This window comes from Salminus brasiliensis, chromosome 5, assembly GCF_030463535.1.
Source record: "Salminus brasiliensis chromosome 5, fSalBra1.hap2, whole genome shotgun sequence".
NCBI lineage: Eukaryota > Metazoa > Chordata > Actinopteri > Characiformes > Bryconidae > Salminus > Salminus brasiliensis.
The window spans coordinates 24,523,202-24,584,149 of NC_132882.1; the positions used below are offsets into that span (position 1 = coordinate 24,523,202).

The 60,948-nt window shown below is 41.8% G+C and overlaps 1 protein-coding gene across 1 annotated transcript; it reads left to right on the plus strand.

Annotated features, from left to right (window-relative positions):
* Nucleotides 1-11,933: 11,933 nt before the first annotated feature.
* adamtsl4 (ADAMTS-like 4) lies at nucleotides 11,934-59,247 on the plus strand. Its single transcript, XM_072679879.1, has 17 exons — nucleotides 11,934-12,196; nucleotides 16,772-16,850; nucleotides 20,951-21,558; nucleotides 21,660-22,191; nucleotides 36,239-36,341; nucleotides 42,680-42,819; nucleotides 45,069-45,273; nucleotides 45,728-45,897; nucleotides 47,386-47,500; nucleotides 49,462-49,689; nucleotides 50,957-51,086; nucleotides 52,611-52,815; nucleotides 53,059-53,232; nucleotides 53,941-54,120; nucleotides 54,765-54,944; nucleotides 56,060-56,204; nucleotides 57,233-59,247. The coding sequence occupies exons 1-17, from the start codon at nucleotides 12,174-12,176 to the stop codon at nucleotides 57,361-57,363; spliced, it is 3,348 nt and encodes a 1,115-aa protein (XP_072535980.1). The 5' UTR covers nucleotides 11,934-12,173; the 3' UTR covers nucleotides 57,364-59,247.
* The last annotated feature ends 1,701 nt before the right edge of the window (nucleotides 59,248-60,948 follow it).

Consider the following 60,948-nt stretch of genomic DNA (forward strand, 5'->3'; position numbering starts at 1 on the left):
TCTTCTTCACTGTCTTCATTTAAAAATCTACTTTTAAAAGCTGACAGCTTCATAAGCGTTATTTGATAATTGAGTGGTTAATAATTCAAATAATTGATTATTCATTTTAATATATAAAGCCCTAATACACTTATATAAAGGTTGGTGGAACTCATAAAGGTAGGTTTTTTGAGTGATGACATAGAAGAACCGCCTTTGGTTTCATAAAGAGATGCCTGTGATAGGAATGTGTGAGTGTGAAGAACCTTTTACATCAAGTCAGGATTCTTTAAGCCTTTAAAAGGTTCTTCAAGCTCAAGCAACTCTTTTACAAACATGGTTCTTCTATATCATGGCTTAGAGAATCTTTTGTTACTTGTGTTATTTTTAAAAGTCTCTAATAAAGTGGGCTTTGAGAGTATATTCATTCACTGTCTCAGTGCATGGCCCATAGACTAAACCACTGAGGTGAGATTCTTTATTGAAAGCCCGTTTAGAAGTGTGAGTGTTTGGGGGGGTGGGGTGCAGCCGTTGCTGGTTGAGTCCCTTAAACTGTCAGGAAAGAAAGTGGGGGCGGGGGGAGTGACAGGACAGCGCTTTCTCCTCCCTCAACATTTACAGCTGAGGTGCCCTAGGGCAAGCCACTTAACCCCCAGTTGCTCCCCGGGAAATGAGGTGGCGGCCCACCGCTCCAGGTGATTGTGTGTGCGTAGCAGTTTCTCACTAGTGCATGTGTTCAGTGACACAGATGGGGTAAATTGCAGAGGCTATGCAATGCTTTTCTTTCCTTCTAGTGTAAGCATGCAGTCAGTTTGCTGTTTATGGATTGGGCTTACTCCTAAACTATATGCTCTGTAATCAACAGTGCTCTCTAGAATTATCGAAGCCCTTCTTTCAGAACAACAAAGACTGGGAGATTTTTTAGATGACTTAACATGTTCACTTTTGTTTTCTTTTTGATGATAAACATCTTTCTCTGACTTTTTTTAAACTCATCTTTTTCAAGAGTGCCAGTAATTCTGTGGTCCAAAACCAGGCTTGATCTTTTTCTGGGAAATTGCTCTATGGAATCTGAGCTTAGGGCTGCTTCACACCACAACTATATGGTTTTAGCAAAAGACAACAAACTGGTAGCTTGTCTAAACATGCTAACCTAGTAAGACAGAAGTCATCTTTGAGCATTATAGCATTATGGTATGGTTTAAAGCTTGACAGAAATTAAAACCCATTTTCAGAAATAGTAGCTGCTTACCCTGCATGATGTTTTATGGTATTACTTAAACGGTATTGGTATGGTATTACTACTTTTTTACACCACCTCCCTCCTCCCTTCACACACACATTGTAAAACACCATTGTTTGGGACACAGGTGTGTTTACATGCTTTATTGGTTCAGGCATCTATCATCAAGTCTTGTTTCTAAACTTTTGGTCGACTGTGCCATCTTTTCATCACAAGAAATGGCAGATATACCAGTGAAAGTCAGACAAACCATTATAGGTCTGAGAAATGTAAATCAAGCAGTAAGAGATGTTGCACAAACTTTACCAAATGCAACAGTTTGGAACATCTTAGGAAATTGAGAACTGGTGAGCTTAGTAATCACAAAGGGGACTGGTAGGCCAGGGAAGACCTCCACAGCTCCATCAGCAGATTAATCCAAAATAAAAAAAAATCATCAAAAGATCTATCTCACATGCAGCTTTCTTAATGGTTTAATCACAGTAAATTTTACAGCTTATGATTTTTTTTTTTATGCATTAATCTGCAGATAATTTTCTCCATTAACCCCTTATAAAGCCTATGACTCACAGGCAGACCAAAAGTGTTATTACACACTTCTGTTACCAGAGAAGAGCCATACCAGTTTGTACAAAAGTCCCTGTAGTTACTGAATAATACACCTTAGGTGTAGTAAGCCTAACTAAGGAGTGTTAAAGGGTTAATTTATTGATTTTTTTTTTGAGTTTTAAACTCTGAAAATAGTAAGAAATTGGTGTATTTCTCTCTCTTCAGTATCAGTTGTAAGCAAATGTACACAGTATGATAACCATCAATTTTCTCTGTTTCTCTGTTTTAATTAACAAAGGTATACCACTGCAACCCTAAAAATCCAGATACAAGTATCCAATAGATCAGCACCCTTCTGTCTCTGTAGGCCCAAAAACTGTGGAGTACAGAAACATTTGAAAACAAGTATGCCTTTGTCCTCAACAGTATGAAGGGTACTATATGCTAATGTTAATAGTAATTAGGATGATGATTACAGGTCAACAGTTTCCAGTCAGGCAATTTAAAGTGGCTGCAGTAGAGAGAAATACACTATATATCCAAATGTTTGTGGACCCCTTTTCTAATAAATGTATTCACCTACTTTAAGTAGCACCCATTGCTGCCACAGATGTGCAAATGCACGCACACACTTTGTGTAGTCCCTGCAGAAATGTACTGCTAATAGTTTAGGACTCTCTGGAGCAGATAAACATGGACCTGTTGGCACCATACCTAATACCAGGTGTTGGCTAGAGGGGTGTAAAGCCCCAGCATTGAGCTGTAGAGCAGTGGAACAGAGTCCTCTAGAATGAAGGTGCTCCATTTAATACTTACATCGCAGAATGCAATCTAATCCTCACATTATTGCTCAAGGAATGGAAAGCTTTCTTTTTGGAGAGTAGGGCCAGTTACTACAACAAAAGCAGGATAAATGTTTTTTTTTTTTCCCCAACACCCTTGATTTTGGAAGGAACAATGAATGGGCAGGTGTCCCTATACTTTTGTCCATAAAATATCTGTTCTGGAAACAAATGCCAAGCATATGAGCAGGAGGTTTTTGATTCAGATGTCAGTGAGATGATGTAAATAATTTGGGGTTGTGTGAGATGTGGGTAGTGTCCCAGCATGATTTACGTTTAGACTCAAGGTACACTTGTCACGGCAGGCCGAGATGCCCGGAGACTGGCGATGTTGCGTTGACAGGCCAAATGCCTCATGGTCGCGTTGACTCTTTCCCCGCTAATAGGTCATCAGACTTGACTGATCTTGCTCTTGGCGAACCTTTGTGATGTTGAAAGCAGATATTAGAACGGATAAAAGCATCACTTCGCAAATGCCATAAATACTCCAGAAAACTAGCATGCCAGGATTAGGACAAGCTTCGGGCCCACTTGGCTCCAGTACATATGAGCAATATCAAAAATGTTTGCTCAGTGTTTTTGTTAATGGTTACCGATGCTCCCAAATAGCAAATAGAAAAACAAAAACAGAAACCAGTTCACTGGGAGTGTCTGTCAGTATTTTGCCTCACATTATTTTGTCATAATTTCATAATCCTCCTAAATTGAAATTCTTCCAACAAATTCATCACCACTGTCCACAGGCCTCCTACTGTGGTTGGATTTCTCAACACAGTCCCACAAGTTCTCAGTGGTTAGATCACCAGAAGATAAATTAGTCTCTTGTCATTTATCTTCCAATACTCAGTAATATGTCCTCATGCCTTAATAACAGGATTACATTCGGCATTTGAGAGTGTCCATAAGTCATATTTTATACCTTTAAGGTGCCATAGAATGCATTTATTCAGTATATCAAGCTGTTTTTTGATGTTCAAAAAATAGTTATGAGTTTAGTTGTGATGTGATTTTAATTGTGATATTACATGCTCATTTACAACCATGTTATTTTGCCCCAGAATGAAAAAAAACCCAGCCGATTTTCCTTTTCATGGTGGGCTCATAAATAATGGGGCAGTGGTGGCTCAGCGGTTAGAGCACTGGGTTATCGATAACAGGGTTGTGGGTTCGATTCCCGGGCTTGGCAAGCTGCCACTGTTGGGCCCTTGAGCAAGGCCCTTTACCCTCTCTGCTCCCCGGGCGCTGGAGTTGGCTGCCCACCGCTCTGGGTGTGTGTGTGTGTACTCACTGCCCCTAGCTCACTAGTGTGTGTGTGAGTGTGTGTTCACTACCAGATGGGTTAAATGCAGAGGACAAATACGTGCACCTTTACCTTTATAATTTGATGAGTTTAGCTCTGATTGATTGGTTGATGCCACCACAGTGTCCCACAGGAGCCCTGTAGCATAACATGGAATAACATAGCCTTGTTTTTAGCACTGTAACAAGTTTTTTTGTGCTCTGCTTTATTTAATTGTTTCCGAGTCTTACTGGATAGTGTTGCTGTCCACCCTCTGCAGTGAGAGACAAACAGATGTTAAAGCTAAGGCTAGATTTTAATTTAGCACATATCCCTGCATTGCTTTGTCAGACATGCCATCTCTAGCTAGGCCTATGTCATGTAGCAGCTATTTTTTCACATAAGTAGCAGTAAAGTCTGAGGAGTTCTGAAGAGACACCAGTGTTTGAAGTTTACAGTGTCTCACTTTCATGTAGTGCAGTCTCATTATTCAACTACGCCAGTGTAATTACAGTAGTTCCATGTAGGCCATTCGAGGGCACCATTAAGTCCTGGTTCCCATCATTACTAATGTATAACCAAAATGTAGAGAAATGTAGATTTTACACTAGACTTGCATTGACTTAGAAGATAATTTTGGTGGGAATTATTTAGCCATTTCATTACAAATTGTAAAAATAATTATGCCAGTAGATCTACATAGGTTTTACTGACTAAACCCAATTATAGAGTTTGTTGGTGCAACAAACATTATTCCAGACTAGAATTTTCTTGAGAAACTTTAGCTATCATACTTCTTATGCCTGACACTTCTTAAGGCTGTATAATTTTTTCTTAAGCCACTGTGGTTATTAGTGAATGTTCATTGGTATTTTAATGTAATTATACAATTCTAGAATTAAAATGCATTTGATTATATAATTTAGTTATTACATTGAATAATAATTAATGTACATTGAACCAGGCTTTTTTTAATAACCTTGATTTTAGAAAAAAACAATAAATGATCAGATGTCCCAATACTTTTTTCCATATGCCTTTATCAACAGTGATAAACGTGAGGGTTCTAAAGCTTAAAGAATCAAACCTAGAGGTTCTCTGGTTTAATAATAATGCCATCAATCAGACAGTTAGTTCTGAGGTCATGTCCAGTTGCCAGTTAGTTGACTAGGCTTTTTTAATCTGAGTAATTGGTAGAGTAAGTCCAGCCAGGTCAGTTTGGACTGCATTAACATGACTGACCCAAGAACATCAGAGAGGCCGTGTGCGTCTGTGGTATGTGTGCAGATCAGACTGACCTTAGTGCAGCAGACAGGGCCTGTCTGTGTTTGTTGTTATTGTGTGTGTGTGTGTGTGTGTGTGTGTGTGTGTGTGTGTGTGTGTGTGTGTGTGTGTGTGTGTGTATGGGTGACTGGTTTGGCTCTGTGGTGCTGGGTGAATTCCTCTTTGTGTTCATAATTGGAACAAACTCATCAAGCAGCTTTCAGTGGACAAGGACACGGTCAGCACAGTAGCCCAGTAGACCCTGTCCTGGACGACCCCTGTGAGGGCCCCCAGCCTTCCTGCCTCACCATCTAAGTATCTCCCTAACTACCTCACACACACACTTGCGAACGCAGACACAGTCCCCTTTTTCATCTAGGGAACTATACTATCAGTGGAATGAGACAAATATTGACTTTCACTGACCCTGACCAATCACTCCACCCCCACCTCTCTCTCTCTATGGTCTCCTCCTCCTTGACTTTAAACTCCAGTTTAAGTTTTGCCCTTTTCTCCCTCTGCCTTTGCTCTTCTTACTGACCATTTTACTGATGTGAGTCTCTCTCTCTCTCTCTCTCTCTCTCTCTCCTCCATGTCCTCTGTGCTCTACTGAACTGCCACCCACTTAATGTTTTTTTTTCCTCTACAAAACACAACATGCTCCTAAACGCAAATTACACTCACTCAGTCTCACACTCTCACACTCTTTCTCTCTCGTCTTTCATCAGAGCTACACTGCCAGGCTGAGAGAGATCAGAGACACATTGAAGTGGTAATTATTTTGCTTGGCTAACAAACTGAGATGTTTGCTGAGATGATATTTGAACAGCTGTTGGGCCCAAATCAAATCAGGTTGTATGTGTCTGGTTGGCTTTGTGTGTGTGTGTAAATGCTCCTGAAATCACTGTGGACCAATGTCTTCTGCAAGAGTGGAATTTAAAATCAGAATATCAGATCCGACTCTCCCTATCTCTCTCTCTATCACATGTGATTGTCACTCTCAAACATAATATCAAAGTGATAATTAAAGAAAAACAAGACAGAAAGAAAATAAATAAAAATGGAAAGAATGAGAAAGAGAAAGAAATTAAGGAAAGAGAGCTCAACAAGAAATAAAATAAAATAAATAGAAAGAGAGACAAAAGAAACAGTGGGAAAAAGAAAGAGAAATAAAAAAGAAACATAATAAAAGAGAGTAAAGAAAGGGAGAGCAGAGAAAGAAAGAAAAAGTAAGAAACAGGGAGCAGGGAAAGAACAGAAAGAAAGAGAAAGAATGAATAAAATAAGAAAAAGAAAAAACACAGAAAGGGAAAGAAAATATAAAAGAAGAAAAGAGAGAAAGAACAGGGATGCATGAGCAAGAAAACCTAAAGAAAACATAAAATACAGAAGAGGAAAAAAATGGACAAAAAATAAAGAAAAATTATAGAAAAAGAAAGATAAATAATTTAAGACAAAACAGAAAAAGAGAAAAGAAAAATGAAAGAAAAAAATCTAGAAAAAAAAAAGAAATAAAAAGTGTGTGTGTTTGTGTGGGTGTGGGTGTAGGGGGTGGTAATAATAGCTGACTGTAATCTGCAGCACAGAGGCAGTATGGAGAGTGGAGTGCATCCCTGACTGAGAACTGAAGATTTGGACTTGCTGAACATGCTAAAACTCAATCACAGGTGCATTTTCCTCTGCCTGTCTCCAGCTCCTCAAAGCCTCACAGACTCTGCCTGTCTCCAGCTCCTTAAAGCCTCACAGACTCTGTCTGTCTCCAGCTCCTCAAAGCCTTAAGCAGGAATAGCTGTAATGTAGCGGTCAGTAAGGGAGGGTCACTACATGGCCCAACGCCTCTGCTCTGATGGGAGGAAGGCATAATGGGCCAGTTGTAATGTGAGATAATGCCCCCAGAGGCTGAGGTGGGGCAGCTTGAGCCAGTTTTAAGGGATGGACAAGCCCTATGGCACAAATAGCCTTTGGAATCTGATTAGTTGCAGTAGTGATGCGAGACAAATAACAGACTCAGAGGCATGTACTGATACACCCTGATAATGTCTCACTTACACTCTCTCACACACACACACACACACACAGACACAGAGAGAGAGGCACACACAAAAACTGCCTAGTGGTGTAACTAGGCTCTTATGGACCCCAGTGCAAAATAATCTATTAATATATGCAAATGGCCTCTGTTCTGATTGGCTATCCTGTGTTGTGCCTTGTTGTTTTCAGAAAGCAGTCCCGGATTAAAAACACGCCTGATACCTAAACTGTTGTAGGCTGAATTAGCATACACACAGTATGTCCAAATGTTTGTGGACACCCCTTCTAATATATGCATTTGGCTGCTTAAAGTTGCACTCAACTGACACATATGTGCAGTTGCACAGACACAGCCTCTGTAGTCCCTGTATTGAAGTATTGCCAATACAATAGGACTCTGTTGGCACCATGCCTAATGCCAGGTATGGTTTGGAGAGGAATAAAGCCCCCCAGTATTGAGCTGTGGAGCAGTGGAACTATGTTCTCTGGAATGATAGTCCTCCATCCAATACTTTTGGGATGAGTTGGGGAGTTGGGGATTAGGGGGGTGGTGATCATCCAACACCCTGACATCACTAATGCTCTTGTCACTGAATGCAATCAGATCTTCACAGCAATTTTCTAAAATCTAGTAGAAAACCTTTCTGGGACAGTTACTCCAACAAAAGCAGGATACATGTTTTTTGATACCATTCATTTTAGAAGAAAAAATTAATGAGCAGGTGTCCCAATACTTTAGTCCATAAAGTTCTTATACAGTGGTGTTTTTCAGTGAATTGAACATGTCTTGGGCTCTTGTTGCAGATTTGTTTCCATATATGGACTGTGTAAATTAAGGATTCTGAAGTATGCACCACTCACTGAAGTTCTTTAACTCACGGTTCCACAGTGGGATCCCCCCAGCTACACTGCTGATAGTTACACCACCAATGCTAACACATTTTAAGGTTTTGAGATGGGTCCTAGACTCTTGACCCCATGATACGGTGGTCCTGCTGAAGGTAAAATACTGTTTCATCTTGCAAAGCCTCTTCAGAAGTCAACACACAGGCGACAGACATGTGCTGACTGTGTTAAGCAGCAGAGCATCTGTCCACCCTTCTCTTCACATTTCAAGGCACTCAAAAGCCCTTCCTACCCCAAGCCACAGTTCTTATGGGATGAAGGCATGCCTGGCAGCTGTGAAAGAGCTCACTGAATTTCTGACCCAGAGGAGCACAAACAGCCCTTGGTGTCCTGCAATGTGCTCTGAATCAACTCTCAGCTTCTAGTTAATCCATGTACTTATACTTTTACTCACTGGGCACTTTCTGAGCTCCTCAAGTGGCGCCATATGAGGGGGGAGGGGGGGGATTGGGGGTTTTAGGACAATTGTAAGGGCCTGACAGGGGCCCTAAAATATATTAACTATTTTGGCAGAATTGTCAGAGTTGTGGGGCCTAGTGTAAAATCCCTGGCAGTGCCACTGAGCTCCTCCTACCTAATAGCTTCACTATGTAGGTGTACAATTACAGACTATAGCCCATCTGTTGCTATGGACAATTTGTCAGACACCATTTACTCCTGGCATGAGTGATCTACTAGTGTGTGCGGTCCACTACCCAAAAATATTTAGCCAATAGAGCTCAGTGGTCAGAAAGCAACCACTTGATGAAGGGTTAGAGGATGACCAACACAAAAAGTGCATTACAAGGTTAGCTACTGTCTCTAACTTCACTTGTATCTGCACATCAGTGCTACTACTGGATGAAGCTGTGTCCAGCTGGGCCCCTGGGGCTGCCTCTGTTTTTCAAGAAAGTGTTGGATGTCTTATCGGTCCCCTAGCAGCTTGGCCTATCGCTTTCTCGCCACATTGTTTGGTCTGTGACTCTCAGGGTAATTTGGGGGATTTTATCTTCACCAGTCTGTACAATCACATCTGCAACAGCATGACTGAATTTGGTGGAACAATCACACACTCTTTCTGCACTTATCACTTAAATCTCTCCTACACCCTACAAATCTGACGAATTACAGATATGTCTTAGTTTACAAGAGACTGTCCACACCCTTGATAAGCAAAAACTGGAAATGAGGGGTGACCAGTAAGAATGTCAGTAAGGTTTTTCCCCCATGATCAATGCGATCTATAGGCTGATATTCGATCTTTGTGATTTTAGAAATAATACAGCAACTTCTTAAATGACCTCACTATTCAGCTCCCAGTTCCTTTACAACTCCGCAGTCAAATCACTTAGGGTGTGCACGTCAGTTATGAATGCGCCGTTCTGAGCTAGTTTAGAAGCAAAGAAAGGAGCGTGGTTCTCTTGCTGGTAGCAGAGAGCATTTCCACACTAGTTTGGTTATAAACCAGACATAATTCAATGCTATCTCATAAAATGGAGATGATTAATTACAATATCTTTGTTATCACACTTACAACCAAACTGGGTAGCATGAATAAGAACAGCATAACATGGACAAATCTTTTCTGGAAGACTGAGGAGTTTAAATCATCGGCTTCTAACTAACAAACACTTTACCTGCTGTTCTGTGCACAGCTTGTTTGCTGCATCACATTTACAGTGAGGCTCTAAGCTAACTTTAAGCCAAAGTTTTTCTTTACCCCCAACTCTTCCAAAGGACATAAAGCTGACATACCGTGAACCTCAAACCGTGGACACTATGCATAAGATATAATATAATAATAATAAATTTAGTATAACCAAAACGTAAGCTTTAATGTGCAGCCTCTGTGAGCCATCACCGGTGCTGTAAACCAGCCAATTAGGAAGTTCAGCATGTTTTATTCTCAGGCAAAATAACAGGGTTGTAAATAGGCTGGTAACACAATATCTGAGCATGTTCTTTAAATCTACCAGTTTAGCATAATGTGAAGGGTGTGTGTGTGTGTGTGCACGTGTGCGCACGGGCACACATGTTTGGACAAGGAGTCAAGCAGAGTAGAAACAACACTGAGCCTGTAACAAAGCTGGAGCTCCAACTAATGAGACCAGGCACTGATGTTAGACGAGAAGCTCTGGCTCGCAATTGATTCTCCAATTCATCCCAAAGGTTTTAAAAGGGGATGAGGTCATGGCTGTGTGCCACTCACTGGAGTTCCTCCACACCAAACTCGTCAAACCATGTCTTTATGGACCTTATTTTGTGCTTAGGGGCACAGTCATGCTGGAACAGGAAACCAATGATTCCTCAGACCGATGCTACAAAGTTGAAAGCATATAATGGTGTGAAATGTACACCGATCAGCCATAACATTAGCACCACTGACAGGTGAAGGGAAATACATTGATTATCCTTATCTACAGTGGCATCTGTCACAAGGCAGCAAGTGAAGTTCTTGAAGGTGTGTTAAACACAGGACAAATGGGCAAGCATAAGAATCTGACCCACTTTGACAAGGACCAGACTGAGTGACTGGGTCAGAATATGTACACCCACCTCACAACTTTCAGGACTTAAAGGATCATCTGTCTTGGTGACAGATATCACAGGACACCTTCAGAGGTCTTGTGGAGTCCATGCTGCTGTAGTGGCACAAGGGGGGGCTACTGTTGCCTAATATTCGGCAGGTGGTACTAATGTTGTGACTGATGTGTGGATTTGGGTCTGTAGCGTTAACATTATCCTTCCCTGGACCAATGGAACCAGTCCTTGAAAATCAGCCCTGTACCATTGTCCCTTCTTCACCAAACTTTACTGTTGGACCTGTGCAGTCAGGTCAAGTCCAGCCAAGTCCAGATACATCCATTAGACCTCCAGATACTGAAACACAATTCATTACTCTAGAGAACACGTTCCCGCTGCTCCAGTGTGCTTAACACCACTGCAGCTTTACATCACTTGCAATTGCGCATAGTGATCTTAGACTTGGACGCATGGAGCTCAGCTATGGGATCCCATTTCATGAAGCTCTGGTGAAACTGATGTTGCTTTCAGAGGCAGTTTGGAACTGATAATGAGTGAAGCAACTGGTAGTGAGTAATACAAGATTGGCGATGTTTACACAGTACGTGAGAGTTTGCATGATCTACTACTTCATGGCTGAGCTGTTGTTGTCCGAGACACTTCAGTTTCACAATAATAGCATTTATGGTTGACTGGGGCAGCTCTAGCAGGGCAGGAATTTCACAGACTGACTTGTGGCAAAGTGCAATGGAATTCTTTAACGACTGTGCCACGTTTAAAGTCACTGAGCTCTTCAGTGTTCCTCCATGAAGATTGCCTGGCTGGGTGCTGGTCTGAATAACTAAGAGGATCCACCTACCTTTGTCTATATAGTGTATATGAAAAATGTGTGTGTCAAATTTGTCCAGGATGATTTTCTTTCAGATGTTTTGAGGACACCTAGCTTCTCCTCTCAGGGAACCTTTTAAGGAATTTCTTTTTAAGTAAAACAGTAGATTTTATTAATAAAAATATAAGAGTTGAAACTGTAAGGTTATACTCATGCACCCAGAACATGAAAACACCCCACAAAGACAGAAATACACGTAAGAGAGAGAGAGAGAGTAAGTGTGTGTATGTGTGTGTGCGCGCGCAGTTGTGTAACCCACACACTCTCTAACCCCTTCAGGCCCCCCAGCTGTCCAACGTCACACCACTTTTCCACAAGGACAAAAAGGAAAAGTTGGTTGAACGACAGAAAGGGAAGAAAAAAATGGCCCACCCCTCTCCTACCCCTGAGGAGGGGGTGGGGGGCGTGTGTGCGTGAACGTGTGTGTGTGCGCGAATGTGTGTGACTCAACCAGAAGGAGAGGCAGGGTGACAGAGTGGAGAGAGAGAGGGAGAGGGAGAGCAGGACAGAGGGGGGAAAAAGTTGGACACAGTTTCACTTCGTGCTCGAATCCGGATCGAGAAGCAGCACGAAGTCCGATCGGGGTTCAATACAGCGCCAGCAGAGAGAGAGGGAAGGAGGAGAAGAGAGAGGGAGAAAGAGAAAGCCAGAAGGAGAAAGGATACAGAGGAAGCGAGAGAGAGAGAGAGAATGTGGCCCGGGTCTGTGTGCAGGTAAGCCCTGTGGGTTTAACCCTTTGCGCTGGTGGGCGCTTCTCTCCAGCTTCCAGCTCAGACCGTGTTGTTGTTGCTGCTGACGTTGTTGCTTCATTTCAGTCCACTTTGCAGTGCACCAGCTTGACCCACGTGCTTAGTTTCACACCTACATACACTGCTTGACTGCGCACCGAGTGGCGCGGGACTTAAAAACGTCGCGTTTGTGCGTAAAATCTCACTTTCGTTATTCTGCAAGTGTCTCTCCCTTGCGCTCTTGCACCAAAGGTTTTCCAAAGCCTCCACTAGCGACCGCATGGAAATGCATGGAAAACGTGGGCATGGAGGATGGAGGGGTGGTGGGTTGTGGGCTGGTGAAGGGGGTGTTTGTGCCCCTTGCCCTTCTCCTCCCCTTACACTCCCCGGGAGCTTTTTGTGCCCCTGTCCAGGGCTGTTTTCGTTGGGGTTTCCGCGGTGGCGCGCAGCAATTATGGTTTTTGTGCAACGTTACATTGCGGCTGCACGCAAACTGCACTGCGAAGTTTTGGGGGGTCGAAACGAAGCCACAGATGCACGACTTAGAATAACACGAAAAACCTCAACGTCTGAAATGATTAGCTCATGGTTTGATGGACAAATCAGCAGCAGAATTGTGCAGGGCGGTTTGGAGATGGAGGAGATGGAAGCAGAGCAGTCTGCATGTTTACCTCCTGTCTACCTCATGCTCCAGAGCTGTGGTCCACCTGCTCTGCTCAGGGTTGTGTGTTTCTCCACCTGAGTCCCCACCAGAATCAGGTGTGTTACAGCTGGAATACACCAACCTGTGCGGAGCAGGTGGACCACAGCAGTGTGGGGGTCTGTAGTTGTGTGCTGGTGTCTTTTGGCCATTAATGTTGGTGTGCAGAATGGAGATGTGTTTATTGTTGTCTATGCAGGTGTGTTAGTGTGTGTATGATAGTGTCTGTACTGTTTTAGGCTGGTGTGTGTGTTGGTATGCATGGTAGGTTGGTACATTTATTGGTATGTGCCTCGGTGTGTGTGTGTGTGTGTGTTTTCATGAAGGTGAGCATTTTCTTTATTGATGTCTCTGACTGTTTGTAATGTGGTGTGTACGGTGGTGTTTCTGTTGGAGTGTGTGTGTTAGTGGGAGTTAGGGGTGGGGATCTCTAGGCACCTCACCATTGGATCATGAGCAAAGTATCCAGAGCCGGCCCAATGCATACTCGGATTACGCGGCCGCTTAGGGCCCCAACGCCACCTGGGGGCCCCCAAGAGCACCGAGATATTATGATAAAAAAATTATATATAAAAATAAAGGCTTATATTATCTTATCTTATATTAATTTATTTTCATAGTTGGCACACCAATACTAGGTTAATTAATCTGTTAGTTTGCTGTTAGATGCTGCCACTCAAGTGGTCGATGAAGTCCCGAGCACTTTAGGGTTTTGCACAATATCTTTTTCCTTATGGAATAATAAAGCATCTGGTTCTGAGGAGGTAGTATGGGGGTCCCCAAATGAAAATCTGCATAGGGTTCCATAAAGGCTTGGACCAGCCCTGAAAGTATCTGTAAAGATCCATAATTGGTAAATTATTAGTAAAAGAAATGGAAGCAATGTGGCAACGTGGCGAAGTTTTTGCAGTGGAAAACAGCTTGACACAGTGGACAATTTAAGGGCTGGCTGAGAGGCCAGGTTTAGCGTGTGGGCGTAGCATTTCACATGTAGGAGTTTACCCAGTTCAGCAGCAACAGCCATGTTTGAGCTAAACCTAAATCCTTCTTAGTGATCTGCTGTTCCTCGGCTACAGCTCAGCCAGATCTGCACCTGTGTGGCTCTCATTCACTTCTTGATGATAAAATGCGCAGCTACGGTGGAATAAGATCATGTGGATGGTCTTGGTGAAGCACAGTCTTGCTGTACAACCCCTCCTGGCTTTTGTCTTGTATTTGAGATCATTGTCCAGATGAAGCTTTTGAAGCACTTGTCTCAAGCTTCAATTGAGCAGACTGAAGCAGGGTATCTTTCAGCACTTGTTAAGCATCATCCATACACTCTTCAATTTTAGCAGGATGCCAAATTCCCACTGAGAAAAAGCATCCCCACAGCATGATGCTGCCACCACCATACTTCACTGTCGAGATAGTGGATGTTGAGAAACGGGCAGTGCACCATCTCAATTTCGGCCTCATTTGACCACAAAATCTTATCCCACATTTAAAACCTCCTGCTTTTCGTCAGTAATGGCTTCTTTCTAAACAGGCCAGTTGTACCTGAACCTCTTGATATTGATGACTGGTGCAGTTTCACTCCAGTGTATTTGATGCTAATGTGCTTTCTGGGATATACAATATTATTTAAGGTTGGGTCCTGTTTGTACCCTTTTTCTACATAGCCTTTTACTTCATGTTTAAAACTTTATCTCTAATTACTTTAGATATATAGTGCATGGATCTGCAGTGCCCTTGCTTGTCCAAGGCTTGCACAGAACTGCCATAACCCTTAACTTGTTAACTTAACATCCTTAACCTTCAGTGGGCGATCAGCAATTAAATTACATATGACGGCACAAAATATCAAACAGTTATTTGATGTCTCTGATGATCTTTAAAGGGGCTGTTTAATTTGTTGAACTGGCATGTTGCCAGCATTCTTCTGGATCTGTTTTACTTTCCACCGGAGAGCAGTTATCATGTAGAGATCTAGTGTATTTGTCTCTTTATTTGCAGGTACACCAGCATTCAACAATAATAAAAGTTATTAGCCCAAGGTAGTAGAATGGCCCTCCCCCTCCCCTCATGACTCAGTGCAATACTAGCAAATATGACCGTTTGTAAACTGATGTAACAGAACTTAAAAGATTTGGTTTCCTGGAGGAAGCAGATGCTAGCCACCACCCTCACAGCTTGGGACCATAATGTACTGGGTATAACTGGAAATAAATACATTTAGGATGAATATGGGTTTAAAAAAAAGGTGAAAAAGAAATTAGAGCTAAATCTGTTGATGGTTTAGTGCAGTAGCTTAACACTGCCTAAAGATCCTGAATCAGTTTGAAATATTGGTCAATTCTACACACCTGTTCAATGCTGATCTTTTTTTGATGTTTTTGAAGTTATTTACTAATACCGATATGATTCAGACACCATCATGCATCCCTAGTAATTAGTCTATTGTGTCCCAACAGACACCAGTCCAATAGTCCACAAAGATTGGTGTCTCCATTTCAAACAGCTCTAATTCAGCTCCAGACAGACTTGATCAATAGAAATTTCTACACTAAACATTTTACAGCATACGATGAACGTACAAACCTGTGCAGATCAGGTTGGGTACAGCACTGGAGCTGAAAAACACTGGACAAAAGTAACTGGACATGGTTATAACTCTCAAAATCTCTCAAACATAAATGTGCTTCCATGAAGAACCATATTTGTAGAAGAGATGTGTGAGTGTGAAGAACCTTTTAAAAGTTTAAAGAACCATCATTTGATGTTAAGGTTCTTTACCAATTTAACCAGTCTATTACAAACATGCTTCTTCATAAAACCAAACGTGGTTCTTCTATGGCATTGCTCATTGCTTTTGAGAGTGTGAATTAGACGATTACGGTCTTCAGAACGTCTGGATTACCTCAATCATGATAGTGTGCTGTGTTTGTGTTGGAGGTGAAACCTGCGAGATAGTAGATCTCCAGGATTGCAATTGCCCAGTCCAATTTAAGCAACACAGGCATAGTCCAAGCAGATAAACTCACTGGCTATTTATATTTGAGTGGACATTTATTACCAAGGCAGCCTATGACATCTCCATTACGGAGATAAATTAAGCTTTCTAGATCCTCTTTGTGACTTCCTGAACGGCCGAGGAAAATAGTTTCCCAGGACAGGCACTTACAAGAATGTACGTTTCTGTTTAAAGCAATACAAACAAATTCACAGTTTCTCCCATTACACAGAGCAGTGCAGCTAATGGAGCTTATAAGTACTGGAATCTTTAATTCCTCCAATTAGCATTGTGCAACTTCATGCCTAAAGCATCACATGCATGCCTCAAACCTCATCAAAGTGTCAAATGGCCTTAAAAAGCCTTGCTCATGTGGTTTCAGACACTGTATGACTGCGTTTGGCTGTGTGAGCCACTATTTGAGAATATTTAACAGCTTAACTTGCTTTGATCTCATCTGAGGATTTAGGTTAGCAGTTTGCGTGATGCTATTTGGTGGATACATTAGCCATGTAGCTCCAACGTAAAAGCAAAGAAGGAAACTTTAGACATCAAACATGTCTTGAGTGATTGACTACTTTTAAAGTAAGTGGAAAATTGTGGAAATTGGATCTTTTTCCAAACTGCTCCTTTAACACACTTACCGGGACTGAGCGGACTGTGTGAAGACGCTGATTAAACTGGACAGTCGAGCTTCTGTCCTTGTATCCAAACGCCCAGCTGAGCAATTAGGTTAGGACGGAGGCCACATCACTCTCTTCAGGACACTGAATGTATTTAAGAGGAAACCATGGACAACATGGTCATACCTTGTGTGAGTTTGCTTTTATGTAAATTCACCCATATTTGTCTCATTTTATCTCCACAGTGTTTGCAGATTGTGCCTGTTATGGAGCATCATGCTGTCCACTGTGTGTGTGACCGGGCAGGACAAGACTGAAAAGACGGTAAGTGATGATGATGATATTGATTATAGAAGTGATCCTAAAGATGCGGATGATAGAATAAGAATGGATGGGCTCAGTTATTCGAATATATACATTAACTACAACTACATCAAACCATCTTAGTATTAACTCATCATTAAAAAAAAAGGTATGAGGGTGCAGCACTTCTGGGAACATCACAAGAAACCGACGTCACATCTCACATTAAAGAAAACTGAAACCAAAACGGTTGTAAAACAGGTAAATTCCCCTGAAAAACACCTAAAATCACAACAGCCAATTTCTGCCATTCTGGCCTTTTTTATGAAATCATGGTAGATTGTACAAGGACAATGTTTACATGTTACTGCTTATTAAACTACAGGCTGAAGCAACAACCTCAGGGGAAATAAATGACACCAGGTGGAACAAACTTGCATAACTGTCTGTTCAAAATCAACGTAAGGAAACCTGGGTTAGCCTAATGTATGTGGGTTTGTTTCCCGTTCATACCGAACAGTGAGGTCTGAACCGCGATGTACATCGAAACCGTGACTATTGTGCACCGTTACTCCACTAATCATTACTGTGGTCCTAGTAATTATCTGCGATTAAAAAAAAATACTTTAATTGTTTGAAATTATTTACTGCTGTGAAATGCTGTTGCAGTGAGAACACTGCATTCTTGATTTTTAAGAGCAGGTCCACCCATTTCTTAAGTCGGGCAGTTACAGCTGGTCTCTCGAGTCCTCTGAGAGTGAAATGCTCTCATTCTTTTCCGAGGCTGCATCCAGAGAGAGTGAAAACAACACAGTACAAAAAGGACAATGCAAAAGACATTCTATATATCCTATATTCTATGTATAGGACGATGCTCCCGTTAAAATAGTGTCTATGGAGACATTTACTCAGTGCTAGAGGAACCTTATCTACACTCATATGCTCACCAGTACTATATCAGGGATGCTCATTCCACCACAAAGGGTCAAAAATACCAAACCAGCAAGATCTTACCCTACATGCTTGATTAGATCTCAAGGAAGAACAGGTCAAGAGCTGAGAAGTAGAATAGCACTCTCCACAGCAGATAACCATGAAGCTATTGGCACCATGCCTAATGCCAGGTGTAGGCTAGAGGGGTAAACCGCTGTATTACGATATGTCAGAAACACAGAACGCTGGACGAATATGAAACGGTATGTACCGCGCACCATCACACTGCCCAGCACTAGTGCAGCCCTGTGTCGTCCCATCATGATCATGAGAAGATTCCTATGAAATTGTCCTAATCATTGGGAGTGATCGTTAAAGTAGTGTTGTTGTTTGTCCGAACATCTTACGACCTCTTCTAATTAGTGAGTTCGCTGCATGAAGGTGTACCTGTTGCTGGAGCAGATGTTTAGTTGTGTGCACACAGTTTGCATAATCTCCATAGAGAAGCCTTGCAGATAGAATAGGAACGTTGGAAGTCTAAAGGTCACCATGCCCAATGTCAAGCGTTGGCTAGAGGAGTGTAGAGCACTAGTACCTGACCTCGCTAATGCTCCGTTGGCTAAATTCAATCAGATCCTCACGGCAATGTTCCAACATCTAGGGTAAAGCATTCCCAGAAAAATATAGGGTGTTACTGCCGCAAAGGGGGGAATCCTATTTGGTGCCCTTGATTTTGGAAGAATCACTGAATGAGCAGCTGTCTATAGACTTTTGGCCATATAGTGCACAACTTAGGCATTGAATGAAATGCCAGATGGTCAGTTCTATAAAGTTGAAAGGATTTTGACATTTAACCCTTTTTACGCTCTATGACGTTTATTAGAACACTAAGGGTTATTAAATCTGTGACTATATGCAAAGCAGTGCAAACTGGCTGAGAGATTCCTACGTTATACCACTGAGGGGAAAAAGCCAGGAGCCAACCACTCTTCCGGGAAGTTTAGGAGGTTAAGTTTCAGTGTAAAGTTTAGCTGTAGTGTTGCAGGACACACTGCAGACACACACACTGTCTTGAGTGTTGAAGATAAGGCACAGAAAGGCTTCCAAACTATTTATTAAAGACATGTTTGTGGTTTCTTGTAGAGGACGATCCACTCCTGTGTCAAATAGAGTAATCTTTCATTTTAATGCATACGATTAATTACGAACGATCATTTGGCGTGTGTGTGTGTGTGTCGGCACAGTGTTGTCCTGCTCTGTTTCATTCACTGCCAGAGACACACCTTAAATGCACATACACTCTTCTAGAGAGAGTCTACTCCTGGGGTGTATTTGGCACTCCTTAAAGAGATGAGTGTGTGTGCGTGTGTGTGTGCAAGACAGAGAAAATGTATATGCTGATGAATTGGTGTGTTTCTGAGAATTCAGGAATTCTGGAGAGCGTGTGAATGCGTGTTTGTTAGTAGAGACCGGGTGAAATTATGCATGTTAGTCAGGGGTGTGTGTGTGTGTTTGTCGTCTTCCATGTCATCCACTATGACTCAGCCATTTCCTCACATTAATAATAGCTGTGTTTTACTGTTGCTGTCACTAACACACACATACACACGCACACATATCAGATGCTCGTGTACCACCCCAGAGTCTCTCTCTCTTTCTATTTTACTCTCTCTCTCTCTCTCTCTCTCTCTCTCTCTCTCTCTCTCTCTCTCTCTTTTTCTGTGTCTCCATGTGACACACATACACACAAACACTGGCTCGATGTTGTGTGACCCTGGTCGTTATTTGGACGGATCAGAGGTGACCTTTGCCCTCTCTGTTTTGGAGTGTTTTTCCCCTGAATGGAAACTTTTGTTCGGCGGATTCTTTCTTTCCTGGCCCTGCCAGCCCCACACACGGCCCAGAAACGTCTGTCCCTCTATCGTGTTATGAAATTAAACAGTGTTTCTGTACACCAACCATCAGACAACTGAGGACCTATTCCTGCTCTATTACTTTTTAAAATAATTGTGAAGGATTTATTACAGTATGCTCATCTTTATCTAAGGCAAAATACTAATATTGTTAATTGGTACTAAATGGTAATACACTGTATGCTTGAATGTGTGTGGACACCCCTTCTAATTAATTTATTGAGCTCCTTTAAGTTGCACCCATTGCTAACACAGATGTACAAATGCTCACACATGCAGGTTGTCAAGTCCCTGTAGAGAAGCATTGTCAATTGAATATGATTCTCTGGAGTATAAAGCACCCCCAGCACTGGGCTGTGGAGCAGTGGAACTGACCTTACTAAAGCTCTTGTCACTGATTGCACTGATCTTCACAGCAATGCTCTAGTAGAACATCTTCCCTAGGTGGTAGAGACAGTCACTCCAACAAAAAACTCTGAATACCCTTAATTTTGGAAGAAACAATAAATGGGCTGGTGTCCCAATATTTTTGTCCATATAATTTGTTTTTATATATGATACTGCTGTCCTCAAAATAAATCTGGGTGGTCTTTAATATTTTATACATTTTTACAAAAAAAGGAAACATGCTCATTTGTTTTAAAGCATTTTTGAAAGCCGACATCTGTGCAGTCTACATCCGGTCTGACCTCATCACCATAGTAACAATACTTGTGCAGATGTTAGAAGTTATTGGTAATAATTACATAAGTGAGCTATCACGTAACAGAGGTGTACAGGGAATGCTGTTTGTTCAAACTTGCCCACTCTTAGGTGGGGCGTATTTCCCTGTCTGGCTCGGAACTTGACTTTGCTTGTGTTTGCTTTTGATCTGATCCATAAAAGCAAGTTTCTAGCTGTCTGGGATCAGGTGTTGTGTTGCTGTACACTCACGATTCTTTCTATTAAAAACACCTCAAGGTTAGCGGTTTCCAAGATGCTACCACCCTTCTCCTGGTACCCTATTATCATGCCCTTTTGGACATCAGAAAAATCACATCCTTAGCCCATCGTTTTGCACTCAGCTACAACTGACTGGTGTGCTCGCTTATTTAGACCTGCAGCAAACCCTGTCACATGGTGTCTATGACTGGTCATAATATTGTGACATGATTGTCACAGCAGGACACCGATAACGTTTATTTTGTATGAAAGTTTTTCTAACATGAATTTCTAATATAAGAATAATCCATGTATGGGACTGTAAAAACCTAATTTGGTCATTTTCTGTCTCAGCTATCCGGTCGACGCTCTCGACAAGCGGAGGAACAGGGTCTTGAAGGTGTCTGGGGTCCATGGGCCGACTGGACAGAGTGTTCGCAGAGCTGCGGTGTGGGTGTGTCAGAGAGGCGGAGACGATGCATGCCACCACCTCAACCTCGGCGCCAGACTTGGAGTGGGCCTGCCTACTTGCCGTCTGGTGCCTCAAGCCACGCCCCTGTGATCTCTGCGGTGAGGCCATACTACCCTTCACTCTATCCTGACAATGAGCCCCCCCCTTATGGTAGCGGGGGACCCGATAGGCCGTCTTTTTATTCGCCCTCACTTCCAGCCAACCAGAGTCCTGGATTACCTCTCTACCGAAACACAGCTGAAGGGCCGGGTCCAGAGCAGCCTAATCCTGCTCCTCCATTCTACAGGCCGGAATTCATGCCGTCCAGTCAGCAGCCGGTTTCAATTTACCGTTCACCTTCTTTTCCTGCCTCCTCTTCTTCGTCATCTCCTTCCTACAGTCAGTCGGGGAGAGGGTCTAGACGGCCGCCCAGTCAGGGGGCGGGAAGAGTTGGAGGGGGCGGCAGCCGGAGATCCATCTCCCCCAATAGGGATCCGTCGTCTGTGAGAAGGTGAGTATGATTGGTTGAAAAGTCGTTTCTTTGTTGCAGGTGACCTGTATTCTGTACACTGGTGCATATACAGCCTCTGTCTCTGTCCCTCCCTCCCCAAGGTCCAGTTCCTCTATCCGTCCAGGGCAGTTTGGCTATGGCAGGGTCCCATTCTCTCTCCCCCTCCACCGACAAAACCGGCGCACACGACACACTCGTCGCCACAGTAACATTACTGCTGATCCCCTGGAGGTCAAAGGTCATTACGCTCAGAGTGAGGCCGAAACTGAGAGAGAAGTAGAAACAAAGAGCGCAGAGGAAGCCACTGGAGAGAAAGTACAGAAGGAGGTGAGAGAGAGAAGAGAAGACGAGGGAGACCTTCTCACTGACTCTGGTACATCTGAGAACGCAAAAGAAAGGGAGAGATCCATTACCCGCCGTGCCCCACCCCCATTTTCCTCCCCTCTCCATCGGCCGCACGCTCCACAAGACCTGCCCGCTTACAGCCAGCACACACACAACCCCAGTGCATGGAACGAGCTACAGGAAAGAGAGACTGGGCCAGGTTGGGCACCTCCGCTGCCCAACCTGCCACCCCTGCAGAACTACAGGTGCTCTGGGCAGGACAGAGAGATCCGCAGGTGCACTGTACAGGTAAGAACAGCAGCTAAAGGCTGCACAGAGTATAAAGAGCTGCTGATGATTTCATATTATATACAGTCTTGTGGAAAATTAGGACACCAATGAAAACCTTTATTTGAACAGTATCAAGAGATAGAGGTAATATAACTAAACACTGAAAGTACTGAAAAATACCTCATATGTAAAATGTAATTAATGTAAATTTTCATCTAAGGAAAAAGTTTGGACACCCCAACATTCCTTACTATATAAATTCCTTAACTTCATTTAATAATCAAGTGCGCTATAATGAACATGGTCAGAGAGGATTTTGAGAGGGGCTTTCCTACTTAAACCTGAGAAATTACATTGGTTTGCTCTTGTTGAGTTGTGTTTTTTACCATTTCACCATGGCCAGCTCCAAACAGCTCTCTGAGGCCTTCTAAAAGAAGGTTGTAGATGTAGTCTGGGAAGGAGTGTAAAAAGATCTCAGAAATCAGCCATCCCACTATCTGCAAAATAATTTATAAGTGGAACGTTAAAACAGCTGCCACATCCAGAAGTCTCCACCCATCCTAAAATGTCCTCACAGTCCTACATGTAGCTCTTGTCACAGTTGATGTTAAAAGTACTGCATCTACCATCAGAAAGAGACTGCACAAGCAAAGTTCATTAGTTTGTGAAGATCCAAGATTTTTACATGGCAGCAGCGGTAGTTGCTGGTAGTAGTGTTTTTTTTTATAGCCGTCTAACTGCTGCAGATTACGTCTTTGAGTTTGGATTTTGAGTCTGATTCAAGATTCTGTACAGCAGTGTGTGTGTGTGTGTGTGTATGTGACAAAAAACTAGAGGTTAAACAGAAACATATAGGTGGATACAGGTGGATAAAAAAAGCCCACAAGAGTTTAGCGACGTGCTGAGTTTGATTGAAAGGGAGAGCAAGCAAACCTGGATGAACCCTGGCCATTCACTCGACTTGGTGCTCTCGGATATGAGGTGTTATCCTCTAACCGTGTGTGATTGGGCTTCAGTTAGCTGGAACACAGTCTGTGCTGTTGTGTATAGCTAACTTTCTAGATAACTAATCCAAGCCTAGATAACAGGCTCATTTCCAACAGCAAGATTGAGCAGCTCTGAGTCAGCGCTTGCCCCGGTAATACTGTGGTCATAGTTTGAGACGGTATGATGGATACTGGAGACAGACGTGTACACATGCTTATAGACAGTTGAAGTTAATGTTGTGATAAGAACCTGGTTTTTATTACTTGATGATGTTTGTGAATGAAGTCAACTCTCTGTAATGTTCAGAATGTGAGGTATCTGCGTCTCTGTGATCAGGCTGGCCTGGTTTCTTAGTGGCCGTTGGGTTGTTTGATGCCGGTCACGCTGGACTGCAGCATTTCAGCTCCAAAGCATAGCTCAGCTACTTAGCAGGGCAAAGGAGCTCAGTTAGTACAAAGCAGCACGGTCATATCAAATATCTCAGGAGTGCTGATTTGAGAGCAGTTTTTTCTTCTTCTGTGATAGCAAGTCTGTTTTACATATACTTCAAGAGCTGATCCTAGATCAGAGTGTGCCGAGCTGACATTAGACCCTACATCCGTCCGGTCTCAGCGTGGTGGTAAAGTGCAGAATGTTATTACTGACCGAGTGTCCCCAGACTGAGCAACCGAGAGTCGAATTAGAACAAAGCTTAGTGATGTTGTGACCTGCAGAACGTTAGATAATCAGATTAAAAGATATTCAGATTTCTCGCATGCCTGAATCCGTTTGGCTACATTTTTTTGTTCCTGGAAAAGTGTGAAATAGCTTAGTTTGCTATAATAACATTCAACTCTTTCCCTAAATCTCCCCAAAGTCCCCATGCTTGTACAGTTTGGAGGTTAGCACCTCCTATTCTGAAAAACACCACCTGGAAGGATTTCGAATTTCGAATCTCTGAACAATAACACAAATGCATTCCAGGCATGTGGTCATAGTCCAAGCTGTCTGCGCTCACTGTACACTTTATTAGAAAGCCCATATCTACTACGCTCTTTCATTCACCAGTTTCCTGAGGTCCATCTCCCTTAGTACCTTAAAGGTTTACTATCTAGGTGTGCGGTCACAGACTGTAGCTCATATGTCACCATGCACAGTTTGTTATCTATCACTCTATCCATCATTGGCCAGTTTCAGTTACACACATCTGTGTCACTGCTAGGTTGAGAGTGGTCCAACGGTCAAAATATCCAGCCAAGAGCAGCTGTGTGGTCAGAGACGGACCCCTAATGAAAATTTAGAGGATGGCTGAAGGGATCACTCTCTGCAAGGTGCAACTTTCCAATAAATGCCCTTCAGCAAGTAAAGTGCAGGTACAGTTTAGCTGAATATGTGGAGAAGCTCTGCTCGGTTTGTTTTGCTGAGAACTTTCGGGGGGAAATTGCCGTCCGTCTGCCAGCTCCTTTCCTTCAAAGTCATCTCAGCGGAGCAGGAGGTGCCTCTTTTGTCGGTTTTCCTTCCAAAGCCGCATGCTCCATTTCCACTTGGACTTCTTTACTGCTCCCTGGCTACCTGGGTCGTTCAAATGCATCAGTGTATTTTGATGCTTTGATCTAAAGGTTCTAGGTTCAGTTTTAGGTAAGATTTAATAAAGTATGTTTTAACATTAAAACCTTTTTTAAAGAAAGTTTGCTTTGAATCATTTTCTTAAAAAGCATGAATCAAGCCATCACAGATTTATTTACACCCCTGCTCCGTTCAAGTCTCTGACTCCGGCAGTGCGGGCGGTAACGCTGTTTCGCTCAGAGCTGGAAGATCTTCACACGTTCGTGATAGGCGTCTTAAACTGGCGTCCTGCTGTTGGAACTAAGCAGCCTTCATGCTTCATAGATGTTGGCAGAAGCATACGCTCACACAAACACACACAGAGTACGTGGATGGCACTGAAACAGAGGGGAAGAAGTGTGGAAGCCAGGATGGGATATTTTTCTCGGGGGTCTTTGCGGCTATTTTCTTTTCTTTTCCCTTTTGCTTTTGCCCTTCAAGCCTGTAGGTCTTTTTCAGAGGTTGAAATGTGGAGCCAGGTTCCTCATTCGTGTGTGTGTGTATGTGTGTATGTGTGTGTGTGTGTGTGTGTGTGTGTGCTGTCAGCCTTCTTCACATCACACCCTCTTGCTCTCCATCTCTTTAATATGGCTGTAATTGCTTTCCCAGTGCGCGGCTGAGAAGCTCTCTACTGGAGATACAAGAACTCTGACTTTTCACTGTCCACTCCAAGCTTTAGGGTCAGTAGGAGGTTAGACACTGCAGTGTGTGTGCGTGTGCGTGTTTTTTGTTTGTGTATATTTGTTACATTCAGCTACTTTAAGTTGCACCCATTGCTGACACAGATGTGCAAATGCACACACACAGCTTGTCTAATCCCTGTAGAAAAGTATTGCCAATAAAATAGGACTCTTTGAAGCAGATAAACATAAACCATGGCACCATGCCCAATGTCTGGTGTGGGCCAGAGAGGCATAAAGCCCCCAAGCATTAAGCTGTGAAGCAGTGGAACTGTGTTCTCTGGAGTGATTAAATCTTTACAGCAATGCTCCAAAATCTAGTCGAAGCCTTCTCTGGACAGTAGAGACAGTTACTCCAACAAAAGCAGGATACACTCCTTTTAATACCTGATTAATACTTGATTTCAGAAGATACAATGAATGAGCAGGTGTCCCAATACTTTGTCCAAATAGTATGCAAGATTTGTGCATGATATACATACTGTATATAGGTGGGGCGGTTATGTGTCAGTATGTTATCATGTGTGTTAGTAAGTGATTATATGTTGTGGGTGTTTTCTTGTGTGCACATGTAATTACAGTATGTATGCATGTGTGTGCCTTGCCACTATCAGCACGACTGCTATCAAGAGAGTGTTAACTGATGCAGCTTCATGGCACACACACACACACACACACACACACACACACAGAAAGTTGTTTTCCAATCCACTTGACAGAGTTAGTAGCAGGAGCCGTTGCTGTGTGTTGGCAACAGTCCTGTGTGTTTAGTTGCCTTGACACATAATGATCCTGTGACAGCTGAATCATTGAGTTACCCAATGTGAGGCCCAGATTCACTTCCACTGTGTGTGTGTGTGTGTGTGTGTGTGTGTGTGTGTGTATACGTGTGTGTGTGTGTATACGTGTGTGTATGTGTACGTGTGTGTACGTGTGTGCATGTCTTTGTTTCTTCAGAGCAAAAGTTCAGGACCAGCAGAATAACCTGACAGTGCATTTTTTTTAAGTGAAGGTCAAATCTATTTAGGTTACACTCTTAAAAATAAAGGTCCTAAAAAGACTTGTGACCAAAGTCACAGAAGAACCATTTTCGGTTCCACAAACAACATTTGTTTATAAAAGAGATTGAACCTTTAAATTGGTAAAGGTCATAGACCTCATAGATCTCTTTTACAAACATGCTTCTTTCTACAGGTAGTTCCTCAGTGCAGTAGTTCTTCAGTGGCATCGCTAAGGGAACCCTTTATTTTTGAGATAGAAATGTCCTGTTAATATACAGTCTTATGTTAAGTGGTTGAATTAAAGAGGTGGGTGAGTGCAAACCAGTGCTTGGGAGGTTGGGGGTAAGAATGGGAATACTTCCAGTAGAGCGTTAGTGAGGTCAGGATGTTGGATGATTACAACCTCATCTCATCCCCTACTCCCCAACACCCCCTAAAAGTATTGGATACAGCACCAACCATCGTTCCAGAGAACACAGTTCACAGCTCAATGCTGGGGGGCTTTATACCGCTCTAGCCTACGACTATGTCTCTCTACAATGGTGCAAATAGGTTCATGTTTATCTGCTCCTAAGATTTCTATTTTATTGGTACTAGAGTACTTCTCTAGTTCTCTGTGCATTTGCACATCTGTGTCAGCAATGAACGTGACTGAAATTAGCCAAATGCTTTAATTTGTTGTTTGGGGTGTCCACAAACATTTGGACATATGTTATATGTATGACCAAATGTCCTGACATAGTATAAAAACAAGTGTGTGTGTGTGTGTGTGTGTGTGTGTGTGGCAGTGGAGGAACTGAAAGTAAGGAAAAAGAGAAATCAGGGTTGGGGGCTGACGCAGTTAAGTTATAGTGCAATGAAAGGGGGCACTGTTTTTACACACTGCAGAGAATGAGGAAAGCGCACTATGAGTTACACATGTGCACACACACACACACACACTGATATTTTCAGACACAGTGATTGGGTGGGGGTAGAGAAAAGGAGCTCCATGGAGAAGTAAAAAAACAGTAAGCTAGGAAGGAAAGGATAGAAAGAAAAGGAGAAGTGAGGAATGTGGGTGAGAGAGAGAAAGCAAGAGAGAGAGAAAGAAAAAAAACTTGATAACAAAGCAAAAGGCAGCTGAGAAGAATGAGAAACAGAGAGCGAATCCGCAGACTTTAGAAACAGACTTAGTGAAACGGCATGGCACTAAGCCTGCAATTGCTCTCCCTCTTTCACTCGCTCTATCTCTCTTTCTCTCGCCCCCTCCCTTTCACAGTCTCTGAATAAACATTTGCACTGCACCGTCAAAGCCGAGAGCTGCTCCCACTGACCCTGCTAGCATGAGGGGGAAATTTACTCTCTATTTTAACCACTGATTTAAACAGCTCTTCTACAAATCAGTCCGCAGTTAAGAAGTTCTTCAAATCCTGCTTCTTAAAGTTCTTAACGGATTCATCAAAGGTTTCCAAACCTCCTCCCAGAAATGAGACATATTTCAACCAAATGATTCAGATATTGCTCATTAAAGTCAACCAGACTTATCCTATGATTTAACACTTTCAGACCTGCATTAAAGCCTTCTTGCTTTTGCGTTTGTGTATTTGCATGATCATGTTGTTATTTTGACAATAGCATCAAGCACTATAGCTGTCACCCCAGATCCAGCACTACCTAGCTTATGAGAAACATTACTCAGTAAACCCTAAATACTACTCACAACAAACCCTCAATAAGCAATTCTATACACTATGATAGCAGATATTAATTGTTAAACACCTTCAGTAAGTAAAGATATGATAAAACACACACAAAGGCAATATTATACAGTACAGTAGTCAATAAACACCCTTAATAAACACTCATACAGTAGAATAGGATGTAAGCACTCTTATAAACTACAGTAGATAATATAGTCGGTAAACACCCTCAATAAACACTCTTATACAGTAAAATAAGATATATTTGTCCGTAAACACTGAATAAATACTCCTATACAGTAGAATAGGGTCTGAAAACACCCTTAATAAAAACTACTTAACAATATGGTAGGAGAGACAGTGCACAAACACTTCCCTAAATAAACACTCACACAGTACAATATAATATAGTAGTCCATAAACACCTCAATAAACACAGAAGGAAAAAGTAGTTCATACACAACCTCAATAAAAACATGAAAGTTTAACAGTAAAAAACCTTTAATACCTTCAATACCTTCAAAAAACTCCTATACACTACAGTAGGAGATATAGTCCATGCATACCACCTTTATAAACACATTTATACAGTAGTATAGGATGTATTTGTCCATTAACACTCACAATAAACCCACTGTACCATAGGGTCTGTTAGTTTGTTAGTCCACCCTTAATAAACAATTCTACACCATGGAATATGTCCAAATGTTTGTGGGCAAAAAACGCTCCATCACTTTAGAATTGGTTTGTAACATTGGCAATAAACATTCCTTTACCCAGGAAAACTCTCCTGTGCACTACAGTAAACACTCCTTTATTCAAGAATAGATGGTATTAGTCTGCAAACACCCCCAATGAACACTCACATGCACTTGTAAAACATCATCAGGGATTGTCAGTAAAATAATGATCCACATTGACAAACTGGGACTAGTATTAGTAATTCTATGTTTTTGTAAATGTGGGACCCATGGCAGTGATGAGTTGTTCTCCTCTGATCAAACTCAGAAAGCTTTAATGGTGAGATGAATAAGTTATGTAAACAGTATGGATACACACACCACTCTTCATTTCACTGAGCCGAATTTGTCTACACCGCAGTGAAGCATTGACCTCCAGTGGGTTTAGTTTATTGCTTGAATACGTGCTGTTTCCTTTTTAAAGAGTCGTGAAGAATTGGAGATTGATGGAGATTGCTTTTAGATGTCAGTGTTTATCACCAGATTTTATCCCCTGCTTTTCTGGTCTTACATCGCTACTCGGATGTCGTTTTATGGTTTGGATTTATGGTTTGGTCTGGTCAGCGATTTGGTCGCTGTTTAAACTTTCTGATCACTCTCTGGGCTGAGGCGTGGACAACCAAACAGGAAATGACAAAAGTCCCAGCTGGGTCCGGACAGCTGTCCGTCACCTGTGTTTCCGCCCAGTTTGGTCTCTAGAGCCACTTCATATCCTTTCTCCACACCGAGGAATCTCCTCATGGCATGTGTCCTAGTAACACATTTATTTGCTGTTTATTTTATAGTTGTTTGGTTCTATGGTACTGCAAACAGCTTCAGGATATTTTGTGTGGGTTTTAGTTTGTGTATGTGTGTGCATACGACTGTGAGTTAATGTACGCTAATGTATTTTACTCACTCCCCCCCTTTGAATTCCGTGCAGCACTTTTTTAGTGTGTGCTTCTGTTGTTCTTGTGTTTCATTTACATGCCCATAGTTCTTCTCAATAGCTGTGGCCCCTCAGTGTTTACCTCTGGCTCTCTGTCTCTCTTTCCGCTGCTCTCACTCTCTTTTTTTCAATTTCAATTCAATTTCTTCACTGATAAGATACATTTACATTTTTACTACAACAATCATGTCTTCCCGTTTGTGTCCAAATTTCATGATGAATGGACCAATAAAAATGCTTCAAAATGATGTTTAATAAAAACCTAAAAATTTACATTGACTTCCATTGCAACTGTAAAATGTTGTAGCTTTACTATTGGTCTTTTCATCAGTACAATTTCACAATAAAAGAAAGATATCAAATTATGGAGATTTCTGCATGCCTATGATAGTTTATATGTATGTAATTAAAATATACAATGTATTGCTGATGTATTAAATCAGTGTGATGTTGGCATGTCAACATCAGCTGTCGTCTGTTCTTTCTCAAATTTGCATCAACATTGTCCTGGAATTGAATTTTGGTCACTCAAACTTCATGACCTACATTCAACTAGTTAATAACATCTGTTGACATTGGTGGCCAACTTGGTGTGTGTGTGTGTGTGTGTGAGCGAGAGAGATTTAAGAGAGTTTTGGGGGTTTTAACTGTATTGTAGAGTGTGTGTTACTGTTCACTGCTTTACTGCCTTCTCCTTTCACCTCTTCTCCTCTCTTATTTCTTTTCTTTTACATCTTCTCTATATGTGGACATGACACGCACACACCTTGCAGCAGGGGGGCCCTCACACAGTGTATGCGAACAAGAAATATTTGTGACCATCACACAGTCTCTGCGAATGACATTCAAACACACATACACACATGTACACAACCACGTATACACACACACACACATACACACACACACACACACACAGTTGAGTTAGATTTATTACAAATAGTGCTCCTTCACAAACACAGGCATAGTTCATTTATAAACACTGAGAGTTTGGGTTTTGCATAATCACATATAGCAGTAGCTGCTATACAGTACACACACACAAACACACAAACACAGCTGGTTGCAATTTTTGAAACACACACAAAACTTTGGGACACCGGACAGGGACATATATGTGCACAGAGTTGAGTCATTAAGGGTAATTAGTGCTCCTAGTACTCACTGTGGGTGGGAGTGGATGCAGGTTATATACACACCCCATTTTTGTTGAAACTATGTTGACAACAGGGACTTCTAATAAACTTACTTAAAATAGACATTCTGCTGTGGTCATCTTTGTGGGGACGTCCCCAGGTTGACTTCCGTCCCCAGGTTATTGGTGGACTTCCTATTCCCAAGTCCCCTTAATGTATAGTTTGCAACCACACACACACACGCTGTTCTTAAGTAACTCTGCTGTTCTGTATGCCTTATTGTAAGATACCAATGTGCAACATACGAAATAAGCTTTATTCAAGCTAAGCTATGATTTTTAATATATATTACATCAAACAAACAGGGTCTGTGCATTGACATGCACAAATGTGTTCTCAGTAGAGGATTTGTTTACAAGTTTACATTTAGAAAATTAATAACACGTGTCATTTGACCAAGGGCAGACAAACTTTTGTGTGTGTCTGTGTGTGTGTGCGTATGTAAAAAGTATGCTTTTTGGAATATGAATAAAATATGTTGAACCTGGGCAGCTGCTTTTAGATTTAGGCAGCTGGAGAGCTGAGTGGAAAAACATGAGGGAGAGAGACAGAGAAAAAGAGACAGAATGAAAGAGAGAGAGAGAGAGAGAGAGAGAGAGAGAGAGAGAGAGAGAGAGAGAAAGAGAGAAAGTCAAAATAAGTGAGTGAAGACTCCAAAGTAAAGTGAGGGAAGAGGGAATGTGGTAAGGTGTGTATGTGTGTGTGTGAAAAACACAGCTGTTCTGTGGTGAGAGTTCACAACAAGTGCAGAGGAACCAAAGCTCTCACCACATTTACCCTCTATGGACATCTAATCCACCTTTGTGTGTGTGTGTAAACCCTATACCCTGATCACCCACTGAGCTCGCAACTTGTGGCCTCTCCTGGTAATGAGACCTGATTAAGCTGTTTGTGTGAGCGTCTGTGTGTGTGTGTGTGTGTGTGTGTGTGACCTGAATGTGCCCTCTTTTGACAGTGGTTCCATTAGAAAGGATCACCCTAGGATTGAGGTAGTGGGCGTAAGGAAAGGCATCTCTCTCTCTCTCTCTCTCTCTCTCGCTTTCTTTCTGAGCATTACTGGAATGTAAGGGGATATCTCTGTGTTTAATTTCAGTAATACATCAGCTTAAAGAGGTTTACTCACCACACACACACACACACACACAGTGGACTGACATGCTGCAAACAGACACAGCAAACACAGATACTGCATATATACTCTCAGAAACCATGTGTTTATTAACAGCACACCTGGTTGTGTGTTAACACAAAGATGTGTTGTTCTTAACTAGACACACAGCAGTGGACAGACCAGGCCAGATTCAGAGGGCACTCCTCCAGGTTTATTGTGACGTTAAGAGCAAATATTGTCACAGTCACACGTTTGCTCATTCATAAATTAGGGGTCAGAGGGCTGTTTTAGCATTTGCGTGATGAGTGGAGCTGCTGCATTTCCCCCTTGTTTCACATGCCGAACCGCACAGCAACTAATTTTCTGTGTTTTTAAATAATGCTTGAAACATGTTTAGTCATTCATACAAGTCCAATCACACACAGCCTCTCAACTGATTCACTGATATATATAGAGCTATGGGATGGGATGGGAGCTCTAGACATCACAACAGCATCACATCTAAGAGGAGCTTGACCTTACTGGGAAAGGTTTCAGAGCGTAATTATATAGATTGAATATCGAGTGAAGTCAGGTAAACAACAGACTACCTGTATGCTTTGATGCTTTTTTTCACATATTGTTTTCTGTTCTTTTTATTTATGTATTTTATTTTTTGTAATGCAATGCATACAGTTATGTATGTATTATGTAAGTAATCAGTCAATGCACAAAAGAAAGAAATATCATAATACATATTCAATTCAAATCAATTGTATGTGGTTCCAAAAATGATCCCATAGGTTACAGTACTTTTCCCTCCCCATTTATTGACAGAAGTTATTTTTCACTTGTTATCATATTAAAAATGTCTGTTAAAGTGAGAGCTATGCACCACGGTGACTTGAATGAATAGAACTTCATTATTGTGCCCTACATGTTTTGCATGGCATGGGGCCATTACTGCAGAGTTTTATTAATCTGGCCCATAGGGCTGTTTTTACCACATTATTATTGAGGACTGAAAATCTGGGCCCACCACCAGGTCCTTAGAGTTTAAGGCTTTTAAGAAGCAAGTTTTAAGTTGATGCAGGAAAGCGGCTATTCCTAATGTTTAGTTGTTAATAACAATTAAACAAATATTGAGGAACATGATCTAAGAAAGTCGAGAATATGTCCAGTTGTGTTGTCCGTTTTTGTTCAAATGTAGGAATAGGAACCATTTAATAATAAGTCAATTAATACTAGGTGCCTTCTCAGTGTATGCAATATTAAAGTGCAGCACCAGGCTTAATTTAGAGAGTGTTGTTACAGTGCATTGAAAAACTGTGACAAAAACATAACAGTAATCGTGGAATAGGCATTCAATTATGAATTTGAATGCAGTTCACAAAGATCCACAAACATCCAGCACCAGGTGACATCTTACTCGAGCAGGGTCATGTGATATGCAATGCTCCTCCTGTATCACAGCTCATTAGTAGATCATAAGTCAAAAGAAATCAAATCGTGAGTAATTTAATATCCCCCTCTTGTACACTATATGGAAAAAAGTATTGGGACACCAGCTCATTCATTGATTCTTCCTAAATCAAGTGTATTAAAAAAAGAGTGTATCCTGCTTTTGTTGAAGTAACTGTCTCTACTGTCCAGGGAAGACTTTCTACTAGATTTTGAAGCATTGCTGCATGGGTTAAATTGCAAAGAGCATTAGTGAGGTCAGGATGTTGGATGATCACCATCTCACCTTATCCCCAACTCATCCCAAAAGTATTGGATGAAGCTCCATCATTTCAGCAAGCACAGTTCCACTGCTCCACAGCTCAATGCTGGGGGGTTTTACATCCCTCCAGCCCATACCTGGCATTAGGCAAGGTGTATCCACAGACATCTGGACATTCTGTGCATAGTGATGGAAAATGGTGAAACACAAAAAGCTCCAATTCTATACGCTGTTGTAATTTACGATGCTGATTGAGACACTGGAAAGAGAGAGGGGTGATGGGACAAAGGGACAGAGGGGAAAGCAGGGAAAGGGAGAATGCAGCCTTCCTCACATTATCAGGGTCGTAAACGTGCACGTGGAGGGTCTCAGGAGTCTCTGTTAGGCAGCTGTGGAGGTTGTCCACTCTAAACTAAAGCTGTGTTCAAATACCAGTATGCAGTTCTCTGTTTGTTGGTAGGGGTCTATGTTCTTCTGCATTCACTGTCTTTATTTACTGCTAATAATGGGGGGTGGGTTGTCAGAAGGTTCATGATTTCCATCAAACTGGGGTTACTTGGCCTCCACCAAGATCTGAATACACACACACATTTCTGCCACTGTCTCCAGGGTGACACATTTCTCTTTTATTATGTCAGCGTTTGTCTGTATTAATCCCCAGAGATGTTTTCCTGTCTGTGTGTCTGCATGTCTGTGGTTCTGTCTCAGTCAGGTTTCCACTCTCCTGGTCTGTTCTGTGTGTTTCTCGGCCGTATTTCATTTTCTTGGCTTTATGCTGCTCTGAACTTTTGCCTCACGTCTCTCAAACTCTTTCTGCTCTCGTTCGCTCTGTCCATCTCTCTGTCTCTCTCTCTCTCTCTCTCTCTCTCTCTCTCTCTCTCTCTCTCTCTCTCTCACTGTCTCTCTCTCTCTCTCTCTCTGTCTCTTACCCACCTGCCTCTTCTTCGTCTCTCTCTTCCTTCCTGTCTTTCTCACTCTCACTCTCTCTCTCTCTTTCTTGCTCTGTCGGTAGAAATTTATGTGCGTGTGTGTTTTCCAGGTCCTCTTATTATTTCCATATGGTGGTTAATACAGAGCTGTCTGAGGCCAGCCCTGATCTCTCTCTCTCTCTCTCTCTCACTCTCTCTCTCTTTCTCTCTCACTCTCTCTCTCTTTCTCTCACAGACACACACACACACTCACTGCATGAAGTACTGTAACTGAATACCTCCACTGAGTTAAGTTGAAGGTAACTTCATTAGTATGTACTGTAGCAAGTGCAAAGTCATGCCAAGGTAGAGTGTAGTCAGCCATTCTCAGGAAAGGCTGCCCTGTGTGAAAATCAAAAAGCGGCGGTCATTCAATTCAATGGTCATTCAAATGTGACGGGCTTGAAGGTTTTGTGCAAAAATAGCTAATGCCTTTCTATGCTAGCAAGCACTATTGTACAAAATGGTATGTTGACATTAGACATTTCTGTACTTGGCACTATGCCAACTGTTTGTACATTGAAGATTTGTTATCTAAGATTTTAGTCAGAAACAGGGTTGAAACATTGAGCTTGACAAGCTTAATCTGAACGTAAAAACGTTTTATTTTACAAACATGAAGGAAGATAATGAGATCAAAGAGACTCTGATGATGTCACTTAGAGTTATGTCAGGAAGATCAAAACAGTGTTATGATGTTGAATAAGGCACAGAGGGACACCAGAAAATGCTGCAGTATTTTGAAATATATACATCAATCTAGAAAAACACTACATGTCCAAATGTTTGTAGACACCCCTTCTAATTAATGCATTCAGCTACTTCAACTTGCACCCATTGCTGACACATATGTGCAAATGCCCACACACAGCTTGTCTAGTCCCTGTACAGAAGTATTGGCAGTAGAATAGGACTCTCTGGAGCAGATAAACATGAACCTGTTTGCACCTTAAGGTGTGGGCTAGAGGGGTATAAAGCCCGCCAGCATTGAGCCGTGGAGCAGTGGAACTGTGTCCTCTGGAATGATGGTGCTCCATCCAGCACTTTTGGGATGCGTTGGGCTGTTAATCGTTCAACATATTCTCTTTAAAGCTCTCGACAAAAAATGCTATCAAATTTCCACAGCAAAGCTTCAAAGTCTAATAGAAAGCCTTCCCTGAACAGTAGAGACAATTACTCAAACAAAAGCAGGATACGCTTTTTTATTTTAATAACCATAATTTCGGAAGAAACAATAAACGATAGGTGTCCAGATACATTTGTCCATACAGTGTAATTCAATTCAATTGTTAATAAACAAAAAAAAATGCAACAATATATTAACAAATAATTTTGTACTTTTAATAGTCTACTCAAAAGGGATGCCAGTGTATGTCATGTGAGTCATTATTATTTATATATATGTATGTGTCTCATGAAGTACTGTAACTCTGTCTCTCTCTCTCTCTCTCTCTCTCTCTCTCTCTCTCTCTCTCTCTCTCTGTAGCCATGTCCTGGTTCTCCTGTGGACTCCAGAGCGGAGCAGTGTGCCGAGTTCAACAGTAAAGAGTTTATGGGCCGAGTATACGACTGGGAGCCGTTCACTGAAGGTGAGAGGGGAGAGACGGGTGGAGAAGAGGAGGAGAGGAGGGAGTAAGAAGACAGGTCACTGAGAAACAGGGATGAATTGAAGGGGAGGGGGTCATAACTCTCCCTAACAATAGACAGAGTTTGTTGGTACGTTGTGAGGGAGGAGGGGGAGAGACTGCAGGGGGCAAAAGAACGACTGTATGAGTGAGAGGAGTAGTTTATGAGGAGGAAGAGCCAGTGACACAGAGAGAGAAAAAGAGAGGCTATAAATCTGACCAACAGTGAGAGAAAGAAATTTGGAATTGTGCAATGAAAAGAGAGCCAGTGGCATGCTGGGAGGTGTGTAATAGAGACATTTAAACACACACAGATACACACAGAAATCAACGAAAGAGGCCTGAAGAAGAGAGAGGCTAGGTTGTGTAGTCGTGGCAACCATGCGAACAATTTCTAAATGGAAAAAGGGCCAGAAAAGAATAAGTGAATAATACACAGAAATGGGAGGAAGGAAGAGGAGAATGGGGGTAATGGGGGTGTGAATGGAGGGATGTGTGAAGAAAAAGCAGCTTTAGTTCAGATGATCCCTGTAGAACAGAGAAGGTTAGAAAAGCACTGATGGAGGAGTTCAGTTCATATGCAAACACACACATTATCATCATCATCATCATCTTTATGTACGTTCTGTACTGCTGAAGTCGGTGTGTTTAAAGCAATGGGAAGACAGGCAAACATCAGAATCTGAGCCACTTTAACAAGGGCCACATTCTTTAAAACATCACACAGGTCTTGTAGGTTTTTTCTGGTATCTAGTGATCAGTAACTGCTACCAGCGTCAGGGTCATGGGCACCTAAGATACGCTCCAACTTACAGGACTTAAAGGATCTGCTGCTAACGTCTTGGTGCCAGATACCACAGAATGGGGATCAGTATTACAATGTTTACTGTTCAAATATCAGGGAATGACTTTTTGTGGAGTTCCTCTCACTCTGCTGTCCATTCTTTTGTCCAGTTTTGGGAATCTTTTGATTTAATTCAGCAATTCTGCACATTCAAGCAACTAATTAGAAGGGAACATTTTTTTACATTCTCTGTCTTATGAAAGAAACTGGTGAACAGCTCTGATGCTTTGGCTACTAGCATCTTTTGCTAGCATCACACTGGAGTGATGTGGGGAAAGAGAGAGCTGTTTACCCACCCGGGGAGAGCACGGCCAATTGTGCTCCTTCTGGCTCCGGGGCATGAATGTTTACCAATTAAATGTACATGTGAGAAGATGCAGCAAAAAATATGCCTCAAGGTGACTAGAAATTACATGTGCAATCCATGTTTTTGTGTCTTTTGCTGTTATGGTTTAGGAGTAAAATTACGCATCTGTAGGCTGGTTTGGGAAGAAGAACTTAAAGTTCTTTCCTGTTAACATTTATTATGACTGGTATTGCTTTCTGTTGTGTTTCCAAGTTTGCTTCCACTGTTTCAGTGTGATTTTAGTGACCTGGCGAGCATGATTTCATCATGTTCATTCAAACAGACTGTGCGTACATGTCTGTGTATATGTCTGATCTGTAGCGCATTTACGACACTGAACATAGAGCGTACCTGTGTCCTTCAGTCTGTGGGACTGGAATACAGTTCACCTCTGAATCTTTCAAATGAGCGTTGAAATGGAGATGGAGATAAGAGCATTGAATCATATGGAGCTTCTTTGCAAAAGTGTTACTCTGCACTCTAGCTGTTATGTGCATTAGGCTCATAGCTTCCAGTTGGTGGGAATTTTGGATGCGGGCATTTGTGGCTTGGCTGTAAGTGGTCCGTAAGTATTTGTGTGTGTGTTTTCTGTCCCTGGGAGATCATTTTTGCAAGGCGCCTTTCTGTGACCATTATGTGATTGGATGTTTGTGGTTTGTGTGTGTGTGTGAATGCGTAGCTGTGTGTGTGTGTGTTTGGTAATTGCTGTTGGATGGTGCTCCTGTGGAGGTCTGTGTATGATCTGGCAGCATTTGGAGTCTGAAGACCCACTGAAGAGGTGGCAGGAGAACAGAGAGAGGGGGTAGATGCAGAAAAAGAAAAAGGGACTAGTTACAATCACTTACTGGATCTTCCTCTCTTGTTTAGTTCTTTTGTTCTTGTTAGGCTTTTTTTCCTCTTCCTTGTTCATCCAGATCCCTCATTCCTCTCTGTCTAACGCCAGAGACCCTCCACCCAGCTCTGATTCGAGAATGCTGTTGAGAATAAGAGAGAGAATGAGAATGAAAAAGAGAGACAGGGACAGTATAGGAGAGAGATTAGGGGAGTGAGAATAAAGGGAGAGAATACAGTTGCAATAAAAATTATTCTGGCCTTATTGCAAATTAAATTTATTTGCAAAAGTCACCACAAACTGCCTCTTTTAATGACGACTGCAGTTTCAGAGTTAGTCAACCCCTTCATCACAAGCGTCTTTAGTGCTTAGCTTGCTGTTGTTTTTACAATCCAGAAACCAGCTTCTTGCAACATTCCTGAGGATTCTTAACCCATCCCTTATGGGCAGTGCCCTCTAGTTCACTAATATTCTTGGGTTTGCTGTTGCCACCACCTTCATCAAACCTTCATCAAAGATTTTCTACAGGGTTCAAGTCAGGCGAGTGTGACGGGACTTTGAGGTATGCTTGGGATTATTGTCCTGTTAAAAAGTCAAATGTTGCCCCAGCTCCAGCGTCATCACATCTGCTAGGATTTCCTGATACTCAATTGAATCCACCTTGCACACTACACACAGCGAAGTAGCCCCAGAGCATTCCTCCTCTATGCTTTTTTTATATGGTTTTGAGCAGTTTGGAGCTGATGTTTCTAGTGCCTTTGGGTCAGTAGAGGTGTACGGGCATGGAGACCATCAGCATGTAGTATGTGCCTTACTGTGCCAACTGAAACTTGAATTGAGAATAATAAAGAGAGAGAAGAAGAGAGAGCGAGAGTTAAAAGGGGCAAAGAGGAGAACAATGAGGTTGAAACAAGAGAGCTGAGGACCGAAAGAGAGCTGAGGAGAGAGAGAGAGAAAAAGGGATGGAGGAGTGTGTGGGACAGAGTTGGGGACTGAAGTGTAAACAGGGTTTCATGGGGAATTCTGGAGAGAGTCAGTGTGAGCTGGCTGGAGAGGTGGAGGAGACAGCAATGATAAACACACAGATTTAAGGGGAGCACCGAAGGGAGAAAGTGTGCATGTGTGTGTATGCGCTTGTGTGTGTGTGTGTGTGTGTGTGTGTGTGTGTTAGGCAGAGAGGGAGTCGCAGCTGTAGAATGATATCATCTGAATTCTCCACTGTTCTCACAGGCTGGTTATACACACAGAGAGATTGTGGAATGTGTGTGTGTGTGTGAGCGGGAGAGAGAGAGAGATGGGGAGAGATATGAACAATCTTTGTACTCTTCCAAGCTAACGTAATACACTCCTGCATCCATTTAATTATAGTTAAAGTCAGTTGTTGTTTTTACCTAAAAAGTCTCTAAATGTTGAGGCCACAGTGTATGTCCCCGTCCCCCTGTAGGCCTATGCATGTGTGTTCTGGCATATGGATTTCGAGGGGGCTCCAGCTCTGATCTTAAACACACATCAGCAGCTGTGTTCATAGCGGCAGTGTTACTGTTCCACGGGAATCAGTCATAGTGGACTTCACTCACACTGCCCATGAGAAACTCCCAGCCAACTGTGGAGGCCTCCACACACACACACACACACACTTTCAGTCAGAAAGATCACACTCAGATTTACAAAATAGTAATAATAATGATATTAATATCCAGAATATGCCAGTATAAAATATGACATAATAAATATAATATACATAATATACATTACAATTTTGCAGCAAAGTTGCTGAGTAGTTGTTAAGGTGTTGCTGTGGTACAGGTGTGTGGTAAATTGTTGGTTGCCAAAACCTTTGCCCAAAAGATGATTGGTCCAAAATCTCATCCAATTAATTTGTCTAACAGAACTGTGGACTGTGTCCACAAACATTTGGTCAAAATCATAATACATAAATTGCAGCAATAATGAAACATTAATTTAAAAAACAGAGAACATGTATTTCTAGAACTCATTCTTGTACAGGTTCTCTGCATTCCTTTGGTCTTGCTTTTCTCTCTCTCTCTCTCTCTCTCTCTCTCTCTCTCTCTTTCTACATCTCTCTCCTTGTTTCCTTTCCCCATGTGCAGATCCTGCTCCCATCCTGTGCTGTTCTTTCTCTCCTCTCTCCCTCGCTCTCTCGGTCGAAGTTTATTTAGAGAGGCTAGATAGCGGAAAGCGACTTTAGACGGAAGAGATTCCACTGTCTGCAGACCAAGCTATCCCTGACGGACCACACAGTCAGACCGACAGACAGACAGAGAGAGGGAAGAGGGGGTGGAGGAATATAAAGAAATGAAATTAAACAGGGAAAGTGTGTGGCTCTCTTTTCTCTCTCTCTCTCTCTGCCTTTCATCCCCCCTCTAACAGCCCCTGCTCTTTCTGTCACTGTCTCCATCATAATCTCTCAAAGATAACTGACAGAGAAAGGGGTGGGTGGGAAATCTCTCTCTCCCCCGCTCCACCCTCGCTCTCCCTCGCCCCCTCATTCACTCCATTTCTCTCAGTGCCCCCTCTCTCTCAGCTCTACAAAAATGCTCATATCTCTATCGCTTCACTCCTGTGGGATTCTTGGAGCAGCTTCGTGCTAAGCTAACAACAATGTACTGGAACCTTTATATGGCTGTTCTAGATTAAACATGGACAATCGATGCTTCTATAATGCATTCAGTGTTTGATCTGAAGCTTGTAACAGACCTGATTTTTGCCTTATATGGTAATTCCGTAAAGCCTCCTCAGGCTTCCGCTGCTGTTTTCCGGACTGACTGAATCCAGGTTAGGGCTGCAGCTGGAGTGATGTTTCTAGGGCATTTTCACACTCATCCCAAATACACAAGGGGCTTATTATAGCCGGTCTGTGCAAACCTAGGTTCATCTGTTTATCACTTTTCATTATAACAGAAGAACAGTGCTTTCTAAAGGAAGCATGGCAGGTAGCTGTTCTGGAGGAGAAGGTTTGCAGCCATGTAGGTGATAAGTCGAAGTCGAAGCAGTCACATTAAAAAATGAACCAATCACACAACCCCACACGTGGCACCAGGAATTGTGTTCACACCTGCAGCAGAATGCGGCAGAGTCCGCTTAAAGCAAACCCCAGGCCACCGATTTCAGGAGGATCAGAGGACTGGTCATCTGGACTTCTCCCAGGCTCAAAAACAGCTTTCACACTTGACCAAACACAGACCAAACTGTCAGAGCAAGCGCTCCAAGGTCCGGAAAGAAAAAGGCTGTTTAAAAATTAATTAAATCAATTGATCTCTCATTAGAAATCATTAGAAATTACCAGATTTTTTTTAAAGCAAGACCTAGAAGAAACTGCCAAGGGTTTCCCACTCATGTGATGGATGGAGAGACTGAAGCATTTTTTCTTTCCATATCTGCTGCCAGTGTGTCTCTGTACAGTTCCTTGACTATCCCTCTGTACTCAGTTACAGGACTTCCTTGATCTGATTGAATTGCTGTGTAACAGAGTAACAGAGGATGTGTGTGTGTTTGTGATTGGGCCTTCAGGGCCTCTCTCAGGTCAGTAAGAGGGCAGGAGGAAAAGCAAAAATAAGCTCTCAGAAAGACTTTCTATTTCTCTGAAATTCTACATGATCATCTAATATCCTTCCCAATTCACTTCTCCTCACTTCAGTTTTCCTGGCTTGACAAGTATGTTAAAACATTGAGAATATTAAAAGAATGATGCATTTGGTTAGATTAATTATATCTGAAGCATATTGTCAATGTCAAGCAAAAACCTTGTATGTCCAAAATGGCAACTTTACAGCAGAAAAAAAGTCAAGTCAGTGTAAAAAAAATGTATTCCAAGTCATTTTGGTGCGTTTCAATTGGTCCTTGCATCATGAAATCTTGACACAATGTGAAAAACAACTGTCAGAGTCAAATTATGTCAAAAAGTGAAATCATTTTGTGCAACAGGAATATGATAATAGTATTCTGACATTTTGGGGGAAAAGTCATATTAACCTTTGCTTCCTGGAGAGGATTTGATAACTTGATTTCCCTCAGTTAAATTAGCACGTGTTATTTGGACTGGACCATCCAAATTTTCACTGCAACACACTGAAAAGAGGTCAGGCTGTATTTAGCCTTATTTTATTTTTCTCTTCAACCTGGTTCAGATTCTACACAGTCACAGATATCATCGCGTCAGTGGAAAAGTTACAGGCTGATGATTTCTGGAGCATATCATATTTATTCACCTATAAATAAAAGCTTGTGTTTCTCTCTCTGTCTCTCTCTCTCTCACACAGTGGGTGTGGAGCAGCAGTGCGAGTTGACGTGTCGGCCAGTCGGTTATCGTTTTTATGTGCGTCAGGCAGAGAGAGCACGAGATGGGACGCCGTGTGCCAACAACACTCTCAATGACGTGTGTGTGGGGGGACGCTGTTTGGTGAGAACATGTACCTAAAACACACACACACACACATCCTCAAATTCAACTGCTTAATTTCATAGTAGTTGTGGACTGAGCATTTTGACTTTGGTGCAGATAACGACTTTGTGTCCTCTGTATCAATACACAACAAATAAGACAACAACTAAAGCCCCTGATAGACTGAAAGACTGAAAACATAAACAACCACATTCTGAGAAATAGTGTAACTGTGACATATACAACTGTTCAAATATTTATATACACCTTTATATACACTACACGTCCAAATGTTTGTGGACACCCCTCCTGATGACAGGGTTGTGGGTTTTGATAGACGGGCTCTACCCTCTCTGCTCCCTGGGCGCTGCTGCAATGGCTGCCCACCGCTCAGGGCACAGGTGCTCACTGTCCACTATGTGTGTTTCACTGGTGTGTATATATGTGTTCACTGCACAGATGGGTTAAGGTGGAAGTCAAATTCCATCTGTGTCACAAATTGTGAATATAGTTGTCTTGTCTTGAAGTGCAAATGTGTAGTTGAAATCAGAAGTTTACATACGCTATATAAAAAGACACATTTGCATTTTTTCTCACTGTCTGACATGAATTTAGAATAACCTTTTCGTTTTAGGTAAATTAGGATTCCAAAAATTATTTCTATTTACTAAATGCCAGAATAATGAGAGAGGGAATTTTAAGGCATTTTTTATTACTTTCTCCAAAGTCAAAATTTTAAATACACTAAGAGTACTATGCCTTTAAACAATTTGGGACAGCCCATATGATGATGTCATGTCTTTGGAAGCTTCTGATAGGTTTATTGGTAACATCTGAGTTAATTACAGACACACCTGTGGATGTATTTTAAGGCACACCTGAAACACACTGCTTCTTTGTGTAACATCATGGGAAAGTCAAAAGAAATGAGCCAAGATATCTGAAAGAGAATTGTGGACTTGCACAAGTCTGGCTCATCCTTGGGTGCAATTTCCATATGCCTGAAGGTGCCTTGTTCATCTGTACAAACAATTATACGCAAGTACAAACAAGATGGGAATGTCCGGCCATCATATCGCTTAGGAAGGAGAAGGTGTCCCAGAGATGAACATGCTTTGGTCCAAAAGGTGCCCAAATCAACCCAAGAACAAAAGCAAAAGACCTTGAGAAGATGCTGAAGCTGGTAAGAGTGTGTCATTATCCACAGTGAAATGAGTACTGTATTGACATGGGCTGAAAGGCCACTCTGCCAGAAAGAAGCCATTACTCCAAAAGAAACATAAAAAAGCCAGATTAATGTTTGCAAATGCACACAGGGACAAAGACCTTCATTTTGGAGACATGTCCTGTGGTCTGAGGAAACTAAAATTGAGCTGTTTGTCCATAATGACCATTGTTACGTTTGGAGGAAAAAGGGGGAAGCTTGCAAGCCTAAGAACCCCATCCCAACTGTGAAACACGGGGGTGGCAGCATCATGTTGTGGGGTTGTTTTGCTGCAAGAGGGACTGGAACACTTCATAAAATAGATGGCGTCTACATTGTGTGGAAATACTGACAACATCTCCAGACATCAGCCAGGAAGTTAAAGCTTGGATGCAAATGGGTCTTCCCAATGGACAATGACCTGAAGCATACTGCCAAACTGGTTACAAAGTGGCCTAAAGAGAACAAAGTTGATGTTTTGGAGTGGCCATCACAAAGCCCTGATCTCAATCCTATTAAAAATTTATGGGCAAAGCTGAAAAGGCATGTGCGAGCAAGGCGGCCTACAAACATGGCTCAGTTACACCAGTTCTGTCAGGAGGAATGGGCCAAAATTCCTGCCAACTATTGTGAGAAGCTTGTGGAAGGATATCCAAAATGTTTGACCCAAGTCATACAGTTTAATGTACCAAATACTAATGAAATGTATTAAAACTTTTGACTTGAAGAAAGTAATAAAATTGCCTTTAACAATACCTCTCTCACTACTCTGGCATTTGGTAAATAGTAATAAATTTTGTAATCCTAATTGACCTAAAACGGGAGAAGTTTATTCTAAATTCATGTCAGACAGTGAGAAGAAAATGCAAATGTGTCTACATGTTCAAGTGTATAAAAAGAAGGTTTTGTGGTACCATCATTATTTTTTTCTGTAAATTGCACAAACCTAGTCCATACTTTACTCACCTGAGAGTACATTGGAGTAAAGCATGACCTATTCTATAATCTTTCCCTCCCTCTCTTTATCTTTCTCTCTCTCTCTTACTCTCTCTCCTCCTCTCAGAGTGAGGGTTGTGATGGTATGTTGGGCTCAGGTTTGGTACGCGACCGCTGTGGTGTGTGTGGAGGTGGGGATGGGTCATGTGAGCGGGTCACTGGGAGTTTTGAGAACAGCAGCGTTCCCCTTGGTTACCACAAGATCCTGGACATACCGCTCGGAGCTACAGCCATCAACATCACTGAGAGACACCACAGCCCCAACTACCTCGGTACGAACAAGGGACTGTATGTGTTAGCTTTGCATGTGTTTGTGGGCTAATCAGAGTCATCTCACCTCCTGTTTGCTAGTCCGTACATGAAGTATCCACATCTCCTGCCCCTTCGATCAGGTTCAGGCTACCCCCTGAATAGTTACTCGTTATTTTCTTAATTTAACATGTTGAGAAAAATGTAAGTGTAAAATTCTACCATTCTGCCATTCTACAAAGCTTATTCGGTACATTACATTTAAAATAAAAAATGAAAATACACAGAATACTAGGCTGAAATCTGCTGACACATGCCATAATTTAGTGATTTCTCCATATGAAAATCAACAAAACATTGTTTTAACAGGAGTGCCCAGGCTTTTGCATACAGTGAATACAGTATATTGTGAAATACAGTTCAAATGAGGACTCTTTCATTGCTCATTTGTGTGTGTGTGTGTGTCTGTGTGTCCAGCGTTGCGGAGTGGCACGGGTCAGTCTGTGGTGAATGGACGATGGGCAGTGGATCCTCCTGGTGAGTACGAGGCCGGAGGGACAACATTTGTGTACAGCCGACCCAGAGGAGATGAGAGAGGAGAAACACTGACCGCAGCTGGACCAACAACTACACTACTGCAGCTATATGTAATAATACACACCACACACAACTACACTACTGCAGCTATATGTAATAATACACACTACATACACAACTATACCACTGCAGCTATATGTAATAATAAACACTACACACGACACATCACTGCAGCTATATGTAATAATACACACTGCACACACAACTACACCACTGCAGCTATATGTAATAATGCACACCACACACACAACTACACCACTGCAGCTATATGTAATAATACACACCACATACACAACTACACCACTGCAGCTATATGTAATAATGCACACCACACACACAACTACACCACTGCAGCTATATGTAATAATACACACCACATACACAACTACACCACTGCAGCTATATGTAATAATACACACTGCACACACAACTACACCACTGCAGCTATATGTAATAATACACACTACACACACAACTACACCACTGCAGCTATATGTAATAATACACACTACACACATAACTACACCACTGCAGCTATATGTAATAATACACACTACACACATAACTACACCACTGCAGCTATATGTAATAATACACACTACATACACAACTACACCACTGCAGCTATATGTAATAATACACACTACACACATAACTACACCACTGCAGCTATATGTAATAATACACACTACACACAACTACATCACTGCAGCTATATGTAATAATACACACTACATACACAACTACACCACTTCAGCTACACTATATAGAACAAAGTATTGGGACACCTTCATTGTTTCTTTCAAGAGTTTATCCTGCTTTTGTTGGAGTAACTGTCTCTACTGCCCAGGGAAGGCTGTATACTAGATTTTGGAGCATTACTGTGAGGATCTGATTGCATTCAGCGAGTGTTAGTGAGAATTTAGGATGTTGGATGAGCCCCAACTCCCCATCACATCCCAGAAGTATTGGATGGAGCACCATCATTCCAGAGAACACAGTTCCACTACTCCACAGCTCAATAATGGGGGCATTATACCAGTGTAGCCCATGTCTGGCACTGGGCATGGTGCCTATAGGTTCATATTTATCTGCTCCAGAATGGCAGTACTTCTCTACAGGGACTAGACACGCTGTGTGAGTGTGTGTGATCTGTGACAGCAGTTGATTGCAACTTAAAGTAGCTAAATGCGTTCAGCAGAACGGGTGTCCTCAAATGTTTGGACATGTAGAGTGTACTAGTTAGTGACAGACCTACAGAGGTAAGCCTTTTCCTCTGATGAGAGGGTTAATGAAGAAGCTGATGAACCCGAGGGAAAGTTTTTCAGTTAGTGTTCAGCTGGTAGAGGAATGACGATTCCACATTAGTTACAAGAGCAGTGTGTATTTTTGTGTATATGTAGGTCAGTTACTTAACAATGGTGATTAATAACTAATTCGGAATGGAATGTGGCCTCTGAGCTAAGTGTTACCATTAGGTTATGGGGTTATTAATCTCTCTCTCTCTCTCTCTCTCTCTCTCTCTCTCTGTTTTTCAGATTATTTTCCACAGGCAGAATCCAGGTATAGACTATGAATACTACATACCAGTGAAGAAGGAAAAAGAAAAAGTGAGGGAGTGGGATGGAGGAAGCGCGTCTCTCCGAGAGATCAGTGAGTTTCTGTGTTCATCCCCGCCCACATTTTCTCTTTGAGCTCATCTGTTTTCAGTCATCTGTTACTTAATCTCTGTCTCTGTCTCTCAGGCTGGCTGTCTCTCATCTCTGTCTGTTTCTGTCCAAGTCTGTTCCCCCCTGTTTACTTAATCAATATTTCACTCCCTGACTAAGTGTGTGTGTGTCTGTGTGTTTTCTTATGGTACCATCTCTGTTAAGAACAATTGGCAGATCTCACAATGAAACCTGAAAAATTTGTCCATGTGAGGACATTCTTCTAATAGCAAGGTTAATGATAGGGTTAGGTTTAGAGTTAATGTGGTTAGGATTAGGGTTAGGTTAAGGTGAAGGTTAGGTTATACTAAGCTTAAACTACACAACCATTTTGTCTTTCACGATTACATTAGGCTCTTGTTGGGCCTAAATTCATGCCATATCAACACTACAGGTTTGATGCCGACCAGTCATGGTTGTATATGTTTATGTGAGTTTATATGTCCTCTGGGAGGAGGGTCCTGGAATTCTCTATCATTGCTACAGAAGCGCTGCGTGTGATGCTGGCGGTTTTATGTTCAGAAAAGACAAATAATAAGAAAAGACAACTGTGGACTCGTGCTTGGGTGTCATGAAGGAGACAGTATGGGCTTTATATTCTTTAAAGAGAACCTGAGATAATATGTCAATGATCGTGCATAAGTGTAGCTACTGTGTGTCAGGTAAGATTCTCATCGAAGGAAAAACAATATTGGAAAACTTTTTGTACTCTGTCATTGTACTCCCTCAATGAAAGTTCAAAAGGGCAGGGGTGTTGTTGCCACAGCTCAACAGACCTTTACTCAGCTTTGTTGTTCCACCTTAGAACTGCAGCAGCAACATTTCTCTTCTCTTTACCATGTTTACATATGTGCACCAGAAAACAATCTCCGATTAAGCAACATCAAAGGACACTGTAGTCCATGTTAAACTAGAGGGTAAAAATCTTAAACTAAGTGCTTAAGGGTTAGTGTGGTTAGGGTTAGAGTGAAGATTAGGGTTAGCTTTAGTGTGGTCAGGGGTAGGGTGAGGGTTAGGTTTAGGGTTAGTGTGGTCAGAGTTAGATTTAGTGTGGTCAGGAATAGGCTAAAGATTAGGGTTAGGTTTAGGGTTAATGTGTTTAGGGTTAGTGTAGATAAAGCATTACACTACAATATTACTAAAATAATGGCAGCCTTCACGACGTGTGTGTCTTTGTGTGTGTCTTTGTGTGTGTCTTTGTGTGTGTCTTTGTGTGTGTCTTTGTGTGTGTCATAATTGCTGAAATGTTCTGATTGTTTGGAACATGATTTAGACCACTGGTCCTAAACACGCACAGGACATTTCTGCCAGCCCGAGGATATTTATATGTGTGTGTTCCGATGTGTGTGTGTGTGTGTGTGTGTGTGAGTGTGTGGATGGGTGTGTCTGCTGTTGAGTTCAGTCTCCTCGTGACTCTTGGCCTGCGTTCCTGAGAAAGCAGCATACACCAGCCTAAACCCCCGCCCTGTGTTTCAGTTCAGTTTGACAGTTTAATGGACTTTAGCATTAGCATGACTGCTTTACTCCATTATTATATATAAAACCATTTCCAGCGAATAGTAAACATTAGGGCAATAAGTAATAATAAACAGCAGGACAAACAACAACAGAATCCCAAAGTACACCGAAACCACCGAAAGTACACCGATTGTTGTTGCTGTCGAATCACATATTGCATCTCCATGTGTTTATGTTATTATTTTGCCATAGTTTAAAAATTCCAGAATACAATTAGCTTTTTATGTTTTTTGAACGTTTCGGGTAAAAAAAAAGTTGAATGTATTTGAATGGTTTACAGCTTATTGTTGCAAACAGATTCCTATTTTGAGTACAACCGTACTTGCAATAGAGATTCAGCCGCTTATTAGTAAATGTATATATATATATATCCTCTCTCTCTTTCAGGTGCTCTTGCGGTGGCTGTTGAAGACCCCCCCCCTCCTCCTCCTGTCTTCTCATCATCATCTTCTGCGACATCTGAGAGGTGGACAATAGAACGCCCCCGGGCACGGAGTTCAGGGTCTAATCGTAATGCTCGGATTCCACCTCGTACCGACATCCCACTGGACAACCAGCCTGTATTTGTGTGGAGGAGGGGCAGAATGACAGAGTGCTCTGCCTCTTGTGGAAAAGGTCAGATACTGTGTGTGTGTGTGTGTGTGTGTTCAGCTAATTTTATTTTATTTTATTTCAGTTTAGTCCAGTTCAGTTCAGTTCAGTTCCATTCAGTTCAGCCCAGGTTAGTTCAGTTCAGTTCAGTCCAGTCCAGTCCAGTCCAGTCCAGTCCAGTCCAGTCCAGTCCAGTCCAGTCAAGTCAAGTCAAGTCAAGTCAAGTCAAGTCCAGCTTAGTTCAGTTCAGGTTAGTTCAGTTCAGTCCAGGTTAGTTCAGTTCAGTTCAGTTCAGTCAAGTCAAGTCAAGTCCAGTTCAGTTCAGTCAAGTCCAGTTCAGTTCAGTTCAGTTCAGTTCAGTTCAGTCAAGTTCAGTTTAGTTCAGTCAAGTTCAGTTCAGTTCAGTTCAGTTCAGTCAAGTTCAGTTCAGTTTAGTTCAGTTTAGTTCAGTCTAGTTCAGTCAAGTTCAGTCTAGTTCAGTCAAGTTCAGTCAAGTTCAGTTCAGTTCAGTTCAGTTCAGTTCAGTTCAGTTCAGTTCAGTCCAGGCAAGTTCAGTTCAGTTCAGTCCAGTTCATTTACATTTAGCTCATTTTATTTCAATTAAGTAAATGTAATGTAATTTTAGTTCAGTTAAACAAAATGTATAAATTTAATTTCATTTCATTTTAGATCAGCTCAGTTCAGTTCCTTCTACACCTGTTTCACAGATAAACATTTACAATGTGGAATTACAACTCTGTGGTTCAGTAGCAGTAAACATTCAGCATGTGGAAGCTGTAGATTTCCACATGTACTGCTGTGTAGACCCTCAGACAGGACAGGAAGCCCAACAGTAAATATAAATGATAAATATGAACTAAAAAAAACGTTAAACACTAAGAGGGGTGGAGTTTACACAATGCATTGACCTCAGAGAGTGCTGATCTGAGATGGAAATGGTCAAATAAACTTTCAGTATTAAGACATTTTGGATGTGGGTGTGTTTCAATATTTATACTGAATACATTTTTGCCACTTGATATCCACTTCAGCATCCCTTAACAGACATGCCAAACATCTCTGCACTAGGAAAGTACTTTGTGCCAAATGTAGATGTTCCAGTCATACAGTTGTTATGTTTTTTAATGAGTGGTTTTTGGCGTGTGTGTGTGTGTGTCATACAGGTCTGTTTCAGATTAATTTTATTTGATTGTGCAATGGGGTTTTGTTTTATAGTTCCCTCTTGTGGTGAAAATACAATACTACAAGTCATAGTTGATCATATTGCCTGTGTGTGTGTGTTTGTGTATAGGTATTCAGTACAGAGAGATTGTGTGTGTGAACAGACACACTGATCAGGAGGTCCATGACAGGCGGTGTGACTCAGCAGCAAAGCCAATCCCAGAGGAAGAGCCATGCAACGTCCATCCCTGCCCAGCATTGTGAGACATTTTTGTGTCTGTGGGTTCATCTATGTAACACAAATCCTAGCATCTTGTAAAATTGTGCTGACTACGTTTCTCATGTCTTTGTCAGTAATGTCAAACTTATTGTGTTGAGTGTTGTAAGATAACCATAGAAAATGAGCTACACATTTGCAAGGTAGGGTTAGGTTTAGGGCCAGGTTTACAAAAGTCCTATTACATATAGGCATATGATTGGTACCATGCAGAAACCTCATATCTCCAAATTGCCTTATTAAAAACTCTTTTACCTTTCAATGGAAATAAAAAATATATATTTATTTAATATTTATATTTTATATATTTATATTTATATAAGTTATTTTGGAGAATTTCTGTTGGTCCATACATCAATCATTAAATTCTCAGATTCATATTATGTCATAAAGGGAAAACAAACAAAAAGGGAAATTTAAGGATACACATCATCAGTGTTCTTGTTGGTATCCACAGACCTTTGGATTTTGCACCGTTAAAATTTTGCAACATCTTGAAACATCACTGCATTTCACTTCTATTAAGCCAGAGGAGCATTAGTACATTCTGGCACTGATGCTGGCTGGTGGGCAGACTGCATTCCAGTTCATTCCAAAGTTGTTAAACGGCATGGAAGTCAGGGTTTCTTGTAGACGAGTCAAATTCTTCCACACCACAATTCTGCTTTATTGACCTTGCTTTGTTGCTAAGGAGCATTTTGATGCTGAAACAGGAAAAGGACTGTTGCCACAGAATGCAGTTTGAACTTCTCATGTGTTTAGAATGTTATTGTCTGCTGTAGCATTGAGATTTCCATCACTGGAAGTAAAGATCTCAAACCATAACAAGGGGCCAGCACCCTTCCTAGTCCTCTTACAAACCTGGCACTATACAGGTGGCACATTACATTTAGTCAGGAAGTATTCCCCTGGAACCCGCCAGACCCATTTTTGTTTATCAGACTGCCAGATGATGAAGTGTGATTCATCACTCCAGAGAGTATATTTCCACTGCTCCAGAGTCCAATGATGCTGTGTTTACATCACCCCACTATTATCTTAGGTTTGGGTGTAGCTCTTTAGTTATGTGAGACCAATCCATGAAGCTCCAACAAGCAGATCTTGTGCGGACATTGGAAAATTGTTAGTGAGTGTTGCAACCCAGGATGGATGATTTGTACACGCCACAACACTTCGGTCCTGTTTTCTTAGCGTATGTTGGTTTACTAGTTAGTGGCTGAGCTTTTGTTGCCCCTAGGTGTTTCCAGTTCACAATCGCAATCTTACAGTTGACTAGTGCAGCTCTAGCACGGGGAAAAGTTAACTGACTTGTTGAATGCAACTGAGCTCCTCAGTACATGCCATTCTATCGCCAGTGATTGTTCAAAGCTGTATGCTTGATTGTCAGCTCCTGTTAGGAGTGAGTGTGGCTGAAATAGCTGAAACCACGAATGTTTTTGTGTGTGTGACCGTGATGATATAGTGAAATGGTATTAACTACATTTGCCCTCTGTTTGTGTGTGTGCAGCTGGGAGGCGGGGTCCTGGTCTGAGTGCAGTGTGTCGTGTGGCTGGGGTCTGCAGCAGAGGCAGTTGCAGTGCAGGCAGAGTTTTGGAAACCGCTCCACCATGGTCCACCCTCAACGCTGTGCTGGACTGACCAGACCCAACTCCACCCAGACCTGCTTTCCCAGAGTCTGCTCACGCTGGGAGATCAGCTCCAACTGGAGCTCTGTGAGTAATACACACCAGCACCCTGGAGCCAGAGAGAGTCTGTGTGCGGGTTTGAGTTTGATGGATTTTAAGTTTTTTTTATTGTGTGTTACCACATACACACATGCATTTGTGTACTTTTGTTTAACAGTAAGTGTGTGCTTAATTATGTGGGCAAGGGTGATTTTGTGTATATGGTTGTGAGTATGTTAGACTGTGTGTTCAGATATTTACCATGTTTGTGCATGTGTGTTCCTGTGCCAGTGTTCAGTGGACTGTGGTGTGGGGAAGAGAACACGTAATGTCCGCTGTGTCAGTAACCATGGCAATGAGGTGAGTGAGGGGGAGTGCAATGCCCGGCTCCGCCCACAGGGGAGTGAGGACTGTCACATGGGGCCCTGCGTCACTAACTGGTACTTCACCGACTGGACCAACACTGTGAGTACTGACCAGTGGTCTTGTAAAACCACATTAGATCCCCTTCCTTCACAGCAAATATATGTAGTATACAAATATATATGTGGACAAAAGTATTGGGACACCTACACATGACACCTGCAGGAGACTTCCTGTTTCAAAGCCATCCTATTCTAAGTCCATAGGCATTAATGACATCCATTTCATAAATCCTTAGTGCTCTGTAACTTTACAAGGTCTGCAACTTTGTGGTTGAGTTGCTGTGGTTCCTGAACGCTTTTGCTTTTTAATAACACCACTCACAGTTGATTGTGGCATATCTATGAGTGCCAGACACCTGGGCAGTTTCTGACTACTGGACCACTGCTGACCAGATATTATTGGAGTGGTGGTTCATGCTCAGCACAGCAGTGACCCATCATAGTCGAGGTTTTAGTGGGTTCAACAAAAAGCTGTTCATTAACAGTTGAGCTCGTACACAGATGTTGCGCAACTTTACAGCCTCACAATAGGGTCATAACAGTGGTCCACCGCCCAAACATACTGAGTCAACAGCAGCTCTGTGCTGTAAACTGATGAAGATGGCCAATACACATTGTGCAACAACACATGGTTTACAGTCTCTAAATGTACACTAGCAAAGTGCAGCTACATCCTACGTTTGAATAAGGTGGACAACTGGTGTATATAAATGTCTTTGAGATTTAAATGTATATGTGTGTTACTCAGTGCTCTGCGACGTGTGGGCCGGGTGTCCAGCGGAGGGAGGTGTTGTGTTTGATGAGAGGAGGAGGGCGTGGAGGGGACGGTGGAGGGGAGTGTGTGGGCGAAAAACCTGCAGATATGAAGGCCTGTAATGGGGGGCCCTGCACACCAACAGCACTGTGGTACACTGGGCCCTGGGGACAGGTGAGACACTGAGACATTACTACTGTGTATTCCACTGTGTTACATTTGTGTTCCTTTAGTGTAACATTACTACTGCGTATTCTACTGTGTGTTACATTAGTGTTACCTTAGTGTAACATTACTACTGTGTATTTGACAGTGTTACATTAGTGTTACCTTAGTGTTACATACTACTGTGTCTTCTACTGTGTGTTACATTAGTGTTATTTTAGTATAACATTACTACTGTGTATTTGGCTGCGTTATGTTAGTATTACATTAGTGTAACTTTCTACTGTGTATTCTACTGTGTTGCATTAGTATTACCAAGGTGTACCTTTACTACTGTGTATTCTACTGTGTTACGTTAGTGTTACTTTAGTGTAACATTACTAGTGTGTATTTCACTGTTACATTAGTGTTACTTTAGTATAACATTACTACTGTGTATTTCACTGTGTGTTACATTAGTGTTACCTTAGTGTAACTTTACTACTGTGTATTTCACTGTGTTACATTAGTGTTACCTTAGTGTAACTTCACTACTGTGTAGTTCACTGTGTGTTACATTAGTGTGTAATGTGTACTGTTAGTCTAACAGTAATACAGTATACAATATGCTTGTTTATAACTTGTAATGGAATTGCTGTTTGTGTGTTCTGCAGTGTAGCTCTCCTTGTGGAAATGGAAACCAGCGGAGAGATGTTATCTGTGTCCAGAAGCTGGGCAGTGATTTCACAGTGGCAGCAGCCAGTGAGTGTTCACACCTGGAGAAACCTTCACCTGTCCAGACCTGTGAACTCCAGCCCTGCAAAGCACAGTGGTTCACGACAGAGTGGAGCACGGTGAGAGAATGAGAGAGAGAACAGAAATAAGGGGGAGAACACAGTGTTGTGCATACATGCAGCTACAGTATGTATGTAAAGGGTGCATTTCTGGAATTACTGATATATACATCTTAAACAGATATGGATAAAAGATAAGGCTCTGTAGATACTGGCAGAGCTAGATAGTTTACGGATCCTTAATGCTAACAGTTTAGGTCAAATCTAGGGAAAGATATTTCAGTACAGTACTGAGACTAGCCAGCCATCAGTGGTTTGCTATAGTAGCCTGACCTAAACAATGCCCTACTGAGCTCCAAAATAATAAAAAAAAATACATATTTCTGTACAAACTGTACTGAAGACACAAAGGCTATATTTATTGTCAGAAATACAAAGCATTTTTGAGTTTTATTTACTTTCCAGAAGAGCTGCTGCTCCATATAGCCTACGAAAACACATGAGGCATATATGCTTATGGCGTCCAATAAATAAATAAATAAATTTCCATTTCAATTTAAACATTTTTAGGACATTTTAAGGCAGCATTAAGGGACAATTGGTATCTTTTGCTACTGGGCTCCCCCTACAGTTGGGCAGTGTAATTCACTTTTACACCACTGCCATAAATACGGTTCATGCTTTGAGCTCCCCCTCATGGACAGCTGTATGCATGCATTTGTTGACAAGTGGAAGTGGCAGAATCATGTGGACTGACAGAATAGACTAATATCACAGGATTTTACACAAAGATGACTTGGGTCCCATTCACCTCCGCCAAAGTTACAGTTAGCAGCATTCTGGCCCGAAGTAGCATTAACAGAGAGGACTATTGTAAAGTTCTCACTTGAGGGTAAAATTGCTACATGATGCTGTTTGAATGCTCATCACTCTTCTTTCATTGCTGTTCACTGTTCTGAAACCACACAGAGGGAATGAAGTACTGCATAAAGGCCCCATTAAATGTCTTTACAACTTTACTTTTCGCTCACCTCCACTTCCATTTCTTATCTGAATGCTGATACATTAGGTCAGATAATGGCATTGTGTTACTGAACTGCTGTGCACACATGAATATGAACCTTTTTCTTTAATCTCTTAACACCCCCCCCCCCCACCCCCCCTTCTCTCTGCAGTGTTCTCGTTCATGTGGGAAAGGAGTGCAGACACGGGAGGTTCGCTGTATTTCGGCTGATAAACAGCACAGTGTTGACTGTGAGCCCAGCAGCAGACCAGAGCAAGAACAGCTCTGCAATACACTGCCCTGCAGCCCTTTCACAGGTGTGTGTGTGTGTGTGTGTGTGTGTGTGTGTGTGTGTGTGTTTTGATCATTAAAGTGCTTCATGTTTGATATGCTATAGATGAGCTTTTAAATTATTCTAATATGTCTGTGTTTCTCACACTCCCTCTATCTTTCATTTCTCCCCTGTATCTAAATATTCATTGTATTAATTAAAAAATAAATAATAAAAAATAGATTATTAATCATTAATAATCATGTATGTTACTTATGTAGAAGTTTGACCATATTGTTTATTTTTATGTTTCTCTCCACCTCTCCCTTGATTTTTTCTTTCTTTCCTTTCTTCACTCTCTCCTTTCTGCTTTCCCTCCATCTCTCTTTATCACTTACTCCCTCTCTCTCCCTCCCTTCCTTTCTTTTCTCTCGCTCTCTCTCTCCTTTCTACTTTCATCCATCTTGCTTTCTCATTCACTCCCTTTCTCTCCACTTTTTTTTTTCTCTTTTTCCTTTTTTTTTACTTTTCCTTCATCATGTTTCTTACTCACTCCCTATCTCCCCCTTTCCTTTCCCCTCTATCTCTCTCTCTCCCTCCCTCTCCCTCTCTCTTTCCTTTCTCCTTTTCCTCAATCTCTCTTCTTACTCACTCCCTCTCTTTCTTTCCTCTCTCTCTCTTTCTTGCTTTCCTTTCTACTTTTTCTCCATCTCTTTCTCATTCACTACCTCTCTCTCCCTGTCCTTTCCTCTCTCTCTGTGTCTCTCTCTCTCTCTGTCTCTCTCTCTCTCTTTCTCTCTCTCTCATACCTGCCCCCCTCTCCACCTGTGAAAATGTAATATATTAACAATATTTTACTGTATATTTCATTAATGTGTAATATATTGGCAACATTTTCCAATATATTCCATTTTCAAATGCCTCCCTTCTTTATTTTTCACATTTTATTTTCTTTCTCTCTCCTTCTCTCTTTCCCCCACCCCCTCCCTTCTCCCTTCTTCTCTTTCTGTCCTTTTTTTGTTGTCCCCTCCCATCATTCTCTCTCTCTCTCTCTCTCTCTCTCTCTCTCTGTAGACGAGAACTGTACGGATCGTCGTCATAACTGCATGATGGTGGTCCAGGCTCGTCTGTGCGTGTACTCGTATTACAAAACGGCCTGCTGTGCCTCCTGCACTCAGAGTGCTCAGCGGGCCAAGCGACACTGACCTCACCACAGGCCAGAGGTCAGAGGTCAGGCCAGCAACACGCTGGGACCAGAATTCGGACAACCGTGGACATCATCTGCTGACCAGCTCACGTCTGGATCAGAAACCCAGATATTAAGATGTTTCCTGACTTACGGTGCTCCGATCCCCGACTGAGCCGGACCTGCCACTCACAGCGAACCCCGCCCATCTGCCCCCTCACCCTGCAGCACACTTATAGACTCTTTTTCAAAGAAAGGACCTGTTTTTTGACCAAATATGCCTTCAAAAGTTTAAAAAGCACTAATCACCTTTTCCCGCTCTGTCTGTGGGGAATTTGTAGGTAAAGTAAACGTGAAAAACCAAAATGTAGATTAAGGAGCCCCTTACGTTTGATTTTTGATGTTTATGAAAGTTCCATTTTGAATTATAAAGATGAGGTGAGAGTACACAGTGCTTATTTGTTTGAATCTGTAGTTGGTGTTTATTGCTTAAAACACTTTCTACTCAGTACCTCATTATTGTCCACTTCTGGAAAGCTGGGAGCTTATCAGTGAAAGTGAATTTTTTAAGAATCGTCCGCTGTTGTCCAGTAGAAAGACTTGAGTGCTGGGGGAAAATACCCACTGCAGGCTTAGTCACTACATTCATGATGTGAGGAACCACAGTTTTGAAACAGTTCATTACAGCATTTGACCTGTTATCATTTTTGTAGGCTTAAAAACTAGTTGTTATTGTTGAGTACAGTTAAAGCAGCATTATGCAAAAATTGGCATTTCTGGCTCCTGGGCTCCCCATACAGTAAGGAAGTGAAATTCGCACTTTGAGCCATCTACAAAAGACACACTTTACACATGCATTTCTTGACAAGCTTGACAACAGGATTTTATACAATTTTGACATAGGTCATGCGGTGTTACACAGGTACCACGAGAGTTGTCCTGCCCCACTGGAGTGTAATTACCAGAATTACATAGTGCCGTTAGCAGCGTTTTCAAGCTCAGAGTAGCAACGATAGAATAGAGAGACTATTCTCCTTATTACTGGTCAGTGGAACGAAAACTTGATTCTTAAGGTAAAAATGCTACATAATGCTGCTTTAACTGAACTTCCAAAACCTACACACAACAATTCCTGGTCATGTTGTCTTCTTTTCGCCAGTTACACAGTCAGAAATGTCCTTGTTCTCCACAGAGCTTGATATCTCAGTGTGAGTCCCCTGCTGCCAGAGCTTTAACACACACGCATAAACTGATGGCTCTCCCACTCTCTTGTTTTGTAATAGCTGCACTCTTCTTTACTGGCACAATAGCAAGTTACTGTTTTGTACTCCAAACATTTTCAGAACACTTTTATACAAGATGATATGCATGTACAAAAGTAGTCTTTTAATGAACACAAGCTTTGTTTAAGTGTGGATGCGTGATGTGTTCAGTGTAAGAATGCATCATTCAATATTAATGTACAGGATATGATTTTCTGTCATGTATACTTGTCATATACACGTGTGTACATGTGTTTTTGTGTGCGTATGTGTGTGATATGCGATACAGAATGCATAGTTTTGTATGTGCTACATGTTGTTGTGTGTGTATGAGAGAGAAAAAATGTAGATACTTTGTGTGTATAGTGCCATAATCAGACAGTAGCTAAAGTCCTTTAGGAGGGAAAAAGTATACTTTTATATTAAAGAAAAAAAGAAAACAAATAGTTATTTATCTATGATTCTTTAAAGCAAAACACAAATAATTTATTTTTTTTCTTAAATGAAGCAATAGATTAAATTCTCTTTTTACTGTTTGGAAGTTTTATAGAACAAGTCCATTTAAGTTCATGTTCATTATGAAATTCTGGGGGGTACAGATGTCATTATAGTACTCTAAATGAATAAAATTGGAATGATGAGAGTGTGTGTGTTATTTTTTTTTAGGATTTTGCACCGTTCTCACTCCAGATCTGAAGCTTATTGTATGTGACTTTTGTCCAGTAGAGGGCAGCGTTGTGCTGCAGCAGCTTCTGCCTTTGATCTGTGAAACTGACACACACAGCATGTGAGCTGGAAGGGTTGGCGAAGTGTGTGTGTGTGTGTGTGTGTAGTGTGTGTAAGCATGACCATATAAGTGTGTGTCTTTGTGCTACTACCAAGTGTCCTCACAGTGAAAGGACAATATGAAGTTCATCTTTTAAATACTGAGGTTGTGTTAGGGTCAGGTTTAGGTGTAGCTTACTTATGTAAAGGGTAGGATTTAGAGTTAGAGTTTAGAATGAACTATAAACACACAAAAATAAAAACTACAGTGAAAGAAGAGATCCAAAGAAGCCATTTCCACATTAAGATAAGATAAGATAATCCTTTATTAGTCCCACAGTGGGGAAATTCTCAGGTAAAGGTAAAGGTGTCACAGCAGAAAGGGATAGCAAGACACTCAGTTACAAAAACGTAGATAAATTACACTATATGCACAAAATAAATAAAAGTAAAAAAGCAATAACAATATTATTTACAGGTAATTGCTAATGACTCTTAATTGCACATGTTGTATTGCACATTGTATTTTCACATTTTCACATCTCTATTCCCTGAACATGTGTAAACAATAATATTGTTTATTTTTTTTTTTATTCTTATCTATATTGTGTGTATATAGTGTAAATTATTTATTTATCTAAATTTTTGTAACTGAGTGTCCTGCTATCCCTTTCTGCTGTTACACTGTGAATTTCCCCACTGCGGGACTAATAAAGGACTATCTTATCTTATCTTATCTTATGTGTGTGTGTATGTAGTCCGCTGGGAGCAGTGCTGGTTGTGGAGTCTGACAGCAGCAGGAAGGAAGGACCTGCGATACCCCTCCTTCACACACTTGGGGTGAAGCAACCTGTCACTAAAGGAGCTGCCCAGTGCTGCCAGAGTCTCATGCATGGGGTGGGAGCTGTTCTTCAGCATGGATGCCAGCTTGGCTCCCACCACCTGCACTGGGTCTAAGAAGCATCCCAGGACAGAGCCGGCCCTCTTTATGAGCTTATTCAGTCTCTTCTTGTCTGCCATCGAGATGCTACTGCCCCAGCAGACCACTCCATAAAAGATGCCACCACTGTGTCGAAGAAACCCGTTAGATTAGAACCCGTTCATGCGTATGTAAAAGATTACCCAAGAGTAATCTTTTAGCAGACCCAGGTTTCAAGCCCACAACCTCGTAATCTATAATCCAACTTTTTAACTATGGAGCCACCACTTTCCACTACTTCCCTGTCATAAAGGAGCATGAAGGATTCATTAAGCAATGCCGTAGTCTCTGTAGTCTAGATTTGTGAATGTGCAAAGCTTAGAACACTACCATGTTCTACCAAGTTCACATGGAGTTTCATTAAAACTGTGAACAGGTTATCTGCTCCCACACCTCATATCTACTTACATAAAGAGATCATTTGACTCATAACAGTGAAGCCCTTTTGGGTTCCTTTAAAAAAGTTCTTTAAAGAACCATTTGCAAAAGAGAAACATGTAGATGAGACAGTTTACATTACATTACATTATCTGCATTTATCTGACGCTCTTATCCAGAGCGACTTACATGGTTACTGGTATTACAGAGGCGGGCCAAT

Coding starts and splice junctions, on each gene's coding strand:
- adamtsl4 (XM_072679879.1), top strand. CDS start 12,174: ATGTGGCCCGGGTCTGTGTGCAG. Junction 51,087..52,610: donor GTCCATCCCTGCCCAGCATT/GTGAGACATTTT, acceptor GTGTGTGTGCAG/CTGGGAGGCGGGGTCCTGGT. Junction 56,205..57,232: donor GCCCTGCAGCCCTTTCACAG/GTGTGTGTGTGT, acceptor CTCTCTCTGTAG/ACGAGAACTGTACGGATCGT.